Consider the following 52,914-nt stretch of genomic DNA (forward strand, 5'->3'; position numbering starts at 1 on the left):
CTCCCATCATCCTTACCACGCATAGTCAAAAGGTTGGGTGTGATGACAACGTTTGAACAATGTCCCTGCTATCAGAGGTATTCTTGGAGTTGTGGTCACAGTGATGTCACACATACCGTCCAGCAATAACACAAGGACACACTCTGATAAGAATAATGCTAAAAGGAGAAGCAGTTTGCCAGCATCAACAGTTGCGTCTCTGTGCTGGTAAAACTGGTTTCCCCAGTTGTAGAGACTCAAGCTGGGGGAAGGACAAGTGTATGTCCCACAATCAAAGGTCAGCAGTGAGATGATTCCCTAGCAAAAGCTATGTCTTCGTAATAAGAGGCAGAAAAGGTTATTTATGTCTAAGTGTATTTTATTATTTTAAATATACATATTCATAAAAAACAATGAAACGAATCTATATACATGTATCTGGGTTGTTGTGAGTTTTCTGGGCTGTATGATCATGTTCCAGAAGTATTCTCTCCTGACATTTCTCCCACATCTATGGCAGGCATCCTCAGAGATTGTGAGGTATATATACATAGACCAGTGAAATACTACCTAACATCTATACTTGTATTTGACTATGCCCTTCCCTCCTCCCTCCCCTCCCATTGTGGTGACTTCCTATCCTTTGGATTGGAGACATTCATATATGGTTCCATTCTTCCTTCTTATAATGTTGTTTTTCTATTCTTCCTTCTGGCCTAATAGTTATGATTTATATTGATTCCCTACAAAGATTGTAACAGATTAAAATATGAAGCCTTCTGTAAAAAAAAACTTTTCCCTCTTTCTTTCTTTTTACAAAGTTGAGAAATGGCTCCCAGTCCTTGATATTTTTTGTGTTTTTTCTTTGTTCATCATTGCTAATTTGTCCATTTCTTTTTTTTTTAATTTTTATAATCTATTCTTCTATTTTCGAGAGGTCTGCCTTCTTCCAAAACTTGTATATGCTGCTATGATCATGTAGTGCAGTGGTTCTCAACCTGTGGGTCCCCAGATGTTTTGGCCTTCAACTCCCAGAAATCCTAACAGCTGGTAAACTGGCTGGGATTTCTGAGAGTTGTAGGCCAAAACACATGGGGAACCACAGGTTGAGAACCACTGATGTGTAATACTTTATAGTTTAATTATTTGGTTTGGTCATTTGACATTCCCAATAAAAATAATTCAGGCTCCAATTGTATCTTTGATTGCACATTTTCTTGCTGTGTTTTTGGTACCTTGCCCTAGAATTCTCTTGGTTTTTTTTTTTACAGAAGAACCACATGTGGAAGAAAGTTCCTTCTTTTCTTTATATTTCATCACTTGTTGTTCCTTCCCTTATACATTTTAGCTAGTTTTGTTGATGTCAGGTTCATCATTTTATAATTTTTTTTCTCAAAGGTCATAATACCACAGAATTTCCTCTAAGTCAATAGTCCACATTTTCCCCATTTATCCAATTCTGTGTTATGTCGAAAAACTCATGCTTTGTTTTATCAGTTCTAGTTTCAATTCCATCTTCAGTAATACTTTATATATATTTTCCAATAAGGTGTTCTTTATTAGTACATAATTCCTTTTCAAATTCTGATTGTTCTCTTTCAGATCCAATATTTTTACTGGCTAGTGCTAAGCTTTCTCTTAGTTGCCTATATCTGCACCACTGTAAGTGAAATCCTGTCTCCATCAATTCCTCTTGAGTTTTAAATCTATATTTATCATCTTCATGTATTAGTAAATCTCTGTATGTAACCCATTGTTCTCCTTTCTTCTTATCTAATTTTTTAAAAGCTTCTTCCGTTGAAATTGACAATGGGGTTTTTGGACATAGTTTAATTTTGTACTTGCTTCATATCTTTAGTATGGCTCGTCTTATAAAATGGTGATTGATGTCTGCATGTACTTTTGCTTTTTGATATCATTTGGAGCCCCCAGTGGCAGTGGGTTAAGCCGCTGAGCTACTGAACTTGCTGACCGAAAGGTCGCCGGTTTGAATCCGGGGAGCAGGGTGAGCTCCCACTGTTAGCCCCAGCTTCTGCTAACCTAGCAGTTTGAAAACATGCAAATGTGAGTAGATCAATAGGCACCACTCTGGCGGGAAGATAACAGCGCTCCAATCAGTCATGCCGGCCACATGACCTCTTCGGCTTAGAAATGGAGATGAGCACCAACCCCCAGAGTTGGAAACAACTAGACTTAATGTCAGGGGGAAACCTTTACCTTTACCTTTAGGCTTTAATGAGATGTTCGAGATGCCATCCATGACCTTCTAATTTTAACAGTCTCTCATTTCTTAAGATTATCCCATCTTTCATCCAAACTAGTATGCATGCTTTGAAGTACAATTTCAGGTCTGGTAACCACAATTCTCCTCTTTGCTTAGTTTTAATTCTTAGTTTTAATTCTAGGCCTCATGCCTTGCCATATGTATTTGGCTAAATCTTTATCCATTGTTTAAAAGGTGCATTGTTTATTATAATTGGGATCTTCTGGGGAAAAATAGCATTTTTGGTATTATATTCATTAGAAAAGATTATTTTTAAAAAGGCATGCATGAAGGATAATGCTTTTCAGCTATATGGAGAAGATGGTAAAAGTATCTCCTGATGCTGCTGGTCTCAGCCACTAGTGAAAGATTGAGGAAGTTGGCAATGTATTCAAAATATTTAAGATGTAATGCTAGGCCAATTCTCAAAAGAGAGTATTGCTGCCATTATGTAATCCTGCCCTTAGTCTATACAGCGGAACCTCTACTTATGAATCAATGTCCCATTGTTTTTTGAACTCCCTTTTGGCCTGCAAACAGTGTTAGATGGAGAGCACACAAGAGCACCAAAGAGTGTGCTTGTGCAAGATGGAGTGCTCGAACAGTTGCACTAAACTGAGAGTGTGCACAAGCTCGCGAGAGTACAAGGCTTCCAGGGAGCAGCCTCTGTACCTTGTATCTCAGTGCCGCTGTCTACGTGCCTTTGACAGCTTGCCACATGCTCTTCTCTGCTTTGGAAAACTGCTGTCTACTAAGGAGGTTTGGATTAGTTTTGGGTGCTTTTTTGTATGCCTTTTTTTCCTGGTATGTTTCGCTTTAAGAAGAGAGGGAGGGAGGGAGGCTGGAATTAGTATTATATGTACAATCCGAAGAAAAATGGTGTTCTTGTTTTGCCTTCCTGTTTTACTGGCCAACACATATTTTGTTGCCTCAAATGTGGTTCCCTGCCACAACTTTGTGCTTCTACCATGTTAAAGTTGATCTTTCTTTTTTTTTTCCTTGTTCCATGTGAATGTGCAATTATACACTATTTGTTACTAATAAAGTACATTTTCTCATTTAAAACCCAGTTTTGTGGGATTTTCTGCCTTGATATCCTGAGATATAAGGCAGTGTAGAAGGGCTCTAAATAATGTCATGAACTGAGTTATTCGTTTTCATAAAATCCCATGATTACCCAGTAACTACTTAAGTATATATGTGTAGATATACTGTACATACATTTAAAACTGCCCTTTGTTCATGCATATGAGATTGTTTCCTTTTTTCTATGCATTTGAACGGAAGTGTTTAGTTTTTTATACAGTAAAGTCTCACTTGCCCAACATAAACAGGCCGGCAGAACGTTGGATAAGCAAATGTGTTGGATAATAAGGAGGGATTAAGAAAAAGCCTATTAAACATCAAATTAGGTTATGATTTTACAAGTTAAGCACCAAAATATCATGTTATATAACAAATTTGACAGAAAAAGTAGTTCAATACACAGTAATGCTATGTAGTAATTACTGTATTTACGAATTTAGCACCAAAATATCACAATGTATTGAAAGCACTAAGTACAAAAACATTGACTACTAAAAGGCAGGCTGAGTTGGATAATCCAGAATGTTGGATAAGTGAATGCTGGATAAGTGAGACTCTACTGTATTAATGGATAATACAGTTACTTAACACTAAAGAACCACTAGTACACTTTAGTCTTTACATTTTTAGTCAATACTTTTTAGTCAATACATTTTTTAGTCAATACATTTTTGTATTGCTCTTTAGTCAGTAGATTTTTTAAAAGGAAGCTACTCCTGTAGATGGTTACAGTAGAAAATACATCACATTCACCATATTTTTGGAAGCAGATCTGTCTCATTTTTGTCAGATTACAGTTCTGCTGCCTTTAGTCTGAGAATGTTCCTGTGCTTTCAATAGGTAGAAATTCAACCATTAACATATAGTATGTATAATGCAAAAATGTTAACCTGCTACGTTTGCTAAAATTATGCAATCCATATCAGAGAAAAGGTGTCAACAATAGTACTGACAGGGCCCCTTCTGTATAAATTTAAAAATGTAGCAGCCTGTGGATGTAAGAAATACTGAATTACTAATGAGAAATTGCAAATAAGAGCTACTGTAAGTGGCAAGAACATCAGAAGCACCTGAGCCACATGCTTTTAAGCAGAAGTGTGGATATCCTATTGCAATTATAACACAAAATAGTTACCAGTTGACCAGATAATGAACCACCCTTGTGCCTTTAACAGCTTTTCGATCTGTAGGAATCAGCAGGATTTTTTTTCCAGTTATAGAGGTAATACTTTTCACCTCAATTTACAGATGAAGTTCCTGTTAAAGGCACAAGAACTAAGAATGGTTTAATGGCACCAGAACAAGAAAATCTCATTTCTTCCTAGATAACTGCCTGACAAACAACTATTCCAGGGTTTTTCATAGTGGGAAATTGGCTTTGTGTATTGTGCATTGCCTTTCTCGAAAATCACTTGGAATGGATCTACACTGCCATATAATCCAGTATCTGATCCCAGATTATCTGTTTTGAAATGGATTGAATGAGTCTATAATCCACTTCAAAGCAAATTATCTGGGATCAGATACTGGATTATATGGTAGTGTAAAAGGGGCCTCAGTTGATCTCACAAACCATGTAAAGAAGAGTAACTAAGGCAGTCCTAAGGCTAACTAGGGGTGATGTTAATTCAGTGAAGCCAAAGCAACTTCTGGTGTTTGAAAGGTCCTGGGGAGGTAGTAAGAACACGATGGGGATCCTTTTCAGGAACCAGGATGAGTTTAATCCTCTTTGACCATAGTCTAGTGACAGCAAGTTCCCATTTCTTTAGCTACTATTCCAGCATCCTTGTATTCTTTGGCATTGGTTAGCACAACACTAACAGAGAGGCCACATGAGGAAGAGCGGAGAGCTCCTGTACCTTTAACAGTTGCCTAGAGAAGAATCAGTAGGTGCAGCTGAGCATGAAAGCAATTTCTTGAAACCGTGATTAAAAATACAGGAGCTCCTTTTCATGTGACTACCTAAAATGCTATCAGCTAGTTAACAGAGGCCCCATCTACACTGCCATATAATGCTGTTTATATGGCCATGGTAGACTCCTATAATGCAGTTGAATGAACTGCATTATATGAGTCTACACTGACCATATAATGCAGTTTGAAACTGCATTATATGGCAAGGTAGATGAAGCCAGAGTGTTATTGTGATCCAAGTACTTGCTAGAAAAGCCAAGTACTTAGATTGTAGCCCTGCTTCAATAAATGAGCACACAAATACTTCTGTTTTAAGAGGATTGTGGACTTGAGTTGTTAAGTCACCCTTCTGAGATGGTACAGGGAACTTGTGATGTGTACTTCCCTACTGAAATTATTTCTGAAGTAAACTAGATCAAGGAGCAAGGGAAGTGGAGAGAATATAGTCATGCTTATTGCTGTTTAAGTGTTTGAATGCAGCCATTGTTTCAAGGGCCTGTGCAGTTACGTTCCAAATAGCCTCTGCTCCAGAAACACATAAGGAAGTTGTGGCTTCAAGACATAACTTTTTGTCAGCCATGAAGTACTGTAAAAGCCTTTCCACTCCATGTACCAGACATGTTGTAAATGCACTCCTTTTTCTGCAAAGCCCAAAGGTTTTCCCTCTGTAATTTATTGTAGAGAGGAGAAATAATAACAATTACTAAACTTTATTTATTTATATCCTGCCCCCTCTCCAAACAGAGGACAGCTTACAGGAGATAAAACACAGTACAAAAACACAGAAATAAAACATGATACATAAACTACAATCTCAAAAACCTAACCGAAAATAAAACACAATACAAAAACCAGGCAAAAATAAAAACGTAATACATAAACAGCAGTATCAAAACCTAACAGACTAATCATAACAAAAACACACTAAAAGTTGTTGAGTTTATGCTTTTGTGATTTTTATCTGTTTTTATATATTAATTCATTGTAACTGAATGTATCTTATGTTATTGTATTTTATTGTTGCATTACTGGGCAAGTAATGTAAGCCGCCCGAGTACCTTCAGGGAGATGGGGCAGGATATAAGAATAAAGTTATTATATTATTAAAAAGTAATGCAAATTAAAAGTTGTTGCTGGATTTGCATAAGACTCCAAACATTCAATGACCGGATCCTCAACTGCTCTTAAAAGTGATCTATGTAGGAGACAATTTGAGAATGAAGTGTATGTGTGTCTTTTCAAACTCTACATCAGGAACTGGTGACAGCTTCAGAAACTCTTAGCTTAGTACTTGAGATCAAATGCCTGGCCTTATGTAGTGAATTATATGTGAGTTATATGCATCCAGCCTTCTTCTTTGACCATTTTATTCACTATCTTAAAAACTCTGGCTGCTGGAAAAGTATGAGTGAAAAATATCCTTCCACTAATACCGTTTCTAAAGTGGTCACATGGCAGCCATTCCAGTCAGCTTAGCTGCAAGCATGTATTGTCTGGATCTCCATTATTGGTGTTCACTTCAGTATGGTCCTTGTTGCTGGCTGCCTTATTTCATTATTCATGTACTCTCAAAGAAAGCATACAATCCCCCTGCTGAACCATGCAGAAAGCAAAATAGAAGCCAAGATTGCCCCCTGCCGATGGGAAATAGGAGTGTGTAAAATAACACAAAAGTTTGCAGGGATGATAGCACAGTCATCTTATTTGGAAAGCCTTATACTCTCTCACATATGGTACAACTGAAAAACAATTATATTCTGAAGATGAAGGGATCAGACCCCTGCCACTATCACCCTGCCCCTTATATGAGGAAAAACATGTAATATTTTGCTGAAAGTCATCTTTCTTTTGAGCCACCTCTGTGGATGCAGCTTCCCAGTGTGGTTGTGAATCACATGGGGATTAAAGTTGCTGCTGGCAAAGAAGCCCAAAAAGAAATCAATTTTGCCACCCAGTCCTTCTGCTGCTGTTGCTTGCCTGCTGGACCCTACCAGTCAAACAGTAGATAAACACTTATTCTCTTTTAATCGTGCTGTGTGTCATGTACTGTCATGTAGCTGAAACCCTATCAGTTCATTTGGGTGGATGCTGGCTGCTTTGGGACTGATGCAGTAGCTTGCGGTGCTAGCTGAACAGCTTCGTAGTGGGGAGAGGGCCACCCAGACCTATCTAGTTGGCTACAAAGCAGCACCCTAGTGGGAGTAGGGCTCTGACGGACCAGCCAATGAATCGGCCTGTTTATGTCATGGGAAGCACGCACATGGACTGGTAGGGGGTATTGTGTTATTATTACTGTCTTATTGTTTGCATTTTCCTGGCTTTTGTCTTAGTTGTTTACTGTTTTAATAGAACGTATAACAAAACTGAGGTGAAAATACAAATTGTATGGGGCAAAGGGAGATATGGTGATGGCAGGGTCACCTGTCCTTATAGAGGAAGGAGAGAAAGGTGTTTAGTATCTATCTCATCTTATAGTCACCCTGCCAGCCTTGGTACCTTGGACCATGAGCCAGGCCACCCACAAAACCACACCTTGTTCTTCAGGTCAGTTAAAAATAAAGCACACTTCGCCTATGATCTCTTCAAAGATGAAGGAGCTGACTTGCTATGCTTCACAGAAACTTGGCTGAGAAGTGATAGTGGGTTCAGGCCCTCCCAACCAGGTACTGTGTTAGTGAGAATGTAAGGGAAAGTGGGTGGGGAATGGGGTAGCTGTAGTCTATAAAGACCAACATAACCTGACCAAATTATCTACTAGGGAGCTCAATCCCATTGAGTGTGTGTATCTGAGTCTGAAAACCAGGGATAGACTGGGGATTCTGTTAGTGTACCGTCCACTCACTGTCTAACATACTCCTTGGCTGAGCTCACGGCACCGGACTTGGAGATGGTGTTAGAGTCATCCAGACTTTGGCTTCTGGGCAACTTCAACATAATACTGGAAGCCAGTTTGTCAGGTGCAGTTCAGGAGTTAATGGTATCCATCACAAACACAGGCCTATTCCAATTGGTTTTTGAACCTATGCACTCAGCAGGTCAAACTCTTGATGGGATTTTCAGTTCAGAATATACGGATCTGTGGGTGGAGGTGACCAATACCTCAAAGTTTTCATGGACAGATCAATTTCTGGTCAGGGCTAGTATCACAGTTACAGGCACTAAAATGATTCGCCCTTGAAGGCTAATAGATCTTTTGAGATTCCAGGAGGCCTTAGGGGGCTATACAGTTGGTATCACCAACAATCCTGTTGAATCCTTGGTCAGTAAGTGGGATCCAAATATAACCAGGGCTATTGACATGGTCACTCCAAAATGTTCTCTCCGACCCATCATTAATCAGGCTCCCTGTTATATGCAGACTCTTTGGGAAATGAAACAGGAAAGATTATGACTAGAGTACAGATGGTGGAAAACTCATCTTCTATGCAACATCTTCTATACGGTGGCAGTACATGCAGCAAACAAAGCTTTCTTCTCTGCACGTATTGCATCTGCAGACTCATGTCCAGCTGAGCTGTTCAGAGTAGTGAGAGGTTTGACACTATTCGAACCTTCAGTAGCTCACTGTGATAGCTTTAATTATTATTTTACAGATTAAATCTTTCACATAAGAGCAGACTTAGACGCCAACATTGGAGCAGAAGTCAAAAATTGTGTGTCCAGAAATTCTTGTGAGTGGGACTACACTGTATCAATTTCAGTTAGTGAATACTGCTGATGATGTGGACATGATTCTGGAGCAAGTAAGGAGGGCAACCTGTTTTCATGATTCCCTTCTTGGCCCTTCATCCAGGGAAAAGGTGCAATTTGATCCCAACTGCAAAAAATTATCAATACATCCCTCCAGGAAGGACATTTTTCATCCTATTTAAAAGCTGCTGAAAAAGTTCTCCCTGGATCCCCCGGACATTAAAAATTGCAAACTAGTGTCTAATCTTCATTTTTTTTGGGGGGGGGGGAGGTGATTCAGAAGGCAGTTGCCCTCCAACAGGCAGTCTTGGATGATACACACTCTCTTGACCCATTTCAAATCACCTTCAGAGTAGGATACAGAATTGAAACTGTTATGGTTGCCTCACTAGATGATCTCCATCTTAGCCCTGACAAGGGGTAAGTGTCCCTTTTGGTGCTTCTAGATTTCTCAGCAGCCTTCGATACCATCGACCATGGTATCCTTCGGGAATGCCTGGGGAATTTGGGAATCGGAAGCACTGTGTTGCAGTGGTTCTGGTCATACTGTTCTGGGAGGTTCCAGATGTTGGTGCTTAAGGATAGCTGCTCCTCAAAAAAGCAGCTGTTATGTGGCATCCAACAAGGTACCATTTTATCCCCAATGTTTTTTTAACATTTGCATGAAATTGCTGAGAGAGATCATCAGTATGCCAATAATACCCAAATATTTTTCTATGTAACTTCAAAAACAGCCTTAGCTAAGGATAGTGTGCTCCTCTGAATGAATGACTGGAGGAAATAATGGACTGGATGAAGAAAAATAAATTGAAACTGAATCCAGATAAGACAGATGTGCTTACCATTAAGTGTCTTAATCTAGCATTGGAGGTATGTCAAACAGCTCTGGATGGGGTTATGCTCCCCCCCAAAAGACTGTGTTTACAGTTTGGGAGCGCTCCTGGATCCGTCTCTCCAATAGTCAGCCTAGGTATATGTAACACTCAGGAGTGCTTACTACCAGCTTCAGCTGATACACCAATTGAACCCCTTCCTAGATTTGCAATATGGTAGTGCATGCACTGGTAACCTGAAGGTTGGACTTCTGCAATGCGTTTTACATTGGGCTAACTGAACCAACTTGAGAAATTCTAATTGATTCAAAACATAGCAGCCAGACTAGTTACAGGAGTGAGCACATCACACCCATACTAAAGTAACTCCACTAGTTGACCATTAGTTTCCAGGTCAAGTACAAAGTGTTGGGTTTAACCTTTAAAGCCCTACATGGTTTGGGTCCATGTTACCAACAGGATCTCCTTCTCCTGTACAATCCACCCCAAACATCGAGGTCCTCTGAGGGGCAGCTACTCCAATCATCCAGAACCCCACTGGGACTGTCATGCAGAAGATCTTTTCATCAGCTGCCCCAAAATATGTAACAACCTTCCAGAAGAGCTTGGATAGCTAAATGAGCTGTCCGAATGTAAAACACAACTAAAGACCCCACTCTTCTGGCAAGCCTACCGAGTCAATTTTAAGCCATGAATTTTAAATGTACATTATATTTGAATTGTATTTTAATCTTTGTATCATATACTGTATTTTAATATATATATTTCAAAGTATATGCATTTAATTGTTTTGACTGTGTGGCACCCCACCTCGAGCTGTGAGGAGAGGCCGGGAACAAATTAAATTTATTATTTAATATTATTTTCATTACTCAGCCACAGATCACCTGTGAAGGTGGCATCAATGTTCCTTCAAGTCCTAAGGAGGCAGAATAATGTGCCGCTGCTCTCCGGAGTCCTTGATTTCACTCAAGGCACTGATTGATGGTGCCACAGAAAGCTGGACCATAGATGGTTTGTTCGTCAAAATGATGGGATTGATACCTCTGAAAGGAAGAAAAAAGGTACCTTTGAATGTTTACAACACCAACTACACAGTATTAAAAAAATATTTTCCGCAGTTAATGCCAAGATCCACTTTGGGGTTTTTAAGAAGCAGGAGTGGACAAAGTTGTTTTGTTTGCTCAGACTTTCAGAGGGGTGGGAGGAATGACTTTAAGGACCTTTCGTGAACTCTGTTTTTCTTGAGAAGCAGCTGCCATGAAAACCTTCTGGTCTGGGAGAAGCCCTCCTTTGCATCTCTGCAGTGCTATTGCTGAGTTCACAGCTTTTCCTAGACTTAGCATTTTGGCAGATTCCTTGATGTTTTTATTTTCTATGATAGAATCATAGATTCATAGAGTTGGAAGAGACCACATGGGCCATCTATTCCTCCCCCTGCCATGCAGGAAAATCACAATCTAATATCCCTGACAGATGGCCATCCAGCTTCTGTTTAAAAGTTTCCAAGGAAGGAGCTTCCACCACACTCTGAGTGCCACTACTGAACAGCCCATACTATCAGGAATTTCTTCCTAATGTTCAGGTGGAATCTCCTTTCTGGTAATTTGAACCCATTGTTCTTAGTCCTAGTTTCAAGGGCAGCAGAAAACAAATCTGCTCCCTCTTCCTAATGATACCCTTTCACACATTTATACATGGCTACCATGTCTCCTCTCAACCTTCTCTTCTGCAGTTCTTTAAGATGCTCCTCATAGGGCATGGTCTCTTGGCCTTTGATCATTTTAGTCACCTTCCTCTGGACACCTTCCAGCTTGTCAATGTCTTTTGAACTGTGGTACCCAGAACTGAACATAGTATTCCAGGTGAGGTCTAACCAAAGCAGAATACAAAGGCATCATGACTTTCCTTGATCTAAACACTATGCTCCTTTTGATGCAGTGCAAAATCCCATTGGCTTTTTAAGCTGCTACATCACACTGTTGGATCATGTTCAACTTGTTGTCCATGAAGACTCCAAGATCTTTCTCACATAAATCTGGCTATGCTCCTTGGCCCTCCCTACCCCAGCTACTCCAAACTCTTTCCCCAAGATTCCTCAATGCCCCCCTCCAAAAAAGGTAGACCAAAAATTAGTGGAACAGAGAAAGAGAAAGCACGGGAAAGAGCAAGAAAAAAAGGGCTTGGTTGAAAGAGAGAGCATGGGAAAAACAATCCACCAATATCCTAACAAGCTTTTAAAAGTTAAAGTAAAAGTAAAAGTTAAAGTAGACACCAACCAAGTTCACCTATCCTTGCCCAAGCCTCATTCTAAAAATCACATCCCAACTGGGGTACAGTTCATGTATTTCAAAAGCCCCTACCCCATCTACTCACTTCTGAGAGTAAGGAGGAGGAAGTGCAATAACCCTGGGCCGTGCCGTTAGCACCACTTCACCACGACTGGCTTCCACCAAAATGTTCTGGATGGTGTTGTCCAGCACCATCTCAGTCAGATTTGCAAAAGCTGGCATCCTAAAGAGAAAGAACATTCCAATTCTGTTTTGAAATACTATAACAGGACAGCACCTACTAACTTCCTTCTTTTCCAATCCAGCAGTCACCATATTGGCAAATAACAAAGCTCAGAGCTAAGAAGCAAAGACACAGTGGTCTAATAGTATCTCCAGTTACAGCTGTTTCCCTCTGTTTCCCCCTTTATATTTTTGTCAGGGAACATAGCTGCAGCCCTTAATAGCATTAGAATATGAGCTTTTTGCCGACAAGTAAAAACTCCTGTTTAGAGATGCCCTTGCAACTAAATCACTGGCTCACCTGATCATGCATTCCTTCTGCTCACGGAACTGTTCCTTGCGAATAATTACACTTAGACTTTCCTGAAGATCCAAAGTCCCTGCAGGTGAGGCCTCTCCTCTGAAGTCTTCACTTTCTAGTCTGCCCTTTGGGCTACATACAAGGGGAGGAGATGTTATGGAGGTGTCCCCAGGACTGTGCCTCTGTTTGGCTGATTCTTCACTCCAGAACTGACAGAAGTAGGGAATGGGCTCCACAAGGCTTCTGGTCACTGCTTCTTGAAACTGGGTCTCCTCCAACAAACCTCTGGAATATCAAGAGGGAATTTGCATCAGATTTAAAGTATAAGGATGGTTCACCAAATGTTGCCCTCATCATTCAAAGCATGGCAGTAGAGATATCACTATGCTAGGACCATGGCTCTGAATGTTTTTCCAAGGCATTAGTAAAACGTTGTGCAGATTAGTGTCCTAAAGTTCTGTGCTCAAAATCTTTTAAAGTGCAATGCCTGGCAGCAAGAGGGGGAAAAAATACTAAGTGTGTATGCCAGTGGAGGGAGAAAGGTATGGAAGATGAATTGGGAGCCAAAGACTCATTCTCAAAATCACACAGCCCACATTCATTAGGGGAATGTGCGAAAATCTTGTGTCCAGTGCTCATAAGGGCCAAAAAGGCCAAGCAAGAGATGCTTATTTTCCATCTACCCATAATGGATTGACTCCTTTCCTGGAGGAGTCTGAACTAAGTGATGTTGATTGCAGTAAACCAGAGTAATGCAATGTACTTGGGCTATGGACCCTTGGTTTTTAAACCTTCCCCCTTGGGACTCACATCCTTGCCTTGAATGTTGCTGTCTTTCAGCCTGACCTCCCTCATAGGATTTTTTTAAACACAATGGGACAATCACGCCTTGACTACTTTGGAAGCAGAGCAGGATACAAATGTGATATGTGTCCCATAACAACAGTATATGAACCTCTTGCAAGTTCATATATTTCTTTAGTATGACAAGATGTCTAAAGAAGAAGTCACTTACTTGATCACAATAGACAGCATGTCTGTTACCAGCTGGGCCTCCTCTTCTGTGTAGCTTCCTAGTTCTGACCAGCTTCTAACTTTTGTGGGACATCTTTTGATTTTGCTTCTCCCTAAAGATGCTGTATCTGTTGCATTGGTTCTTGCTGCCTTACTCTTAATCTGACTGGAAAGAGAACAACAAGGAAAAGATAACTGTCTTCTCAAAATACCTACAAATATTGCTTGAATCTGGGGATAACATTTTGTCCTTTAACTCAATTTCTTCAGTGTTCTCTCATCTCAAAAATGGATTGGAAGTAATGAAATTGCTTTCTGTCAGTAGCGCTTCACATGTTGCCAGGCTAATCAGACTTTCAGCGGGTAATGCACAGATGCCTATAACAACATTGAACAGCAATGTATGTGCATATACACTCTTGTATTACTCACAAGAAATGTAACACGGATCTACTTTCTACAACTCTGCCTGAGAGTAAGTTACTTCAGACTATATTATATATGAAGAAATTACTTCCAGAGTATCAAAAGTAAAAGTACAAATTTCATATCATAATCCAACAAAGGGTATAATGTTCAAGAAGTATGTAACAGATATAAAGTAAAGCATATGGAAACAACCAAGTCCATATTATTCCTGGAGCTGTGTGAAATCTTGAGTCAATGTCAATCGTAGTAAAGAAATTCAGCCTCCAAGATAACAACTTCTATATTCAAAGGAATTCTTTGTTTGATTCGCAGCGCCAAGAACTGGCACACAACAAAGTCTCCCGGGTTGTTCCCCTTGTTTCGTTATCACTTCTTCGGGTGTTATGCCTGTCTTTTTCTTATTATGTTTGAGTACACTAGATAGATAAAGGAGTGAAACAACATACAAACAATAGATATATGAAAATCCCCAAAACATGCAAACAATAGATATATGAAAATTTTCATATATCTATTGTTTGTATGTTGTTAGTCTTGGGCTTTTATTTTCCAAATAGTAAGAATATACACGTATACAAGCCAACCCCATATATAAGCTGAGGGAAGGTTTTTGGGGGCAAAATTATGGATTTTTATATGACCCACAGAAAAGCTGTGGATGAGGAGAAAGTGCGAGCACAAGTTAGTGATTTCCACTTACATTACATTTGGAAGGAACTGCTGTTGGACACTAGTAACACAGGGGCCTAAATACCCCCAAAGGCCCCAATCCCAACTGATTTTGGAAGCTAAGAAGGATCAACTTGGATCAGGTATCCCCAATAAATATCAGGTGTTATAGGCTATATTCCAGAGAAATAAATTGGCAAACCCATCTATAAATATTATTTGCTGAAGGAAAACCCATTTAATGCATGATGTTATCGTAAGATATCAAGCAACCTGAAAGATGTGCATAGATATGTCTGGTGTTGAGCAAGAACAGAAATGATATCTTCAAAGAACTGACTACAGAAAAAGGCTTACCGGAAGAGGAAATACTGGGGAAAGTCATCAGAGTAGGTGGCCAAGAAATCATCAATTGGATGAGACCTTGCTGTAACCCCTAAATGCATGAGGTAGGGCTTTGGGGGGTCTGGCTTGGCCCACAACCTGCTGGCCTTTTTGTCCTTTAAGAGCCTCCTTTCACTTCGGCTGACAGGGGGGTGAGGTACCTGAGGGTTCTTAATGGGGGGAAGAGTCTGTTCAGAAGAAATTAAAAGACGTTCTTCAGTGAGTGGTTCGGATCCCTCAGGAAGCTAACTTAACTGAACAAAATTGTCACACAGGAGTCCTATGCACAAGCTAAATGTGAAGAAAACAAGTGAGGTTATGCAAAAGAGAACTGAGAGGGATGTTTGCTTCATATACAAATGTACCTCAGTTAACAAAGCCTCTGAGAAAGAAGCTTCTTTTTATAAAGCCTTTTTTCTGTCCACTCTTTTCTTATGTTTAACTAGAAGGGTGATGTCGGCAGTAAACAAAGAAATAAGCCCAAAACGGAGAAAGAGTAGAATTCTATTGTAGCTGATACTATTTCTGTATGTGTCACTCTACAACAGGCAAGGCAAACATCAGCTGCCTTCAGAATCTCTTATGGAGGATGTGCAAACAGTAAAACACGAAAAAGGGGAGAGTAGGCCTACCTCATCATCTACTTCTGACACATTTTTTAAAAGGTAGGTCTGCAAGTCTAGCCATCAAATGCTAATAATAAAAAATGGATGTTGTGTAAAAAAGGAAATATACCTGGGTGAACTTTGAAAGAAACCTTGCATTTCTAAAGGTTCAAAGTATTTTGTTTTACTCATGCAAGGCTTACCTGACCCGGTTATTTCATTTCACATATGCATCTCATTAGATCCAAATAAAAAGTCTGCTAAAGTCATTTCCTCTTTTTTTGTGATGTAGGAACCTAATCCTATGTTTTTCATGTTATGTTGCCTCTGCAAGCAAAGTTTCTATTAAAGTAAAACCAAAAAAATCTACTTTGTTAACTGGGGTATGCCTGCATATATAGCATACCCATATAGTTACTATATTTGGAATTCCCCTCGTTTCATCTGAGAATTAGGTTATGTGTCTTTCTCTTTTTCTAGATCAGATAATTAAAAATGTATTCAGATGTAAAACAGAAGAGTTGTGGCATTCAGGAAGTGTGTTTATCATATTGTGCTTTGATATAATGTCTTAGAAAACCATAATGTTGACTCCTGCTCCTAGTTATATCTGCATGAAACTAACACATACAATTAATGCTCTCTCAGTGAAGACCATACTCTCCCAATCCAGAACTCAGAATTGTTACTTTTTAAGACCACAATTCTAAGAATCCCAACTCCAAGGCTGTTAACTATTACTACTACTACTACTAATACTACAACATACTAGTTTCTGTACAATATTTTTCCCACAGTAAGCTCCCTCTGATGCTGCAGGGAAGCAGTAACAAATACTATGGAACACATTGGCCCCTTTTTGTTGTGTTCACATTCTATCACAAAAACGATACGTTCTCTATTAAAATACTAACTGTGAAATTACCATCCCTGTAACTCTCATCCTGAGAGAGATCTTAGTTTCTTTCATTTGAGAGATTTGAGAGAAATTATTACCTTGTATTTCCTGATCTCTGAAAGCACCTTAGAAACCTTTTCTGATTCCTGGCAGTTTGAAGCCCTCTAAGCAAAGAGAAAGAAATGGTAACAACAGTTACAGAAGGATGAATGTTATGGCTACACTGTTAGAATCACAGAATCATAGAATAGTAGAGTTGGAAGAGACCTCATTGGCCATCCAGTCCAACCCCCTGCCAAGAAGCAGGAAATCACATTCAAAGCACCCCCGACAGATGGCCATCCAGCCTCTGCTTAAAAGCCTCCAAAGAAGGAGCCTCCACCACACTCCGGGTCAGAGAGTTCCACTGCCGAACAGCCCTCACAGTGAGGAAGCTCATCCTGATGTTCAGGTGGAATCTCCTTTCCTGTTGTTTGAAGCCATTGTTCCGTGTCCTCGTCTGCAGGGCAGCAGAAAACAAGCTTGCTCCCTCCGCCCTATGACTTCCCCTCACATATTTGTACATAGCTATCATGTCTCCTCTCAGCCTTCTCTTTTGCAGGCTAAACATGCCCAGTTCTTTAAGCCTCTCCTCATAGGGCTTGTTCTCCAGACCTTTGATCATTTTAGTTGCCCTCCTCTGGACACATTCCAGCTTGTCAACATCTTCCTTCAACTGCGGTGCCCAGAATTGGACACAGTATTCCAGGTGTGGTCTGACCAAGGCAGAATAGAGGGGGAGCATGACTTCCCTGGATATAGACGCTATACCCCTATTGATGCAGGCCAAAATCCCATTGGCTTTCTTAGTAACCGCATCACATTGCTGGCTCATGTTTAACTTGTTGTCCACGAGGACTCCAAGATCTTTTTCACACGTACTGCTGTCGAGCCAGGCATCCCCCATTCTGTATTTTTGCATTCCATTTTTTCTGCCGAAGTAAAGTATCTTGCATTTGTCCCTGTTGAACTTCATTTTGTTAGTTTCGGCCCATCTCTCTAGTCTGTCAAGATCGTTTTGAATTCTACTCTTGTCTTCTGGAGTGTTAGCTATCCCTCCCAGTTTGGTGTCATCTGCAAACTTGATGATCGTGCCTTCTAACCCTTCGTCTAAGTCATTAATAAAGATGTTAAACAGAACCAGGCCCAGGACGGAACCCTGCGGCACTCTACTTGTCACTTCTGTCCAAGATGAAGAAGACGCATTGGTGAGCACCCTTTGGGTTTGTTTGCTTAGCCAATTACAGATCCACCTAACCGTAGTTTTGTCTGGCCCCCATTTTACTAGTTTGTTTGCCAGAAGGTTGTGAGGGACTTTGTCGAAGGCCTTACTGAAATCTAGGTACGCTATATCCACGGCATTCCCTGTATCGACCCAACTTGTAAGTCTATCAAAAAAAGAGATCAGATTAGTCTGGCATGACTTGTTTTTGGTAAATCCATGTTGGCTATTAGCAATGACTGCATTTGTTTCTAAGTGTTTGTAGACCATTTCCTTAATGATCTTTTCCAGAATCTTGCCTGGTATCGACATGAGACTGACCGGACGGTAATTGTTTGGGTTGTTCTTTTTTCCCTTCTTGAAGATAGGGACTACATTCGCCCTCCTCCAGTCTTCTGGGACTTCTCCTGTTCTCTAAGAACTCTCAAAGATGATTGCCAGTGGTTCTGAAATAACCTCAGCTAGTTCCTTCAATACTCTTGGATGTAGCTGATCTGGCCCTGAGGACTTGAATTCGTTTAGAGCGGCCAGGTGTTCCTGGACAACTTGTTTCCCTATTTGGGGTTGGATTTCCCCGAATCCTTCATCCATTTCATGTTATCCGGGGCTCCAAACACTACTAAAGAATGTTAAATTGCATTCTGAAACTGCATTATATGGCAGTGTAGATGGGGCCTCTGTCTTTAGATTTCCCTATGCACATTCAGAGAATATATGGAGGAAAGCAACTCAGATGACTGGAAATACAATTTGTATGATTTTATTATGTGTCTATTTAGAAATTTTAATGTAAATGATTCATGATAAAGAGTCAGTTACTGGAAATACAGATAATATCCTGTGAACATCCAAAAAGGACAATTTCAAGTCACACATCTGAACATGACTGTGACCATTGTGTCAGTATGAAATAGAAAATCATTTATTGGAGATTTCTTATACTTACTTACAAAAGATGACTAGCTTCATATGATGCAACAGTTTTGAAAACAGATGAGTAAAAAGGTCTAGTGCTCATGCCTCACTACTAAATTATATGGCAAGATAACCTCTCTTACCTTTGAGGGTTCTTTTCTATTCTTCTTTGTGTTTAAGTCTTTTTCTGTAATGGTGAACTCCACAGCCTGCCGTGCCTTCTCATTTTCCCATTCCTTCAGCTCCTTCTCATACTGATCTATTGGGTGCTGAGTAAAAATCTACAGGGGAAAAATCCTACCGTTACTGCAACACTCTAAGAATTTGAACTCTTGCTCCTTTTCTTCTTCAATGCTATAAGAGCACAGGCAGAATTTTCCCTCTTTCCTGACAAATTAGATGCTTCCCAATTGAATCTGGTAAGCCAACTTAATGGAATTTTAGCTTTTATGATTGATGCCAAGGTTTCTGATAGGTAATATATTCAAGAAGTACATCTGTGGCCGAGTGGTGAAGAAAATATTGTCTCAAATTATCATCTGCAATACAGATCCTCACCTCACAGATCAAATCCACATTGTAGAAGCATGGCCTCTCACTGGCATGTAGTGTGAGAACACACTGGATGCTCTCTCCTGCTTGCACAACTCCACTTTCTGGAGTAATGTTCAATACCTAGGAGGGGAAAAGCAATAGATCATTGTATATTCAGCATTCCATTGTGCTTCTCCATCAAATGCCCCAGTCATTTAAATTGTTAGGAAAGGAGGCCATGTGCATTGTGGAACTTGAACATTTCAGTGGGAGAAGCCACAACAGTAGAAGACGGGCCTAAATCCAAGTGTCACACTGAATCAGCAGAACTTAGAAACTTACCAAGCTCCGATTGATGCAGTAGTTTATTCTCATTGGGACTAACAACTAGATTTAGATCTGTGTATGTGTATACACAGATCTACCTGTGGTCCTCCAGATGTTTTGTGTCTCCAGTTCCCAGAGGTCCTAGCCAGCTTGTTCAATGGTCAGGAACTCTGGGAGCTGAAGTTTAAAACACTTGGAGGGCTGCAGGTTGAAGAGGCTTGCACTAGATCATTGCAGCTGGTATGTATTCAGAAACTGTTAATGTGAATCCAGAAACCGTTGTGTTCTTATTCCTTTTGTGCAGAAGATGAGTTTGCAGATTGGTGGTTTCTGAGTCAAAAACTCAGTAAGCTACCAGCCCGATATGGTGTTGCACTCTTACAACCATGTCTGTCACTGGAGATCCTGGGGTACTTAATGGCTTGGGGGCCTGAGGCTCAGACTAGTCTGCCAGCTACAGCCTTTCGTGGAAAGAGATAACTTGGCCATAGAATCCATGCACTGGTAATTTCCCAATTAGATTACTGCATTTTACATGGGGCACCCTTGAAGATTAATCGGAAACTACAAGTGATACAAAATGCAACAGTGGGATCGCTGACAGGAACATTATAAAGAAGCCATATTACATCAGTTTTAATATATTTCCAATTTGAATTCAAGGTGCTTGAAATGACATTTAAGCTCAAGATCCAAGGTCTGTTAGAGGGACCCTCCTCTGTGTCCCATCAGACAGAGCAAATATACTGTGTGACGACATGGGGAAAGTCCTTCTTGACTGCAGCACTATACTTATGGAACACTCTCCCACTAGATGCTGTTTAGGTACTTAATAAAAACATAGTTGTTCATGAAAGCTTTTGAAGCCTTCCTTTGTTCTTTAAGAGTACATTCTGCCCTTCATCCAAAATGATTCCTGGAGAAGTTGCAAATTAATTAATTGGTTTTATAAAATAAAACCCTCTTACATATTATTTCAATTCATTCAAAACTATTTTAAGCCGCCTTTTAATTTGCTGGTTGTTTACTATGCTTTTAGACTTTAAAAACTAGATTTTAATTTTAGACTTGCGAGATTTATTGTACAACACTCTGAGCTCTTTGGATAAAGCACAAGATATAAATATTTAAATAAAGTGTCTAATAAGAACTAAGCCAGTTGGCCAGCTATCCAATTATTGTCAGACTAGAGAGTCTAGAAAGCTTTGAAGGAGACAGAAGAACTTGAAGATCACCAAGGAAAACTAAAAGCAGAGAAGCAGATGGAGCTTACCACCATTGCATTTGAAGTGCCAGTACGCCAGGCAAAAATTATAGCCTCATTTTCAGAGGCATTGTTGAGAAAGAAAAGGCGGCTGCATTTGCCATAGACTGGGATGTTGCCAAGACAAATCCGAGGCTGTGATAAGTACACTGTCTGCAAAGAAAACAAATGGTTGATGATCGCCTAGAATAACTGGTTGGGAACCTTTCTTTCTGATCCTCTGAATCTAACAAACGGAGCTAACCCTCAGTTATACCTAGTGTCAGCAGTGAATGGCAATTCATGTAACTTATGTAACTTAATATGCATGAAACTTAATTTTCAAAAAACAGTCATACTGTCATACAAACAATCACTGTCCAGTTCAAGACCTAGCTCAAACATTATGAGCATCCTGTCTGATAAACAGTATCTTAAATACAGATGCTATCTCATGTCAGCAACTCTTTCCCACTGGGAGACAGTAACATAGAAAGATAAAGTAGAAAGAGAACACTTTCAACTTACCAGACCAGGCACTGTTAATTTGGCAGAGACTGGTGGTATTGTAGAGGACACCACTTTGTCAAACTGTGCTGTCTCTCCCATAACAGAGGGATCAAAACCTATTCCTTGGAAGGTAATCAGAGCAGAGTCCCCTTCAAGGATGTGAATGGGCACCTCCACCTAGACAGAGAAAGAAACAGAAAGCAGGATGTGGAAGAATTTTGCTTTGTGGGTTAAATTTTGGTATTTACCAAGAACTGCTCTTTTTGGAATACAACAACTATCATTATCATAAATCTAGTTTCTATCTTGGTAATAGAGCCCTCTTTTGATTTTTTTTTAAAGTGTCAAGGAGCGAGGGCGTTTCAGGGCAGCACATGAGCAGTTTTTGATGTTATCTTCTTATTCCAAATGGAAGTGCTTTTTCCCAAAGACAACAGCCTTACCGAGTACATTTTTGCTTCCAATGGAGAAAATATCCATTCAGTGTGAGCTGTTAAGCCTGGACCAATCTCTCCTCTTGGATTCAGACAGCTAAACACTGCATGCTGGTAATTCTCCTCTTGTACTTTCGTCAGAGCATCCACCTGGATTTCATACACAGCAGTTGTGGAACCTCCATTGTACAGTTCATAGATCTGAAAGAAGAGATAAGCCAGAAGAATTTACTGTACTGGATAAAAACTGGGCAGCTAACACATACCACAAACATCTCCATGTGGCTTCTTCTTGATCATATGCTAAGTGGTCCCTTCTAAAGTAACACAGGCTTTACAACTACATTCTGCTGGAAGGGTTATTTAGATAATCTTAATGTTATTCTCCATCATAATTCTGTTTATCAAAGCAGGATGATTGAGTGGGTGATTTAGGTATTCCAAGCATTTCCCTAGCCTGGGCAGATGGGTACTGCCTAATCCTGCAAGGCAATGCCTCAAGCCAAACCTAAAATTTTGGATATAAAGTCAAATGCAGGGGTAGTTATTAAAAAAAGAACCAATAGAAAGGAAGTACACCTTTTAACCATTCCAGGGCCTGCCATTTGTTTAATGCAAATGCTACTCCAGCAGTGTGTGTGTATGAGCGCACACCAACACAAACATTATTTCTGATCTCTGAAAAAAAATGAGTTACAAACAACCTTAAAGTGTGGTACCTTAAGGTGTGGTACCTTAAGGGCTGATTAGTAAGTGATAAATTGTTACGTCCACCGAACCTAAGGACCTACCCTTCCCTACAAATTCCTCCATGCCTGAGTTAGCTTTGTAAAGGAATTGTGCTAGAAAGCCTGTTCACCTGATAATCTGATGTTACCACTCTCACATAACCTGTTCCCTGTCCCCATCACAGCATGATGCTTCTCCAGCAGGAAGTCACCCTAGATTTCAATAGCTTCTGGCCATTTGGTTCCTCTTTCTCATTCTAACACAGTTAGCCTTTGATTTTTAATTTCTCACCTGTTTGGGAGGGTCATAGGTGCCAATAGCAATGGGTGTGAATATATGTTTGGTTGAAGTGAAGTGAATGTAGCGGCACTCCGGTTTCAGTGTCACACCAATGAAATTCAGCTGCAGGAGCAAAAGAAGAAAAGATGGAAAGAGAAAGGAAAGAACAGGCTACAACATATCAGAACTACCCAGTTAACCGACATACAAGTGTTTACATCAGCCCCACAGGTAAATCAGAGAGAAGTGTATCAGCGTGAAATGAAGAGTTGTGCTTTATTTTTTAAAAATGTAATATAATACATTACACCTTTAGTAAACACTGTTAGCCATCTTCAAGAACTCTCCTCAGTAAACCCCTTGCAGAAAAGATTCCTAGGACATTCCCTTAAGGGCTTCCTGTTACCTGGCTAACTAGAATGCATGCCTTCTACCAGCCAGGATCCTTGCACATATCCCCTCCCAAACTGGGCAGCCATCAAGACCTGTGCCAACTGAGCTGAGCCAAGAGAATCCATCCAAAGGCTTTGTATAAAAGCACAGCTAAGTCAGTGTTTTTACAGCCTGTTTAATAAACTGGATTTTTAGCTGACAACGGTCCCTAAAGGAGGGGGAAAGAATAAAAATAAAAGGGTGCTGGGAACACTGTAGTTTCACAGGAAATCTTGGGAGGGCATTGGGAACCTAGCAAAGGTTCAGTGGAGCATGAGAGAGGTGCCTACTGAAGCAGAAGGAGAAGTTGAATAACTGACAAGTTAGAAGAGGGGGGGGCTAGGAAAAGCCACTGAGATGTATAGTTGAGACCAACCAAATGGTGACAATCCTAAAGGTGTAAACAGCGGTCTAGAGTAAGTGATACTATGAACAAGCTATGTCCACAAAAGGGCTCAGAATTATCAGTAATTTGCTGCTCTTTTGCTGCCATGGTCTCTTGCTTTCAGGATCCTACTGTATCTTACCCTCAAAGTTTAAGATCCACAGCTTACGGTGCTTCCAAAAACAGAGTTCCTTGAATGATTAATCCAAAGACACTGTGCAGCTATTCTGTATTTTTCCCTTAGAATATTTCTAGTATTTTTAATGGAAGAAACTATGTAAATCATGGAAGATTACAAATGGACAATACTGTCTGGATGCCTTGTGAAATTCATGATTGAGGCAACAGAACTGCAAAGTAAAAGCTTCATTTGGAAGAAGCTCTTATGGTCCTACAGTTTCCTACCTCTTTTAACACATGTACTTCAGTTGTGAAGCATGCATTAAGTATTTCTCACAATCACCACCACCATTTCATGCTTCACAACTGTGTTTCAAATGTGTTATAGTAAAAACAACATTTAGCATCCTTGATAATATGGTTTTAAAATACAAAGCAATTTTAAAATGAGATCAGTAATTATGAACATAAATCTCTCCATAGCTAACTGTGGTGAAGTCAGCTGCAGTCCAGAAAGATGAATACAAAATAAAGCAGCTTATTTCTGCAGGACTATCATCTAGTCCTCCTTCATTCCTTCTTTCCATCTCCCCTTATTTCTTAGATCCCAATTCTATTCATATTTGTCTGTAAATCTCACACAACTCACACAGAGTACCTCCACAATGTAAATAACCTCCAGGCATGTGTGTGGCATTTTTTAATACTGCATTTGGAGAATAGAACCAAAGGTTCACCAATTTATCAGTAACATGGTGATCAATGCTTAGTACCAGCATATAGGTAATTAACTATACCTGTCAGGCTACTAGGAAAGAAGATGTATAGTCAGAAAAAAGAGGGGTGAGGGCAACTTAAAATTCAGAGCTTGGATGTAACAAATCATAAATGTTATAGTCATCTGTTGTGCTTCTTTGATAGGTAATGACATTGTAAGAATTACATTACAAAAGAAATTGAACCGGTGGAAATGAAGTTACTTTATTAATCAAAGAAAGATTTCAAATTATTTTTAGGTGCATTGTTGAGACATTTTGACAGGAATGTTTCAGGCTTTGTGTTATTCTTTTATCAATTACAATGATTTAAAGAGAAATCAGCCAGCAATGCCTTAAGTTATGTTATAAAGAGTAAATTATGGTAAAAGGTAAGGTAAAGATTTTCCCCTGACGTTAAGTCCAGTCATGTCTGACTCTGGGGGTTCAATGCTCATCTCCATTTCTAAGACGAAGAGCCGGCATTGTCCGTAGACACCTCCAAGGTCATGTGGCCGGCATGACTGCATGGAGCGCCATTACCTTCCCGCCGGAGCAGTACCTATTGATCTACTCACATTTGCATGTTTTCGAACTGCTAGGTTGGCAGGATGATGAACAAATGATGGTAATTTGTTCTTATTTGATCACTACTTAACTTGTTATGAATAAGGGCATAAGTGGACATGGAGCTGTAGATCTTGGGTATATTATGGAGAGGGACACACCCAAGACTTCTGTCCACAAGAAGACCATTTCAACAGTACAACACCTCCTCCAACTACACCTGCATTATGGTTAGGTGCTTGCTTTAGAGTCGTGTTTCTAAAACTCTACTCCTCCAGGTGTTTTGAACTTCACATCCCAGAAATCCCTGCCAGCTTACCAGTTAGGAATTGTGGGAGCTAAAGTCCAAAACATCTGGAGGAGCAGAGTCTGAGGGCCCATCCAGACAAGGCACATATCCCAGGCCCTCTCACATTTTTACTGGAGGCATTCAAAAATGCCTCCAGTAAAGGAGGATTAATTGAGACAAAGCAGTAAAACCCTACTTTATCCTGAATAAATTTGATAGCCCTTTAGACTTGCACCTTTGTGAAAGGCCCAGGTCTAATGGGCTATGGGTCCTGTGTGGATAGGACCACAGGGAGTCCTGGGATTACCCAGGGGCCTGTCCATATACCCATCTCATACCTTTTGGGTTCCTGGAGCCTAGAGATGCGAGATGGCCCCCACCCCTTCCCCAAAACTTATCACAACCCTAAAAAATAAAAAGGAAACTCACTGGGAGCCATTTGGCTTCTCCTCCTGTCTGAAGGAACATACCAATGATGCCCAATTTTTGGACGGGGGTGGGGTGGGGGTGGATGGCCGCATGTCATCCTGAAAATATTCAGGATGGCATGTGGGCAGCCAATGGGCAAAGCCTGTTATTTCCTGGTGTGTGTAGATTTAAACCCCCTTTGGAGTAGGTTTTTAAACCTGGCTAGAGAAACACTGCTTTAGGGAATACATTCTATAAAATGTGAAGGGGCTGGATTCCATGTTGTGGATTACTTATACGCCTGGCTCTCAGTAGTAACAATTCCTGAACATCTCTAACAAAATCATACCAGAATTTCTCGACCATGAGAAACCTTCAGCAAGACTGGAAGCCGGTCGGTGCCAATGAAATCATGTCTGGCAAGGGGAAAATAAATGTGCATATCAGAAACACACACAGATGAAATCATTCCAAATTTTGAGCTGGAGAATCCTATCTGAAACAGCAGATTAGGGACAACTGATTTCCCCATTAAAGAGCTGCAGTGTTGCATAAAGAGCCTCCCAGGCACAAGGACAGCCAAGTCTGGATGGGAAAGAACATTGCAAAACCCACTTAGAATTTGTATCAGTGCCATGCTCCAAACATAGGACATTCGAAATGAGCTTAGAAGCGAGTAATTTTCAGTTTTATGAAGCCCAGAATATGTCAGACTTGGGTCAAAGAGCCCTTGCTCTGCCCGAGTCTCATACGTACAGACTGCCTATAACAGTGGCCCAGCACAGAAAATACTGATGCTGTGTTGATGGACCCTAGTTAGCACAGAAACAGCCTGACATTTCAATTAAAGATCACTTTTCACTAAGGAAAAAAGGAGTGTTTGTGGCTACCTGTGGGATAAGTGTATGGTTTGCTCTTCACCGGGAAGAAGCTTTCTTGATTTGGGAGAGACAGTAAAAAGCTGGTTATCCTGAATCCGCATCTGGTGCAGCTCACTGGGGTCAAACTCTGCACTTTCTGCCCAGTATTCTATATCAATCTTCTGGTCAGAAGGAAACAGAAAGGCCCTAGAAAGCAGGCAATGGCAAGAGAAAAAGGAGTTACAATTAGACAAAGAGTTAGAATTAGTTACAACACCTTACAATTAGAAAGCAAAGTGAATAAAGCGCTGATGACCATTAGAGCTGCATGCCAGACAATCATGAGCAGTGCTTCATATACAGGCAGTTACAAACGAGATAGGTTCTGTAGGTTTATTTTTAAGCTGAATTTGTACGTAAATTGGAACAAGTACATTTTTGGTGATTGGTGATAAAGCTTCAGTGGAGACACCTTTTTCCCATGATAACACTAACAGGAGTTAATTTTCCTCCCAAGGGGTACATTTCCTCTCACTTCCTGATGTCCCACCCCTATTTGTAACTAGGAGTTGTATGTAAGCCAGATGTTTGGAACTTAGGGACTGTCTGTACTTGGTGCCTTTTAAAAACACAGTTTTGCAGCCTATATACATTATGAAAATTTTGTATAATTTGTCTTGTTTGGAAAAATTCTGCAGAGTTTGCTGCTTTCTCTAAATTGTTGTGGTTCTGCTAGTTGAGGAGTGAAACAAGGAGCTTTTTAGTTAGTGAAGAACCACCCCAGAGCAGAATAGTTCAGCTTTATTTTTGGCTTCTGTGCTGGTACAGCTGTACCAGAAGCTCCAACTTTATTTTCTTTCTGCTAATGTTTGCAGTCATAGGGCAGGCCGCCTGTCCATCATCATTAAGTTTGGTTCCGCCCCTTGTTCAGGGCTCTGGGAGGGAAGGAGCCACTTTTAAGTCAGTCTCACTTAAGGAAGCTAAGCTATATGACGTAGACCAGCTCGTCCTGTAGAAAAGCTTCATATCTCAAGAACATCCGGGGATATAGAACCTCCGAGAAAACAGAAACAGACATTCCAGGGGGAAAGTCCCAAAATGATTAAGGGTCTGGAGAACAAGCCCTATGAGGAGCGGCTTAAAGAGCTGGGCATGTTTAGCCTGCAGAAGAGAAGGCTGAGAGGAGACATGATAGCCATGTACAAATATGTGAAGTCATAGGGAGGAGGGAGCAAGCTTGTTTTCTGCTGCCCTGCAGACTAGGACACGGAACAATGGCTTCAAACTACAGGAAAGGAGATTCCACCTGAACATCAGGAAGAACTTCCTCACTGTGAGGGCTGTTCGACAGTGGAACTCTCTCCCCCGGGCTGTGGTGGAGGCTCCTTCCTTGGAGGCTTTTAAGCAGAGGCTGGATGGCCATCTGTCGGGGGTGCTTTGAATGCGATTTCCTGCTTCTTGGCAGGGGGTTGGACTGGATGGCCCATGAGGTCTCTTCCAACTCTACTATTCTATGATTCTATGAAAAGCTCTGGCTGAGAGCTCACAGCCTCTCAGCCTCACAGCTCCTGAGGGAAACAGCCCTAAAGTTTCCAAAAAAACCTCGGAGGGAGAACAGCATCACAGATCCATGGAACCCCAGCTGAAACATCTGCAAGCCTTGGTTGGTAGGGTTACTCAATGCCCAGACGCATTTGAAATCGGTAGTAGGTCCCACATCAGCTAGGCCCGTATAATAGACAGCCTGGGAGAGGTTATAAGGGGGTTTTCTTCTTACAGAGAAAGTACAGTTATCCAAAGCCGATTGCCCGTCCCTGGACAAGATTGAAAAACCAACAGTTTATTAAGGAAACCTTGAAGTGTTATTTGACTCCTTGAAGATTTATTATTTGTTCAACAATAGACTTTGTTATTTCATTAAAGACTCAAAAGACCATCCCTTTCAGGAAAATCCTCAAGAACCTCTCTTTGAGGCGCCCTGGCTTCCCGCTGGGCATAAAGTATACGTCCTATACAAAAGACAATAGTTACAGGCCCAGCATGTGACAGAACAGCTTCTGAAAATTCAGTAGACATTGGGTATATTTGCAAGTATCTTTGCAGCTGCATTGGCCACAAATGTGCTTTCCATAAAATGACATAACAAGCTCAGTCTACATTTCATACAACTCCTGAGTGCAATATACAATTTTAGTTTTCAGTAGAGTAAGCTGAAGGGATCACAAAAAATACAAGAATCCTACTGTTTAACCACTAGTAATGCAAACAGATTCAGGTTATCTGCATAACTTTTATCAGAACGTAGAGGAAATAGAATTTCACTTTCACTGCAAATTCTCCAGACACCATGTTTTCACTATGTGGATACTTATCTTGCATGTGCTCTAATGTCCAAGGCACAGTATGAGCATTAATCCACTTCCTGATATAACACTCTTGATAGTGTTAAGATTCTCACTACCTGCTCTTAGAAGAACTACATGAAATCTACAGGACTATTAGAGCTATTCCCTTGCTAGAAGGAATGAGGCGCTAACTCACCAGTTCACAGGTATCGTCCCATTATTCTGCAGCATCAGCACAACCACAGAAGGGGCACTGCCAACAGGAGCTGCCCCAAAGTTGAAATCCAGCATGACAGGAGTGTAGACTGGGGGGATCCGCTCAACACTGCATGTTGGAAAGAAATGAAAGGTGAATAAAATGACTGAGGAGATATTCCCTGGTGATGCTTTAAATTCTAGAAACTACTTTTCCCAATGCACTGTTTGCCAGAGAAGGAAAGGGAAGGAACGTGTCATTTTAGAAGACCAAAGATTTGTACCTGTGCCTTGTAGGGACTCTAAAAGTGAGCTCCTGGGGTGTTGGATCTCGCTCCAGGTACTGGTTCAGAGTATCCAAAGAAAAAAGTCTCCAGAGGTGCAGCTTGCTGATACCACAAGCACTGCCTGTGCTACAAGCATCAGTGATACAGATAGACGGATAGATGCCTGATGCTGTTACACAGCAAACTGATCGCTTTTCCCCAAGTGTTGTGGCTTGGGTGGAGATAATAACAAGAAAATGAGATAACAAGCTCAGTCTACATTCCATACAACTCCTGATAAAGGCAACAGACTTAGTAGTTATAACTTTGCAGATAAAAATTAAGACATCTCCAGACAGTAATTGGGTAGTGCAATAAACATCTTTCCCCAATTGCTTGCAGTCCATGGTTCGGGTCCTGCCTATTTACACAACTGCATCTCTTCTTATAATCCTGTATGGGCTCTAAGATCAGTCAGGGAGGCCCTCATCTCGATCCTACCTCCTTCACAAGCAAGGCTGGTGGGAACGAGGGAGAGAGCCTTCTCGGTAGTAGCCTCCCTTACTTTGAAATGCCCTCCCCAGGGAAATTAGACAAGCACCCATCCATATAACATTCAGGAAGGAATTGAAAACTTGGCTCTTTAAGCAGGCTTTTAATAATGGCTAAAAGTATCAAACACTCTATTGGACAGGATTTTAATGGTTATTAGAACTATAATTTATCACCTGGATACTCTGATCATAGGAATGGCTGGTTTTAAATGGCATTATTTACTGGTTTTAGGAAACCTCATCGTCTTTTAAATTATTTATTTTTACAGTATTGTTATACATTGTTTTATTAAATGATATGTGATTATTGTCTGTGTTATATTATTCATTTGTTTTGCTGTAAGCCGCCCCGAGTCCCTCCGGGGAGAAGGGGCAGGATATAAATTATTATTATTACTATTATTATTATTATTATTTCCTCAAAGCAGTATTTCAGATGGAAGAACAATGCATTTCCCCAGCGTTTAAATAATAGTTGCATATTCCTGGGAAAGATGTTTCTGAGAGAACTCAGTGGCACAACACATGCTTGACAAGTGCAGCTTTCAAATGGAGATGCTTAAGATTTGTTAGGCAAAGACATAGGACAGGCCATACAAGATGGCAAACTGACAGAAGCATTTTTACCACTGAAGGAAACCATTCACTTTGCCTGTGATCTCCATAACAGCAGCTCATTCTGCCGGCAAATTCCCCTGCGCCAGCCACTTTCCGTTATGAGTGAATAGCACGTAAGTGTGCCATTCCCTCTCAAACTGTTTGTAGATCATTTATCACAATATTATCAGTGAACCAGATACTGCTACAAATGTTTCATTACTGCCAAAAATAAAATGAAGCTGAAAAAACTTCATGACATAGACCCTAGAGAAATGACCCAGCCTACAAAAGCTTATGCTACAAACTTCATTTTCTCTTAATGTCTCAAAGGTGTTACAAGATCCCTTTGCATTTTGTTCACTTGTGAGGGAAAGGAAAACTATGGACTCAAGCACCACACATACACTTGAGATGGCTAGAATAGAAGAGGGTAAGATGTTGTTAGCAGGAAAGTGTTGGCAAAAAGTAAATTCCCTTTCTAATTCAGATTCCCACAAACACTCTTAAATTCTACTGGTTGTGTACTACTTTTCCTGGTGTAGTATCTCCCCTTTCTCTACTCTATATATTAAGTTTTTTGTGAAGGCTGCCTTCTTACCGATGGGAGTAGGAATAACATAACTGATTGTCCAGGAGTAGTGCAGTTGCCGGGCTGGTTTAAGAGTTGCTCGCAAAAAGATCTTACCCCGAGCAGCAACTATCCCTTTGTAGTGGTCCAAAGTGATTGCTTAGGAGAGAGGCAAAAGAGATCATTATAAGCATGAAAGGAAGTCTTCATGTAGTTATGAAGCACAAAAAATCTGCACTTCCATAAAATACCTAAGGGGTCACTGGCAACTTCTTCAGGGTCACATGGTCCTGTGATCATCTGCTCCACGTTGAGAACATACTGTAAGGAGCAGGCCCCACTATTAAATAATGTCACTTCACAGGACTGTGTGCTGCCAACCAGGATGTTGCCAACATCCACCTGTTCTTCTTGTGCCTGCAGCCAAAGTGTAACAGAAATGAGGTCCATTAAGCGATACAGATTATAGGTATGCCATTCAAAGAAACTCTGTTATTCAGAGAAAAGTGTAGATGATAAAAACAATCTCTGTCAGGCTAATATTCAACCCTGGCTATCAGTTGGAGGCTTTGAAGCACTATTAGTTGGGATGACACATACTGACTCCAGTCCAGAATCTCACAGATGCCAAGGTGTCATCAGGTGCATAAAAACCAGTTTTGCAGTTGAGGTTCTGCCCTCTTCTAACATGGACAAACCAGCTAGTGTCCTGAATGGTATAACTTACCGTTAAAGTGCCAAATGATCCCTCCCCAATCATCCGCAGCATGTAGCGAGTGCTCTCGAAGGTCTTGTTATTTGGTAGATCTTGTTCTCTCCACACTGTAACCCAACTTCGCAGAAGATATTTGGTCTGCTCACTAGGAGTGAAAGTCCAGGTTTGGGCCTGAAATCACACATAAAAGAGCCTAAGAAAGAGCCAAAGCTCTCTGCCTTTCTGGGATGCAAAATCTGAATTAATGTGTTATTAAATAAAGATACAGAGGGCCATCTCCAAAGGAACTAGTTTTTTCTCACACTGCCTCTGCCTTCCTCATTCTCACATCCAGAACTATGTTCTCAATCATTTGACAGCATGTATTTAGAAAGGCTCTTGTCAGTGGAAGGAGCAGAGCCACCTGCTATATTACACAGAATGAAGCAATCACGTCAGGCAACAGATTTGGAAGATTGGGGGAGGAAGGACAGGCATCAATTGCTGAGACAGAAAAAAAGACAGTTGTAGAAATTGGAATCATTTATTATTAACCTTGGTTTAAAGAAGATACTATTACATTTCCTTGTAATTGTCCTACTCACCAAAGCTTCATTGGGCAATATTGTCCCCTCAGCAGGCTGGACAGACAGGAACCTTTTGTCCAACTGCTGAATTTTCCACCTGAAGAGCATGGGCAAGCGGGTGCAGTTTTTGATGGTGAAGGTTCGTGAGGAAAAGGTGCCCACACAGGTAGGTTTGAAGTACAGGTTGCCATCACTTTCTAAGAGGAGGACTAGGGGCTCGGCCCTACTCTTAAGGTGGATCTCCTGAGGAAGAAACATCAGCAGGGTTCTTCAGCCAAAACTGACAGTAACAGTGATTTCACAGGAAAGTTGAGCTGGCTCCTAAGCTGGCATGGACATGCCTGGAAAGAACTGGGATAATATGAGAAGAAGGCACAAGGGCAACATTTCAAAAACAAATGATTGATTTGTGTAGTTCCAGAAATATCATTTAAGAAACACTAGCTTGGGGATCCAGCGGTGACTGGGTCATTTGAGGAAGGCATTATATGTCTTTGAATGTTATGTATTCTCAGTTTGGAGTGGGTGAACTACAATTCCCAGAATCGTAGGTGAATCCTCGCCAAACCCTGCGAGTATTCAAAGTTGGCCATTTGGGTCTGTGTACCAAGTGTGGTCCAGATCTGTCGTTGGATGGTCATTGCCTGGCTGCAGTGCTCTCTGGATGGGGGTGAACTACTACAATTCCCAGATTCCCGGAGCAATTGTCCCGAAATATCTGTCAGTATCCACAGTAGGCTATGTGTGCCAAGCTTGGTCCAGATCCATTGTTGGCTGGGTTCAGTGGTCTTTGGATACAGGTGAACTAAAACTCCCAAAATCAAGACCCATTCCCACAAACCCCTGCAGTATGTTCAGTTGGTCAGGAGGCTTCTCTGTGCGAAGCTTGGTCCAGGTCCATTGTCGGTGGGGGTCACTGTTTTTCTGGATGCAGATGAACTATAACTCCCTTTCCCCCAAAGTAGTCCAATATGTTGTGCCAAGTTTGTTCCTGGTCCATCATTGGTGGGGTTTTGATTGCAGGTGAACTATAAATCCCAGTACCTACTACTCCCAAATGTCAAGGCCAATTCCCCTCAAAACCCACAGTATTCAAATCTGGGCATATCGGGTATGCATGGCAAGTTTGGTCCAGACCCATCATTGCGTTCTAGGTGTAGGTGAACTACAACTCTAAATTCCTCAGTAGGAGTCACAGTGCTCTGACTTGATGCAAGGTGAACTACAACTTCCACCATGTGGAGTCAATCCCCCAAACTCCTCCAGTAAGTGTAGTTGCAGCTCGGTTCAGCTGGGTTTGTTATGCAGACAGATTTGAAAGGGAAGGGCAGTAGGCAGGGTCATGCAAATTCCACACCAATGGAGAACCCTGGGATGCCTGCCTGTGGTGGAGGAAAATGCAAAATCCAGGATGAAATAGTCCCCAAACGAAAGCATTCCTTGGGTGGTGGGCCGTAGTGTTTGGGAAAGACATTGGCAGGGGGTGAGGCTACATGTTCATGGCACTCACTGTAACCTCAATGTCAGTGAAAAGGAGTGACTTGGTGGCGTCTTAGCACTGGGAACTATAGCCTGTTTGTGGAGGCCGGAAGCTGTCAGTGTGAGCAGACACCTGTGCCACATACGGGTTTTCGCTTTTATTATGGATATAGATATAGATAGATATAGATATGGTAACTTTCAACTGCAAAGCAAATTGTAAGTACCACATCACATCATCTAGCCTACAGAGGCATCCTGCTACATTTCACTTCCCTGTCCCTGTTTAGAATATTAAATAACATTAAAAACATTATTTAAAAATCCTAAATTGGTGTAAACATGATGGGGAAGTATGCTTGTGTGATGAAATAAGAGAAGGGAGAATCTATCTCCTTGTTCCTACCTTAGTGAATGAGGAGCAGTAATTGGGAACCAAAGACAAGATGTGGTGCTGCGTGACAGTGTCCACTGGACAGGTTGAGAGAAGAAAGATCTGATGGCTTCCAGGTGCAACAGATGCACAGTTGGGCTTGACCAAGACAGCAGGGCACTTTTCCCTGTCCATGTGGAAATGTACCGCAGTACAGCCCACATTGCAGAGCAGTATGCTGCGGTATGTAGTAGTGTTCCGGCATACTGGAGGGAAGACCTGGGAGACAACAACATGTTTTGGTTGGAGAAATAGCCTATTTACATTTATTTACATTTACACTTTTCTTAGTTTCTGTTCCTTAAAGGTATACCTCGTGGGGACAGTAGAATTTTCTGAGGATAGCAAGGAAGAGCAAATAAAATGCCCAACACCTAGTTCACTTTCCCTGGGAGAGTCCCACTAAGTGTAAGTCCCAAGTAGTGGATACTGTCATTGATGGCTTGTAACACTGAAGTGTTTTCTAGGCTACACCCACACATCAATTAAAAGTGGACTAAGAGAGAAATTTGATTACTAAGTAAGGTTATGCACAAATGCACTAGCGAAGAGAAGTGTGTGAAGGTTATTATGTGATGGAATAAATTCATCTTCTCAACAATTTGTGAAAAAGTTACCCTTGTAGCCTACAGATGAAACTCCTCCTTTTCCCCATGCTACAGGTATCCTGCCTACTTTGTGTTTTTCATGTTCCACCTCCAAACAACTGGTATGTTTGTCAAATCAAAACTTTGTCTACCACTTCCTTTTCTTTTTATAAAGGAGGGATAATGGTTAATGGCTTTTGAAAAGTTGTTTCAAATATTGCTAGAGGATATCTGTAGGAGTGAAACAAAAACCCTGTATCCATCAGGGCAGTGGAAAATTCCTTTGGCTACATAATGTAAAAAAAGATTGATCTGAGATTAAAGGCAAATATAGTCAGGTTGCAACAGATGCATATATTTTCACTTCTCAGGAGAATAAAAGAAGAAACAGATTTGTTCAAATATGCATGCTTAGACAAGTATAATTGAACAATTAAAGGAGAGAGTGATTTCCCCCTCATTACAATGAGGTAAATGGCTTCTAGTCCCTCATTTGTATAATGTGAATAATTATAAAATGGCATGCTATACTCCCAAAATATCAGAATAAAAGAGATTTTTACAGCACTAAATTAATATTTAATTCCATAGAAATGACACATCTATTGGAGATGAGCCTCTACTGACCTCTGCTGTCACTAAGCTGGTTAAGACAGCACTCAAGAAATACCGCGTATTCAGAAATTCTGATTGGCAACTGCCAACGAGAAAAAAAAATGTCCCTCAAGTGACAGAAGAGGAAAGAGAGCAAGAAACAAATTGTAATCCTTTATCATGGAGAGATACGCAATGCAAGGCTCTGGGCAGATTTGTAAGTGTGCAGAAGGGGGAAAGACACTGTATGGCCCAGTGGGTAAAGTGTTGACCTTCCATTCTGCATATACAAGATTTTTAACTGTACCCAGTCATGCCACTCACTGGATGTAACTGGCAAAGCATGAATTCTCAAAATTGGTTGCCTGTAGATAAAATGGGGTGGAGGTGTTTACCTCCCAAGTTTGTGAGCAAACTAAGTGAAGATGGTATCATTTTTAACAAACAGAACAAAGTGTAACTTTAAAGGTAACCCCTTCTAATCTCCAGTCAGTTTGCTGTAAAGGACCAAGACCCTTTTCTGGAGGATGAATCTGTCCATCTTACCTCATGGTAGTCCATGGTGTACCGTGGGATTAAGTGCTGCAGACCAGGTTCAAAAGTGTGTCCACACAAGCGGATGGTCAAGCTCCACGATGGGCACATAGTGACTGACTCCTCAATATTGTTGTAGTTGCGCAGTACCTGCCAATGAAAAGAACAAGAAGTGGGACCGTTCTGACTAGAAGCATACCAACAGTACATCTCTATCCATGCCTTCAACAACATATATCTATGCACTGTTTACACACCAAATCACAGGACTGCCAGCTAGCAAGGGATCAATCTGGCCTTAAACAGAAATCTGAACATTATCTCTGTTTTTAAGTAAGTACCACTTCTTAGTGGGGATGGAAGCATTTAGCTTCCATGCCCATCAAACCAAGTAGGTCAAAGGATGATGAGCAAACATTTTGTGATCATCTCCGTGACCAGGAAAAATTATTACCAATGCAGGTTTACTGACTAGAATGCCCAAGCCATAAACATGGTTGGCATTGATTGGTACCCACCTTGTAGAAGGCAAAGCCTTCTAGTTCAGCTGTATACAGGGAATTGAGCTGAGTAGGCTGGAAGGTGATGCGGAATGCCATCGTCTTCAGAGGTGGGATGTCAGAACTCTCTGGGATTGCCTGGAAAGGACTGCTTGGCTTCTTTGTCCATATCACAGTGACCTTTCCTTTTGTGTGGTTAGTCACGCTCAGAGGAAGTGGCTCAATCTCTTCAAGTTTTGCACAACAGCCAAAATCAAACTCCTTAACACTAAGGCTGACATGGGGAGGAAACATGGCAAAATCACTGCTTACACCATCATGGAAATATTCAACCATGGGCTCAATGTTAGGGTATTCCTCTGGGGGTTTGTCTTCCAGAATCTATAAAGACAAAAAAGGGAGTAGTGTAGTTTCAAGAGAAGATAAATAACAAGATGAGAGCTGTTCAGAACTAATAGAAGCTCATGTTATACTCAAAGGTGTTTGTTTCAGTATCACTAGATATGAGGAACAAATGTCAGAATGCCACTAACCACAGGGAAAGCAAGAGCTCAGAAATATTTCAGTTCTAAATAAAGTTCATTAGGATGGGGACCAGAAAGGTAGGCTTAAAATAACATAAAATACAGTAGCTTTGAATTTGCACAGACATCTTCTATTCATGATACCTCCCACACCTGACAACTGTGATTATACATAAGCATCACACAATTGCAGGACAGAATATGTTTGGTCCTTGTCAATAACATGTATTATTTACCTCTGGTGGGAGTGTGAGAGCTCCATTTTCATCCATCAAAAGCTTGCCTTCCTTCAGCATAGTGCAGAGGATGTCTGGTGGGAAAAAAGTCAGTCCTCTGGCCATGTGCGTCCTGAATTTGGTAAGGTGCTTCAGTGTCAGAATAAGTGGGTTCATTGTCTCTGTATGACAGGTCCCAATCAAATCTAGGAATAAAGGATCCTGAAAAAATGGAAGCATAAGGAGAGAAGGGTCATCTTCACATGTAGTCTTTTCATTCTGGACAGCTCTGCAAATCATCCACATTATTTGGGAGTCTTTCGGGGGCCAGAGAGAATGAGGCATCCATGTCAGGAGAAAATGCTGCTGGTGATGGTGGTGAAGGTACTGCTAGCCACTCCTGTTGTACCTTAACCACCACCTTTCCATTCTGTTAGAGCACATGTGTCAAACTCAAGGCCCACAGGCCAAATCTGGCCCACCATGTCATTTTGTGTGGTTTTCCAGATCCCAGACTACAACTCCTGTATTCCTTCTCATTAGGCATCATGACCACAGCTGATGGTATTTGTGATACAGTAACATCTGGGAGACTGCACTTTGTTCTGTTTAGTCAGGATAGTGGAGTTAGAATTTAGATACACGGCTTAGGGATATGATGTCTGGCTTTAAAATGTCCTTTAACCTTTACCCAACCTCAGACCTACATGTGCTGTTGGCTTACAATTCCCATTATCCTTTGCCTGTAAAGTGGATAATCAAAAGTGGTAGGAGGTGTTCTTCAATAACATCTGGGACCCCAAACTGGGTAAAAACTGAAGAGCTGCGACCACTATGTTAAAAGGTTATAGTTGTCCCTCTGTATCCATGGATAATCCGTCCATGGATTCAATGGCCATTTGAAGGCAACCATAAGGTTGATGTGGCCCTCGATAAAAATGAGTTTAACAATCCTATATTAGAGGATAGGCAAACAGCCTCGCTTGGTCTGATCCTTACATACTATAGTGATAACAGCAAGTTTACCAGTTCTGTGTATTCTGGACAGTTTCCTTCGACTCTGGACACTGAGTTTCCTAGGGAAATTATACAAAACCTTTCCAAGAATCCTTCTTGTGCTATAAGAGTTCAAAACTCTTATGACTTGTATCTATGGTAATTCTCAGAAGAGGAATATCAGCCTTTTAAAATGAGGGGTTAGGGGATGAACAAAAGCTAGAAAACTACTAAATAATGGCATCATGTGGAAGGAGGAAGGAACATGGGGGCCAGATTTGGCCTCAGGACTTACGGTTTCCCATACCTGAGCTACAACAAGAGAGCAAATGAAACCAGTAAGTTATGAAGCTTAAAGCTGAAGCTGCATAAAACAAAATCAGTGCTTCTGTCAAGTTTAAGAAATATTCTTCAGAATGTGAATAGAAAGGTACTGAACTGAGAACAATACTACAAAAGCAGAGTTGTACTACTCAAAGGATTTTGCTCCTTCCGTGGAATGTGCAAGCAAAAGAGCTATTTCAAAAGAATATGCAGTCCTATGCCTCTTACCTGGTGATGAATAAGGCAAGCCACTCGCCGATGGCAAATTATTGGGTGGGTGGGCTGGAATGTCACCTTCAGTGTGATAGTGGACAATCCATCCAAGATCCCACAAGGACAGTCAATGGAAAAGACACTTTGCTTGCAGTCAATGTCAAACTGATAGTAGGCAGGGACATCAGAGGTGTTGGTCATCTCTAAAGGCTGTATTAAGTATTCCCCAAGATTAATGCAGCTGAAGTAGACAAGGGGATGCTGAAAAGAAACCTGAGGACCTAGAATGACAAATAAAACCAATGTGCTGTGGCTGCTGCTTGACCTTCTTTCAATGGTCCACAGTCTTTTGCCCTCCAAGAGTTGGCTGCTCAGTTTTTTTGCAATCAAAACAATTGGTACTAATCACCTTTCCCTGTAGGTATTTGTCCCGGGGCTTCCAAACAAATATTGTACAAGGAAACTCTTGTTCATACAAAGTAATGGAGAAGTAGAGACATTCCCAGACAGATGGGATCAGCCTCTTTCTATTTGAAAGACAGGATGCTGTTTGCTAATGGAAGGAGGCAGTACTACACATTAGAAATCCATGGTGAAGGTGACAATTGCATTAAAGAACACAGAAAGTCTATTGGACAGGAATGAAAAGAGGCCCAAAATAATAGTCTCTAGTTATTAACTACAGTCTGCAAAGGTCAACTTCAAAGAGATCATCCACATACAATGCTGTAGTGTGAATGTAAGATAAGTACATCAGATAGCAATCTCTTATACATGGCAAAGTCTAATATCCAGAAATATTCTGTATCCTAAAACTATTGTGATCAGGAGTTAAATACCAACATTTATGATTTCACTGTCAAGTACCTTTGCATGATCCGGTCACTTTTAGAACAGACCGTGTGTTGTTCCCAGATGGCATAACAGTGAAGTAGTCCACGCTCTTCAGACCCACAGTATGTGGGGTGAACTGAAAAGGGATAACTGAGGCCCCACGAGCTGGAGCAGTGGCTTGGATAACATCACAGGAAAATACATTATCACGATATGCCCCTTCTTTTGGTCTGTTAACGGTAAATGGGGCCCTGACCTGTCAAGAGACAAGACAAAGTTACATCTCTCTCATTGGGAGACAAAAAAGCTTCCTTAACATTTTGCAGCAGAGTTTAACATAAATGCCACACTCTCCCCTTATAATGCAACCATTACTAAATTCCCATGCAAGTCACGCACAATCTCCTTGGAATAAGCAACAGAGATGCATCAGCAGATGTCACCAGATATAAACATTACATGTATATGGGGAATAAAAGATTGTGAGGGAGATTCAGTAGACTTCTCTGTGGCCCTGCACCTATAATACAGGGCATACTACAAAACATACCAAAGACTATGAGTCTTTTCATGAGCTTTTTAGTAGCCTAGTCTGAGGATTTTTCAGGGGACAGCTCAAGATTTAATGGTCAGGATTCCAGGAGCTAAAATCTAAAAAGATCTAGAGGACAAACATTGAGAACCACTGGTGTAAAAATACAGGTACTGACAAAGAAACTGGAATATATATACTTGACTATCTACTTCAAATTCAAGGATCAGTTTTCTATACCACAGACACATTGAAGATCTGCACACATTTTTCCACAGTTTTTCCAACAGCAACAGACCCAAAAGAGAGCACATCCTGGAAACTTTTTAACCGAGCATCTTCAAAAGAGTCTTCAGGCACATTCACCAGCAGGTGGGGATATTTAGCTGCAGGGACAAGTGAGAAAATATTTAATAGGCAACTACAGACTCTTCCTATTCTCAAAGTGTACAAATTCAGGGATTCATTTCACTTTGCCTATGTTCCAAACTCATCCTTTTGCTTTAGGCTGGATTAAGCTGCAGCAAAAACATTCTGGGATTAGTAATCTGCCTTCTGTACAAGACTCAGCCCATCACAATGAATGGACCGTCAATAAAGAAACACATGGAAATGAGAAACATCAAACATAAATGAAGTAAAGCCATGTTTCTTAATAATATGGTAGTCATTTCAGAAGAAGAAGATTTTGTCCAGAAGAATGTAATCTAGCCTGGGATTTACTTGTTCCTTCAGGCCTTTTGGAGCTAGATGCACTCACATCAGAAATGTTCAGAAAAGGAACACATTGTTTTATAATTGTGCTGTTTTGCATGGAAGGTATCTCAACATTCATCAAGCAGCACAAGGAATTTAAACAATCATTAGGCATAATTTTAGGTAGAGGCATGGGGAGTATGACTATACAGCAAATTTCAGAAACTATGATGGAATCAGGAGCCAAGCAAATCAAAAATAGGATCAAATTAGAGATGTTCCTAATAATCAGGTAAATCCAAGTCTTAAGATACTATGCAAAAAAGAAGACAGGATGACAGATCACATGCCGTCTCAGCACATGGCGTTCCAGTGTTGTAGAAGAAAACTGAATGAACAAAATCTAACATTATGACCTGGATGCCCTGTCTTCTAGAGTCCTCACCAACAGCTTTGAGCCTGATGGCCTTCTTCTCGCAAGGGTCTCCAAAATTGCAAATTGCTGATACATCATATACAAGCGCCACCACAGGTTGAAAGATCACCTTCACTGTGCACTTTTCTCCTGGATCCAATATGCCACGGGTAGGCAGAAGAGAGAAAGGGCTTGGTGCCTCCCAGCTAAAACATGTCAGCAGATCCCTACAACAAGCACATGACAAAATCCAAATCCTGGTAAGAGACCTTTTCTCAGAGGATTGGAAAGATATCTGGCACATGATCAACCCTATCTTTTGAACCAGGAGTGGAGGGAATGATACATGCCATGCCATCTTGTTTCTTAGCAAGCAAATATATTTCATGTACTTTATATGATAAAACAAATTTCCATGTTTGCAGGTAGGAGGCTGGTGGGGAGCTTTACTTAGGATTACTCAGTTACTTCACGGTAGTGACAATGTTCATAGAAGGCCCTCCATCATTGTTCAGACATTATGCTACTATACCATTTTATGGATTTAAACTTATTCTTTGAATGTTCTTCCACATGATCTTCTTGTGGGGATGGACAAAGGACACTGAAATTGCAGAGACAATTTTATACCCAAATAGATGACATAAAAGTTAACACATTGATTGAATCAGTCTATTATCTCCCAGTGTTGGTGCTGACAGCTCAAGAGCTTGCTGCTATCCCACCCAAAATGGTTTACAGTATCCTTTCAAGAAACTAATCACACTTCTAGATTTCAGAGCTGGTAGGTGGGAAGAAATAATCATCCAGGAAATAATGCCCGGCTGCTAACTGGAGGGAAGGATATTAGAGGCAAAGATGAAGTATTTTGGCCACATCATGAGAAGACAGGAAAGCTTGGAAAAGATCACGATGCTGGGGAAAATGGAAAGAAAAAGGAAGAGAAGCCCACCAAGGGAGAGATGGATGGACGGTATCCTTGAAGTGACTGGCTTGACCTTGAAGGAACTGGGGGCGGAGATGGCCGACAGGGAACTCTGGCGTGGGCTGGTCCATGAGGTCACGAAGAGTTGGAAATGACTATGCGATTGAGCAGCAGCAGCAGGTGGGAAGAAATGATGAATTCAACAGGAATGATTCAAATGCATGCATTATTTTCTATGTATTTAGTTAAATTATTTGTATCCTGGGGTATTGCATGGTTTCTGGGCTGTGTGACCATGTTCTAGCACCATTTTCTCCTGACATTTCATCTGTATCTGTGGCTGGCATATTCAAAGGATCTTCTGAAGATGCCAGCCATAGATGCAGGAAAAAAGTCAAGAGAAAGTGTTACTAGAACATGGCCCAACAGCCCGGAAAACACACAACACCCCAGTGATTCTGGCCGTGAAAGCCTTTGCCAATACATATTTAAATCCTGCTCTTCAGAAGCTGCAAACCCATAAAAAAAGAAAATCTCTCATTTGATGCTAATTTACATAAAAAGGCACAGGAGGAAAAAGGAATGAGGAAGAAAAAGGAAAAACAGAGTAATCAAACAGCAATTACTGTATAAAGATTTCGGAGTGAATAAAGAGTTACAGCACGAATATTATGGCTCTAATACAGGCAGAAGTTGTCTTCTCATAATTTACTGAAATAAACTACATCCCACCTTAAATCCAGACAGTAAGCAACCCTGAAGGCTACTCATAAGCACACTCACCCATCATTGTACACAGTAAAACAGGCTTCTGTATAGTCATGGACAGCGCAGGCAGGAAGTTGGATGCTGTCCGGAAAAAGTAGATCGAGATGTGGTAGCTTGGCACGAAGTGCAACAGAGAACTCTCCCTCTTGCTTTTCAAAGAGGATGCTGTCTTCATATTCCTTCTGCATAAGAGGACAATCAAAATGAAGACATGATCTATGTCAAATGAAAATAATAGGAAGACCACCTTTAGCAGAAGATATAGATGTATACTTCCTAAGAGAATTTTAGAGAACGGACTGAACATAAACAGTCATACCTGTATTTATTAGGTCAATTTATTAGTTTAAATTATTTCTTCCCCACTTTTCAAAGAAAACAATAAAGAAAACTCAAATCTAAAGATAAAAAACAATAAAAGCAGCTGAGTTGTAAAATGCAAAACAGAAAAAAATGTCTTCAAACACCATCTAAAAATGGGAAATAAGTGTGATGTACTGAGGGTGAGATGTTTACAACTGTGATGTCATCTCCATGATGGCCCTGTTTCTGATCAACTTTTATTTAATGGACAAAGGAGGGGTGCCGCCAATGCTGATCTTTAGGAAATCTTCAAGATAAGTTTAAAAGACCTAAACAGCCAGGAAACAACTTATTACCAACCCTTTAAATTGAGCCCAGGAATAAAGGTCATCCATAGTTAATTAACTGATATATTTTCCAAGTTTAATTTTAGTACAACATCTTTATTTACTAGCTTTGGTTATACAAGTGGCAAGTAGTGTGGGCAGTATTGTAAGCATTAAGAGCATTTTTAAAATTCATTTACTGGATTTGTATGCAACCTTTCACTCAAAGAATGACACTCAATAAAGCTAGATTGAATTGTACTATAGCCAATATATCACTATTCTTATTGCACCTAAGAGACTCTCCATTGCTTTCCCGAGATTTGGATTCCTTCCAGTTATTCCTTCCAGTGAAAAGGAAAGCTTTAACTGGAATTCATGTATCTGTGACAGCAAACCAAAAATAAATTCTGAGAAACAGCAGGGCTTACAAGTCCCAGAGTGTGCATACCAGCTCAATCCTTGCATAAGTCAGACAGTTCAATATCCATTTCTCTTGCTTTTTCTTTGCTTATCAAATTAGAAAATGAGAGCTGGGGCAGGGGTGACAGGGAGATATCAACATAATACACAATTATATTGGTGATTCTAAAAGAGAAGCAAATATCCCCACTGTACCTTTTCCAAGGGACGGAAGATGACGGGCAGAGCTATGGACATGCCAGGACTCAAAATAATTGGCTGGGGGAAAATGGTAATGAAGAAATGTGTAGTGGGAGGTCTGGAATTAAAACCAAAAGTATAACACATTTTGTTCAAGACATAATAAACATTTTGAATTAAAAAACATTAACAATATATGGTAGTTAGTGTTTGTGCTCCTATGTTGATGTAAACAAACCAAATAACATTGTGAAATCGCATGTGTTTCACTGTGGCATTCAGAAAAAAATTGAATATATTTTTTAAAAAGTACTATAAAGATACTGGCTGGCATTCTATTGGGAAGTTATATCATCATAAACCAATTGCATTAAGCTATACATTACAGTTCACAAGAACAGTTGCATATCATGTCAGCAACACACTTATGCCATTGTAAAGTTAAACATTGTAACTTCTGATACAGGAGCTTGGCCAATATTAATGAAAATGTTTATGATGATAATTAGAATAGCTGAATATCAGAAAACCTACACAATCTAATAAGGATGTTAAAAAGCACAGAAAAAATCTTTAGGTCCAAGCAATCCGACAGAAGTTTCCAGGCTTGTTTAAAAAGGTGGGGTGATAAAAAGTATTTATTAATGTCTCATTCTTACATATTCCTTTCTTTGTGACCATACTTTCTGAGTAAGCAGATCAGGTCATACAACAGAATGTCAAACAAGAGGATTTGAACTTAGCAATACATGTGCAAAACTATATATTTTGAAACTGAACCATTCAAAAGGAAATATATTTTGAATTTGTGGGTTTTATTAACATGGATTGAGAGGGGAGACTTTACTGTACACCAGTTTTGGCTACAAGTTCTGGAAGAGGAAAGTGCTTAGAAGAGACCTACATACCTGAATTTTAGTTTCTGGGGTTTCAGACACACATTTCTCAAAGTTAGGTGTTTTGTGAATTCTCTTCCTAGACACCATCCTTGCCAATTGAGAGTCTCAACAACTTCAATGCCTGCAAAAATACTCTTATTTTTTCTTAGAGCAGACTCCAGCACAGACATCACCGGCTTCTGAAGAAATAGGAACATGCAAGTTGTAACTTGGCATGACTGTATCAGGACAGCAAGTTATTGCGTACCCAAAGAATTAGTAAGAGAAAGTATTCCAATATCAATTTTTTTGGTGATGACTTCTCTATTCCCACCACTGAACAAAGATAATGTCAGTGGAAATTACATTGCTCAACATTTTAAGCATAAGAGCATCTGAGTCATAAATATTACTGACCTGCTTTCTACCACTATAGGAAAGCCTTTGAAGGGGGTCTGAGCCAGTTGTGCATCTGTTTAAATGAGTGAGCATCTTTGCACCTGAAAGAGCCAAAGGATATCTTACTTAATTATTCAGAAAACTGCAGAACGTCAAAGATTGTGATGGCAGAAGACTATCACACTCGAACAGACTGGCCATTCAGAAATTATTGAGCAGATTACTCTCCTGAAAGCAAATGGTGTTAGACTGCAGTGATTCTCAACCTGTGGGTCCCCCAGGTCTTGCAGTGGTTCTAAACTTATGGGTCTCCAAGTGTTTTGGCCTACAACTCCCAGAAATCCCAGCCAGTTTACCAGTTGTTAGGATTTCTGGGAGTTGAAGGCCAAAACATCTGGGGACACACAGGTTGAGAACCACTGATTTAGAGGAAATGATCTCACAATTTGTCATGAGTTAAGGATTTTCTTTTAGCAGTGAAAATCCTTAATTCTAGAGAACGATCTATACCAGCACAATCTTATGTTTACGCAGAGTAAATCTGTAAACAGGGATTTACTGCAAAATAAAATGTTTAATATGACAGCATTATGTTGTGTTTGTTCAGGGTGCATGAATTCAAGCTAACTTATTTCCAGAATAGCTGTTAGTGACTTCCGTCTTCATAATATTTGTTACTTCTGTAGTGTAGCTGACCATCCAAAAACAATTACTAAAATATTTCTACAAAAAAAGCACAATGCAATAAATTACCTTTTGGGATGCATCTGCATTGTCAAATTACTTTACTTACTTACTTATTTAGGTGATCCCTCGTTGTCCAAGTATGATTGCCTTCCAAGTGTAATGTCTTGGCAGGGGTATGTAGATGCCCATAGAGCCCTATTATTGACCCACATGTTCTTCTATAGTGAAGACATTGGTTTTGGTACGTTTCTCCCTTTCACCCTCCATTCGTGCCTCTTCAAATTCCACAGCACTGCTGGTCACAGCTGACCTTCATCTAGAACGCTCAAGGGTGAGGGATTTCCAGTTCTCAGTGTCTATGCCACAGTTTTTAAGGTTAGCTTTAAGCCCATCTTTAAATCTCCTTTCCTGTCCACCAACATTGTTTTCCATTCTTGAGTTTGGAGTATAGTAACGGCTTTGGGAGATGGTGATTGGGTATTCTGTCAATGTGGCCGAATGAACTGTCATGGCTCAATGCTAAGGCACCCTGTGAGTTGTAGTTTGGTGAAAAACCAGCCCACTTTGGCAGAGGAGTCTAAAGAACTTGTGAAACTACAGTTCCCAAGATCCCATAGCATTGAGCCCTGCACCAAAACTGGTATGGAACTGCACTAATTTGACAGTGTAGATGCATTCCGAGGCTCATGGGAAAGGGTCTCTTACTGTGAATCATATAATCATAGAATAAAAGAGTTGGAAGAGGCCTCATGGGCCATCCCGTCCAACCCCCTGCCAAAGCACCCCCGACAGATGGCCATCCAGCCTCTGTTTAAAAGCCTCCAAAGAAGGAGCCTCCGCCACAGTTCGGGGCAGAGAGTTCCACTGCCGAACAGCTCTCACAGGTAGGAAGTTCTTCCTGATGTTCAGGTGGAATCTCCTTTCCTGTAGTTTAAAGCTATTGTTCCGTGTCCTGGTCTCCAGGGCAGCAGAAAACAAGCTTGCTCCCTCCTCCCTATGACTTCCCCTCACATATTTATGCATGGCTATCATGTCTCCTCTCAGTCTTCTCTTCTGCAGGCTAAACATGTCCAGCTCTTTAAGCCGCTCCTCATAGGGCTTGTTCTCCAGACCTTGATCATTTTAGTTGCCTTCCTCTGGACACATTTCAGCTTGTCAACATCTCCCTTCAACTGAGGTGCCCAGAATTTGACACAGTATTCCAGGTGTTGGACACAGTATTCCAGGTGTGGTTTCAGTTTTGACTTTACTTTTTAATACCATAAATATGCAATTCTATTTTAATATTTCCATATTTTAGGTTTTAAGTTTTATTGAAATGCTTCTAATGTAAGCTGTTATGAATCACCTTTGTGGAGAGAAAAAGCAAGGAATAAATAAACATAATAATAATAAAGACTTTGAAGTTCCCCCCCCCCCCTATATTTCCATCTTTGTACACTGTGAAATGTGTAGAAGATATTATTCATATCCACACTTTATATAAATAGCCTGAAGTTGATACTATACCCAATACATTTAATAACGTTGTGCATGAAGCAAAAATTTGTGTCCACTGAGTACCCATTATTGCAAGAGAAAAAAAGAGAAAGCACGAGCCACCCAGTAAACAATTCCCAATTTTAGGGCATTTTGGGACTTCTAAAGGCGTGTTTAATGTGTTGTTGAAGGCTTTCATGACCGGAATCACTGATTGCTGTGAGTTTTCTGGGCTGTATGGCCATGATCCAGAAGCATTCTCTCATGAAGTTTCAACCACATCTATGGCAGGCATCCTCAGAGGTTATGAGGTCTGTCCGATTTTTTTTTCCAGTTCAAGATTTTATTACGGTCCATGACCAGCACAAAGGTGAGGTCTGTTGGAAACTAGGCAAGTGAGGTTTATATATCTGTAGAATGCCCAGGGTGTGAGAAAGAACTCTCGTCTGTTTGAGGCAATTGTCTATTTGAGGAAAGTGTTAGTGTTGCAATTGGCCACCTTGATTAGAATGGAATAGCCTTGCAGCTTCAAAGCCTGGCTGCAATTATGCAATTCTCCAGATCTTTTGGATTCATTCAGTCATGGCTAAATAGTATGGAAGCTAGGACTTGCAGTTTTGTAAGGTCTTTAGCCTTCTCTGCCCAAGAGAAGTGCTGATGGCACACCAAACTATAATTCCCATGATGCTACAGCAGTTAAAGTGGTATCAAACCACATTAATTCTGCAGTGTAGATGCACCCTCTGATCCAGTAAAGCACTGGCTTCTACTGAACTAAGGGCTATTGGCGAGGGCCTCTTCTACATTGCCATATAAAATCCAGATTATCTGCTTTGAACGGAATTATATGGCAGTGTAAACTCATAGAATCCAGTTCGAAGCAGATAATGCGGATTATCCGATTTGATAATCTGGATTATATGGCAGTGTAGAAGAGGCCTGACTGCATTCACAAATTTCAACAGAGCTTTTCATCAGAAAGACAGGCGCAAAAGGAAGCATGGGGCTAGCTAAATCAATGAGACCTTCCCTTGGCAGGATGCAGCCAGGCTTTGAAGCTGCAAGGCTATTCAATGGTAACCAAGGTGGCCAATTGCAACATTCACTCTTACCTCAGACAAGAGTTCCTTCGCTCACCCTGGACCTTCCATAGATATATAAACCCCACTTGCCTAGTTTCCAACAGACCTCACAGCCTCTGAGGATGCCAGCCAGAGATGTGGGCGAAACGTCAGGAGAAAATATTTCTGGAACATGACCACACAGCCCGGAAAACTCACAGCAACCTAACCTGTGTGTATTTCCTACAGAAGGTCAATAAAGAATTTTATTACTACTACTACTACTACTACTACTACTACTACTACTACTACTTTCCCCCAAATGAAACTGAACAAAGTACCTCCGCTCACCAACTCTAATGTGACAATCTATCGCGAAGATCAAAGCAACTAGAGAACGCGAGACGGCGGCGTCGCTGCTATGGAAACCGGGCTCAGAAGCCGCGACGACGGTTCCCCCAGCAACCAACCAACTACGGCACTCAAAGAGAGACATTCTTTTCACGATTGCGAAAGAAGCAGCTCATAGCCAGCAGAAGGTGAAGGGTTGTCTAAGGCTTGAAAATGAACAGAATTTGGCTACCAGTATTTTTTTAAGAAAACCTCTAAAATCAGGACAGTAAATAAAAAAACTACACTCAGAAAACAGGAGAATTCCAGACATGAAACAATCAGGGCCAGCTAACACCTCCCAATAAAGGCTTCCCTCAGGCTGGAAGCAGCCAGGCTTTGAAGCTGCAATGCTAATCAGTGCTAATCAAGGTGGCCAATTGCAACATTCACACCTGCCTCAAACAGACAAGAGTTCTTTCTCCAACACTGGACATTATTCCACAGATATATAAACCCCACTTGCCTAGTTTCCAACAGACTTCACAACATCTGAGGATGTCTGCCATAGATGTGGAGAGAATGCTTCTGGAACATGGCCATACAGCCCGGAAAACTCACAGAAACCCACTAATGCTAACTTATTGCGAACTGTAGACTTGATTCCACATTTCTTTTGATTTTTCTTTCTTGTACAGTTTTTGAGATAAAAGATATTGCAATATCAAGAGCCAAATTTACTGAAAAACTAAATGTGATATAGGAAATTATGGACTCTTCCCTGCTATCCTTCTGGTGGTAGGCTATAAGCCTTTTTATTCAGGCCAGCTTTTGAAGAAAGAAATTTTTAAGATCAAGATTGGGGTGCTGTGGTTTTAGCTCCAAATACATTTTTAAACAGTTTTAAGAATTAACTGCTCATTTTTAATAGCATTAGTATTTAATTATATTTTAATATTTGTATACTTTTAGGTTTTAAATTGTATTGCATTGATTTTATTGTAAGCCACTTTGAGTCTCTGTTGTAGAGAGAAAAGATGGGTTATAAATAAACACCACCACCATCACCATCATCCATTGGGAAAAATACTTGAATTAGCGTAAAATGATCCAGAATATATTGGAGTGTAGTGGAGTCTCCTTCTCTGGAGGTTTTTAAACAGGTGCAATGACCATATGTTGGGAGGGTTTGGATTGTGCCATCCTACATGGCAGAAGAGGGTTGGGCTGGATGACCTTTGGGTTCCAACTCTAAGTTTTTATGATTCTATGATATCTTACCTAAACAAAGCAGGGACACAGAGGCGATTTGAAAAATCATCTACTGATTAGTCTCATTGACCATAAAGCTGGAGATCTAAAAATATTATGTCTAGATCAGGGTGAGAATTGTATGGTCCTCCAAATATTGGTAGACTGTATGCCCATTTTTGTAATGATGGTCATTGGTTTTTGATGAACATTGTCTGATGGAGCCTCAATACTGCTGCTCTTATGTTTAATTGTGTTTTATATGGATTGTTGTATTTTACGATGTTTTATTTTAGTGGTGGTTTTATTTTAGTGGTGGGTTGTTTGCTTTTATGTCTGTTGCACCTTCTGTCCCATATGTAAGCTGCCCCTTTGGGGAGACAGTGGTAGGGTATAAGAATAAACTTATTATTATTATTATTATTATTATTATTATTATTATTATTATTATTATTATTACCACCTCCTAGCAGCCCTTTCCAGAAAAACTAGTGACAAGGAATGTTGAGAGCTATCATTCAACAACAAGAAATGAAGGAGAATCTCCAAATTACAAGGGGAAAAAAACTTAAAAGGACCAGAAGAAAACAAAAGAGAGAGAAACCCAAAACAAATTTATCAGCAATGTATTAAAAATGGTAAGCAAGCAATACTACAACGAATATAAGAAGGTATAAAAATAACAGAAGCCTATTGGCAATACATTGATTGTACTATGTAACAATGTATGGGACATATAACCAACTTATGTAATAAAATCAGCTTCAGTTTCTAATAAATAGCCCTTGCACTACATATGGGATCTGAAATTAAGATTAGAGTTACACGAATCCAGTTTGATTCAAATCTGTATGTGAGCTTAATATTTTCATTTATACTTTGCTGATAAATTTGTTTAGAGGTATTTTTTTCTTTCATTTTCTTTTGGCCTTTTTGGGATGTTTTGTTTAAATAAATACTTCACAGTCCATTTCATGTTGTGTTTTGCTCAAGTGAATTGTGATTTCTTTTTAATTGTTATTACAATTTTTTTACAGTTGGTATAGGTCTAGAAGGAAGAATCAACTCTACAAGGAAAGACTAACACATCTAAGAAAAAGGAAGGCTATTAGAGGAGAACAAAGGGAAGTGAAATCCTGGTCATGAACAGTGCATTTTGTTGTTAGAAAGTAAGCCTACAGGGAAAAGTGCATTGGGACAGTTTGGGGAGCAGATAGAAGGCAGGGGAAAAGTTTGAATTTAACACTGTGAAACAATCAAATTCTTGGCTATAATTTTCTAATCACAATTAAACATGTATACAATGGTTTGATTTAGGGCCCATCTACACTGACATTTAATACAGTTTCAAAATGATATTGAAGAAAGTGGATTCACTGTGCAGATGATTATACATGAAATCCGGGAGCCAATTTGAGGCTCGGATGGTGATTACATAATTCTCAATAGCATGGACGTACATTTAGGGTTTTCTTTGGTGAAGTTATGTGAGAGTTTGTTGCTTAGCCACCACAGTTTGAAGCTACAGTAGAGTCTCACTTATCCAACTTTCGCTTATCCAGCATTCTGTATTATCCAACGCAGTTTGCCATTTAGTAGTCAATGTTTTTGTAGTCAGATTTTCAATACATTGCGAAGTTTTAGTGCTAAATTTGTAAATACAGTAATTATTATATAACATTATCATGTATTGAACTGCTTTTTCTGTGGTAAAACATGATATTTTGGTGCTTAATTTGTAAAATCATAGCATAATTTGACGTTTAATAGACTTTTTCTTAACCCCTGCTTATTAACCAACATTTTCGCTTATCCAACATTCTGCTGGCCCGTTTATGTTGGATAAGTGAGACTCTACTGTACTTTGAAATGTACTGAATGGTCAGTGTAGATGGAGCCTTTGTCTTCCATTTATCAAAGCTGTGGTGCTTTTTGCTTTTTTGAGATGTTCTTGGAAAGTGGAATGCGCTAAAATTGTCATTGTTTGAGATTTTGCGATAGTTTCCTGCTATGATGGCAAATACCAAAGCCACGTTGCTCAGTCCCCTGTCTGGGAGAGAGGGAGAAGTGGATTCTAGAAATGTCCTTGAGGTGCCCTTCATGTTGTGAAATGGCACTAGTTCTGAGATATGCAAAGAAGAGAAAGAAATGTGTCCTTAATGCAGTATGTCTGTTTACATTCTGAATCATGTTGCTAAATGACTGTAAATCATCGCCATTTCCTCTCTCCCTCCTACTATCGCGCCTTCCTCAAAACTGGGCAGGTGCCCAAATGCAGTAGAAACAATCTCATAAATACAAGCCACTAAATAACATGCTTGCTCAATGGCAAGGAGCCACAAACAGATTCTGCATGCGCTGAATGCCACCATCCATCACTTTAATGGGTGTACTCTGGAAATTAAACCTGTCATGGCCTATCAATGAGAATGTTTCGACCTGTGACATCCTGATGTACTCACTTCTTGCATCTTTTTCTCTGCCACATGCCACTTTTCCCATATGCTTCTACTTAAGTTGAAACTTTTTATATCCTGGGACTTTGATGGCAGGACATTTTTTTCTAACCCAAGGATATGATAAGCCCTGGGAT

General features: G+C 40.4%; 1 protein-coding gene across 1 annotated transcript; it reads right to left on the reverse strand.

Moving 5' to 3' along the window:
• Positions 1-5,936: 5,936 nt before the first annotated feature.
• Positions 5,937-49,585, reverse strand: cfap65 (cilia and flagella associated protein 65). Its single transcript, XM_062967298.1, has 33 exons — positions 49,082-49,585; positions 45,532-45,614; positions 45,145-45,314; positions 44,252-44,354; positions 43,020-43,186; positions 41,342-41,538; positions 40,441-40,586; positions 39,702-39,924; positions 38,850-39,115; positions 37,323-37,523; positions 36,581-36,943; positions 36,075-36,212; positions 34,321-34,566; positions 32,454-32,678; positions 31,882-32,040; positions 31,406-31,571; positions 31,185-31,313; positions 29,451-29,664; positions 29,168-29,296; positions 26,657-26,833; positions 26,116-26,182; positions 22,823-22,933; positions 21,812-22,003; positions 21,387-21,545; positions 20,889-21,032; positions 19,313-19,429; positions 18,898-19,035; positions 16,677-16,742; positions 15,049-15,263; positions 13,595-13,759; positions 12,580-12,864; positions 12,142-12,279; positions 5,937-10,811 (listed from the first exon to the last, which is right to left on the reverse strand). Exons 2-33 carry the CDS (start codon positions 45,604-45,606, stop codon positions 10,685-10,687), a joined length of 5,418 nt encoding a protein of 1,805 aa, XP_062823368.1. The 5' UTR covers positions 45,607-45,614; positions 49,082-49,585; the 3' UTR covers positions 5,937-10,684.
• Between the last annotated feature and the right edge of the window lie 3,329 nt (positions 49,586-52,914).

Source organism: Anolis carolinensis, chromosome 1 (genome assembly GCF_035594765.1).
Source record: "Anolis carolinensis isolate JA03-04 chromosome 1, rAnoCar3.1.pri, whole genome shotgun sequence".
Taxonomy (NCBI): Eukaryota; Metazoa; Chordata; class Lepidosauria; order Squamata; family Dactyloidae; genus Anolis; species Anolis carolinensis.

What these genes read in the sequence shown, in the direction of transcription:
- cfap65 (XM_062967298.1), bottom strand. Translation starts at nt 45,606, where the DNA reads ATGCTCACTCATTTAAACAGATGCACAACTGGCTCAGACCCCCTTCAA. An exon ending in CCCCAGAAACTAAAATTCAG is followed by an intron (nt 44,355 to 45,144) that starts GTATGTAGGTCT and finishes TTTTAATTCCAG; the next exon opens with ACCTCCCACTACACATTTCT. An exon ending in GCACTTCAAATGCAATGGTG is followed by an intron (nt 19,430 to 20,888) that starts GTAAGCTCCATC and finishes TTCCCCTCCTAG; the next exon opens with GTATTGAACATTACTCCAGA.